The sequence below is a fragment of the Eulemur rufifrons genome, chromosome 2 (assembly GCF_041146395.1).
Source record: "Eulemur rufifrons isolate Redbay chromosome 2, OSU_ERuf_1, whole genome shotgun sequence".
NCBI classification, from domain to species: Eukaryota; Metazoa; Chordata; class Mammalia; order Primates; family Lemuridae; genus Eulemur; species Eulemur rufifrons.
In genome coordinates this window covers 72,231,295-72,303,383 of record NC_090984.1, presented here as the reverse complement: position 1 = coordinate 72,303,383, position 72,089 = coordinate 72,231,295, and the positions used below count along the sequence as shown (strand labels likewise).

General features: G+C 37.0%; 1 protein-coding gene across 1 annotated transcript; it reads right to left on the bottom strand.

The window, feature by feature from the left end:
• Positions 1–28,560: 28,560 nt before the first annotated feature.
• On the bottom strand, positions 28,561–69,509 carry LOC138379100 (tetratricopeptide repeat protein 6-like). Its single transcript, XM_069464412.1, has 12 exons — positions 69,424–69,509; positions 67,681–67,757; positions 67,124–67,284; positions 57,008–57,142; positions 53,209–53,322; positions 47,820–47,939; positions 41,930–42,003; positions 36,357–36,567; positions 33,226–33,378; positions 32,213–32,383; positions 29,559–29,784; positions 28,561–29,105 (listed from the first exon to the last, which is right to left on the bottom strand). The coding sequence occupies exons 1-12, from the start codon at positions 69,504–69,506 to the stop codon at positions 28,969–28,971; spliced, it is 1,662 nt and encodes a 553-aa protein (XP_069320513.1). The 5' UTR covers positions 69,507–69,509; the 3' UTR covers positions 28,561–28,968.
• Positions 69,510–72,089: the final 2,580 nt, after the last annotated feature.

The window sequence follows — 72,089 nt, the reverse complement described above, 5'->3', positions numbered from 1 at the left end:
TGTTGTTTTAAAGAGAGAAGTATATGGCTTGGAACTTTCTGAGATGTTCCTCCTCTGCTCCCCTCTCTCGTTCTTACCAGAACTTCTCATTCTGTGGCCAATGTTATTCCTATTCTCAGTATGGATTCTACTCCCAGCAGTTTCTCCTCAATGCAGGACTTTGCCTCTGAAGGGAGTTTGAGGTTTTTAGTTTCTAGAGTTCATAAAACCAGACTCCCCCAGAAACTCCTCCAGGAACTCCCCCAATAATTGGAGTCTCCAGCCCAAGTCAGATTTAACTCAGACTGAGCTGTGGAAACTCTGAACACTGTGGTCTTTTCACCACACCTCACTATAAGCCTAAAAAGTGAGGTGCTGGTTTCATGTGCTTCACTGCGTGTATCACATTCCATTCTCAGGGATCCCTTGAGCATGTGTCACTTCAAGAGATAAAGTTCGAAGGGATTCAGGAAAGTGACAATAGCATAATTTATTCATCTCCTTGCATCTCTCCCTCCACAAGAAAACTGTCAGAACAACTATTAAGTATTTTTACCAGTATTATTTCAAAAATATGTGACTCACTGGATCCATGGTTTGAGCTTTTGTTTCCCTAGTTGCCCTGCCAGGGTATCTGAGCTTGAGGTGAGTCTGTGACGTTGGGCTTGCAGGATCTACTCGGAGCCTTGGGTTGGCCATTTGTAAACAGGATAAGGAATAATGCTCATCTACAGAGTTATTGAAATAATAAAATGAAGTTGAAACACGTAAAATTGCCTCTATGATTTAATTTGATATGTAAAAAAGTATTTATACAGTGTAAAATGATGCGCTGTTGTTAGTTATTTCAAAATGGATTTATGAAATATGTGCAACCCTGTAATTTTATGTTCAACTGCATCATTTTCACCTGTTATGTTCTTTTTTTTTTTCTTTTTCCACCAAAATGTAAGCTTCATAAGAGCAGTGACTTCTGTCTGTTTTTGTTCAACGGCACATCCTCACTGCCTAGCATAGTGCCTGGCACATCATAGGCACTCAGTAAATATTTGATGAATGAATGAATGATTTGTGTTAACACTGCCTTAACCACACATTATGCAACAAATAAAACAAATGGGTAAAAATTAAATTATTACCAGGTTGTTGTTGGACTGGGCCTGTGTAACATGCTCTGCCAACTATTTCGCTCAGCATTTCCGTTTGCTTTGCATCCCTGCCTAACGGTGACACTGGCTCCCCTGCTGCAGAGACAGGAATGAGCAGCACCCGGAGTGCCAGAAACAGCTACGGAAGAAAATGTGGCAGCATCGCCCTCCAAGTCTCTGTCCCCCAGGCCGAAATGTGGGAGCCTTGAAACAGCGTGGATATGTCTGGGCAGAGAATAAGGAGCAGCGCTGTCCTCTCGCTGGTGTTTATGGAAGTCTGGCAGGCTGTTCTGAAGTAAACAGACTTGCTTTAATGGAGCAATCTGTCAAACGAGTGGGCTGCTGTGCGGGGAGTCGGGCTGCTCCCCTCCCCCTCGGGAGCAGTGCCTTTGAGGAGGATGAGGAAGGAGAGCGAGGTAACGATACACAACGCAGGAAAAATAAATAGCCTGTGGCGTAGCATGGTCTCCTCTTAACTCAAGGTATGGATGGATTTTGTGTGTTTAAACAGCCAGCTCTTTCCATCTGCATCTCAGAAACACGTGAGAAGAGCAGACAAATGTAGACCCATCACCCGGAGGCTGCTAGCTAGTGGGATTTGCAAGAGTAGGATGGTGCAGTGAACAGATTAACGAGCAAAAGTTTAGTCTCCACGGGTTTTCTCCCTCTTTACTAATGGAGGGCTGTCAAAACCGCGATTTGCTCCATCCTCACACAGTCCTCGATAAATGAGTAACATATTTACACCGTGAGATACATGGGATGGGGGCGGAGCTAGGGGCGGGGAGGATGGAAATTACCAAATGTTCACACGAAGACTCATATTTTGGACTTTACTCACAATACTCGCAAAGGCACGGTGAAAGGGCCAGGTGTAGTTTAACCCTTTTAGTCTGTGCCAGAACTTTAAATTCTTTGGAAAGAAGAAAGGGATTTGATGTGAACTACAAACGCTTTAATCAAGTGGCTTTCTTCACGTAGCATGAAAGCGTTTTGAAACATTCAAGGAAAAAAAAAAACAACCTTATTTTCTAAAAATATAACCTCTTAAACACCAAGGATGCTGCCAGACCAAGTCCCATCAAGTAACAAGGCACAATAAGAAGCTTAAAAGGGGTTAGGATTAAGTTACATTTGTATGAATAAGCTCATTTTTGTTCTTTAGGTCTCAATCCTTAAATGATCCTATCTAGCGTACAGAAGGTGTCTCCTCATTAAATTATACATTAATATTCTCAGTGTGGGTCCCAGTGGAATCTGAAATTTCCCCACGGCTCACCACCATTTTCAGGCAAATAACTATAATTATCAATAGCAATAATTCACATTTGGCTCACCCTTTGTCCCTATCTGCTGGAAGTCCCCTCACCCCAGCCAGGTGTCCCCAAGACTCCCTGAAAGTGTCCCACACACGCAGGTGGGAAGTCTTGTGTCCTTGCCTCGTACTCCACATGCCCACAGGTGCTGCCCCACTGCTGGGACCTTCTGGGAGATGCCATTCCCAAATGCCATCCTCACTCCTGTGCTATCCCCAGGCTCCCAAATGTGCAAAATGCACCAGGTGACAAAAGAGACACACCCCCTAGGGGCCACATAGAGTCAGAGCCATGCTGGTCCTAGAACACAAAGGCAAGAGGGCCTCTCATTCCAGCACCATGTCACACTGTGTTTCCTGAGCCCCAAATAGTCTGACTTGTGCCCCACATTTCACAAAATCTTTCACGAAAACATCTCAATCTGCTTTTGCCCTCTGCCTTTCTCTCCACCTGTCTCAGGTATAGACCAAGGCCCTGGGAACAAAATAAGCACCTCCTTCATCACCCAAACAGGTAAAGAAGTCCTCTCTCTGAGAAAAACTGAAGTCCTCATGCAAATGAACTCTCCAGGGGCCTTCTCTACCATTTTTCCAAACATGCCAAGACATATTTGAACCTTAACAGGAGGTAGTGTCTAATCCTGCCTCACCCTTGTCTCATACCCAGGATCAAGGGGCTGTAACTTTTTCCTTCATAAAGCTTTAGTTTGATCTTTCCTTTCCCTCTCATCTGCCCACCACCTTAATTCAAGCTTCTTATCTCTTTCCTCTCGGCTGACCTCAGAAGCTCACTAATTAGAATCACTGCTCTGCTAATTCATCCTAAAAGCTGCTACCAAAATAATAGTCCTTCAACACTGCCTTGTGCACATAAACTTCTTGGTGTAGTTTTTGATTTTCAATTGGCCATGAGAGTCAGATACATTTTCATGGAGAGAGTGTTAGCCTTAGAATCAGTCAACCTGGGCTCAAATGTTAGCTCTGTGCTTGAATAACTTTTGGGACGTTAGCCCAATCACTTACTTGCTTGGAGCCTAAGTTTCATCATCTGTAAAATGTGATATTAATATCTGCTTCGTAAACCAATTGTAGGGAAAGAATAATGAATGTGAAGTGTTTTCAAATTTGAAAATAAAAATGCAAGATATAATGTTATAAAAATTCAAGAACTTCTCCTTGGAACTGAAGTCCTCCATAATCTGACCACCACTCACTTTTCCAATCTTTTATCCACTTATTCCTATTTCCAATCCTCCCCCTCCCTAGGCTCATCAGTCTGTTTCTTGCCCTTTAAAGGAGTCTCTCACTTCTAGATAATGCTAGCTGCTATAATAGAGGAATCAAAATGTCAGTGGCTTAATACAAGAGAAGTTTATTTTTTGCTCACTTAAAATCCAAAACAGGTGTTTCTCTTTGGCAGGTAGCTCTCCTCCAAGGGATGATTCAGGGATTCATGATCCTTCCATCTTATGGCTCCACCATCCTTAACATATGGCTTCCAGAGACAGCCCCCAAAAGAAACGAGAACATGGAGAATCACACGTGGAAGGTTGTTATGGGCACATATCAGTCCTCAGTCACTTAACATCTAAGTAGTCCAGTGGAGCGTCCGGTAAGCTGAGAACAGGTGTGATGAACAGATGGCCACTCTATGCCACCAGCCCAGACACACAATTGTCACAGAATATATTTTCCAAGATATATTCCCCAGATTTATGCTTCAAAGACCAGCTCAGTCCTCACTGCATTCATGAAGTCCTTTTAGAGCAATCTAGCTGATTATCTGATTCTCTGAACTCAAACTCCTGGCATATATTGATTGTACCATGCTTTGAGTCACTGATCTCCTTTTTGTTAAGTCACAAAGACATTTCTAGATCTCTTTCTTATCAAACTCTCTGAGACAGTTAAATCTGATAGTACCCTTCTGATGAAACACTCCTCTACGTTGACATCCCTGATTTCAGATCTTCGTCATTCTTCTCCTGCCTCCTATGAACTCTATTGTTTGCTCAGTTCTTTCTTCCATTGAATAACTCAGAGTCTCCTCACCACCACCTAAAAAATAGTCTTCCTTCTGCTTCAACTATAATCTCTACACTGATGTCTTCCCAGTCTGGATCCTGTCTTAATCGCTCACCCCTACCCCACAGCCATTATTTCAGCTATTTGCAGGATTTTTGTGGTAGCTTGTCTCCAAAGATCCAAAGATACCTACTTCCCTTCCCCCGGTGAACTGCCTCTCTTTGAATTCACACCCAGTGCAACTCTTCCCACCTTCAATCTGAGGTGGCCGCCTATTTTTGGGTTAAGTAATACAAGTGGGATGCTGTGAGATTTCCACAGCTGGGAGTCACAAGAATCTGTGGTGCATCCACCTATTAATAGATATCCCTGAATGCTCATTCTCAGAACACTCACCATGTTTTGAGAAGCCCAAGATGGGGACACCCTGATTGACAGCCCCGCCTGTGCTCCCAGCCACCAGTAAGCATCAAATTCTAGTCCACAGTAGAGACTGCAGATGGCTCCAGCCTCGGCCACCATCTGACTGCAAGTGTGTGAGATCCTGAGTGAGAACAACCCAGCTGAATCCTGTCAATCAATCCTGAGACCCATGAAAGATAATAATAAATTTTGGTTATAAGCCATTAAGTTCAGGGATGGCTTATTACTCAGTAAAAGATATCTGTATTAGTGTACATAGGGTATCTAACTCTTCAGCTTGACCACGAAATAGGTTTTCTCAGTAGACGTGTTTCTTAGTCAAAGGGAAAAGAATGCAGCCTTTTCAGCTAAAAACACAGATACCATTATTTTCCTGTCCTTCTTCTCTATTCTAACTCACCCACTAGACTATAAGCCCCACCAGTCTAGAGACTGTCTGGTCCAATATCCCCAGCATATTTGCTTGCACATAAAACTGATTCAATAAACATTTGTGAATAAATTACTGGATGGCTCAATTATTACTGGACCATAAAATTTCTTTCTTAAAAAATCTCATGGATTCTTCACATTAGTTTTTGTTGCCAACTCGACCATATCAGGAAAACAGTTGTTACTGAGTGCATAGGTGCTCAATGCTATATTTATAATTATTTTAACTCTCATAATAACATATGAATATGAACATACGATGAGTAATGATCATTATTCATGTTTAACAAAAAGAGTGAATCAAGATTGACAGAAAAGTCAAGCTCCTTGTCCCATATCACAGAACTTGAGAGTTTAAGAGTCAGGATTGTTAATCCAGGACTCTAAACACCCCTGACATATTTCACTCAGAGAGCACTGCTTCCTTGTTTTGCTACCTCCATAGGGATAGGAGCAGGTGCTTACAATTATTATTTGGGAACAAATGAAGTCTCAGGCCCAAGATCAAGACAGTTTTCTCTTCATCGCCATCGTCACTCCTTGCCAAAATTGGAAACAGATCAGAAAATATGGCGAGGGTGGGGGACTGTCGTCATTTCATCACTCTGCTCTGCAGCCGCCTAACCACAAAACAGAGGTCCTCAAAGCTGGCTGTACATCAGAATCACTGGGAGCTTTAAACATTACTTCTGCCTGTGACCCAACCCAGCCCAATAAATTCAGAGTTTCTGGTATTGGGCACAGATATTGGTACTTTTTTAAAGCTCTCAGATGATTCTAAATTGCAGCCAGCAAGATCCACTGCTATAGGAATCCTTGCAGCAAGTGTGTGGTGTCCATAATGTGTCAGAAAGTGATCAAAGGGTTTGGCTGCAACCAATCATCTTCACTTTAAGCAGTATAGTCATCTCTTGATTGCATGAAAATGCATACTAGAATCTTCTAGTTAAAATGGCCAGGAGAGTGTGGTCAGGCCTCAAACCTCAACCTCAAAGCTAAGAAGGATTGGCTGGGAAATAAGACAACCTTAGCTCAGAGGCTTTCCAAAGTTCCTAAAACCTCTTCAACTGTTAAATCGAGTTATATGATGTTAATAATTTAGTTCTAAACACAACGTAATAAAGCAGAATTTATACTTGTTTGTAGCTAATGATCCATGCAAGTGATGTGTAGTATTGGCTATGGAAATAGTGGTAATGATAAGAATTAAACCTTTAAGGTAGTAAGGTTGGAAATAATAGAAGATGTAAAAAAAAAAGTCTCTTCACTTTTTATAGTGTTCATTGATCAAGTGTCATGAAATCTGTGTAATCCATTTTCTCCCTATAGATAGCACTGTGAGTATTACTCACTTTTGTCTGTCCTTCACCGCTTTGGGGAACAAATGAAATCCTACGAGATGAAATTAAGAGTACAATTTGGAAATAGAAGAAAATAAAGGAACAGGATTGAATAGTCACTTTTCATAGAAATTTAAAATATTTTTTAAAAAACTACCAAAATTTGTAAAACCCACCTGCAATGGGGAAATAGCTTTCAATTCCCTCTCCTCTTCTCCACCCAAGAACTCCTCAGATGCCCGGGTCTCATGAGACAATTTGGAAATCCCTACTCTGAAATCTCCAGAGAAGCCCCAAAGCACAGAGAAGTGTTATTCTGCCTCCACTCCAAGGAGCACACAGGGAAGTCTCCCTGTCCTGTGGGCAGGCGAGCTGGCTCAGCCCATCCTTTTGAACAGACACAAACCTCACTCCTCGTTCCGCTGTTGACAGCACGGAACGGAGTAAACTAAAAGCTCCTTCACATTTATTCATGCAGCTCAGCTCCTGCCCTGTTGACGTTCCTAAGCAGATTTGCAAGTGCCCAAAGACAATTACATTATGATTCATCCTCCAGGACTCCTGCTAAGGCAGGCTACCTGGCTGTGAGTGAAAACATATTTTAGCAGTAGCTGATCTTTTCCTTTGGTTGAGGACCAAGTCAGACCAAGCATGGCTTTGAAGTTATTTCTGTCTCAGTGGATTAGAGGTATCAAAAGAAACAGCTCCACAAACCTTTTAACAAATATTTACAATTCTACACCAAACAACCTCCACTGTACCTTAACCTTTACCGTCTTGTGAAATGCTTGCCAACCTCCCTGCCAAACTCATGCACTTGCCAGAGGAGGAGAGAGGGCAGCGGCACAAAGAAAATGCAGTACAAAACAGTGAGGCATTGCTCTCTTCTTGGTGGCAGACAAACAAGGCCTTTCTGTGCTGACCTGGCTGTAGAGGTGGATCCCTTTCCCCAGTCCCTTTCCCACTACATCCCCACCCCCAGGCAGGCGCTTCTCTGTCCCTGAGGGGTACTGCACCTGTTCAGCCGGGATGCTGGAGGGACACACTCTATATTCACCTCAGTTAGTCATTGGGCTGCCCTGAAGCCAAAGTTTTCAGAGATGCCAAAGGAGGCTCCCATCTGGTGCATGAAAGACATGAACACTAGGCTCAAACTGCAAAGGAGATGCTTGTGAGAACATTGGTGCTTTCATCAGCTAGAAGACAACACTTTGCATGGTTTATAGTAAACCTCCCTCATCGGAGAATTTTAAATGAAAAAGCTTATCATGGGATATTTTGGTTGCTTCTAAAATGCTGTAAATATTAGTTAAATGGATGACACTGACATCTTTTTTAAGACTCCTCACTGTGAACACAGAGATCTTATAACAAAAATCCATGAACACGAAAGGATAAATGAAAGCAGGGAAAGGTGGATGCCATGTTGAATGGTGTGCAGAGAAAGAGTGGTCTAGCCCTTCACTCCTCTCTGTCCCAATTTCCCAGGAACAGGGAGCAAGGGCAACTTCCGCATGGAGTTAGGCCCTTGACCAGATCAGTAAAGGAGTCTGGTAGGAGGGGTGAGCATTAGTGACACCCCCCAAGTGGTTTTAATCAGCAACAGAAAGTCACCAAAGGAAGGCAGAGCTTGAGAGGAACAGATGGAAGCTGCTGACATAGTGGCCACCAAGGTTTGTTCCTGAAGCCCCATGATATGGTACTCAGGGACCCCCAGAGCTTACTGTGAGACTCGGAAGCCCCGTAGCCATGAAAGAGACAAGAGCAAAAAGTACATGCTATACTGGTGGCATGACCACTGCCTGTTACCTCGGACTGGCATGGCCCAAGAAAAGAAATTAGAAACAGATGAACTCAAAGATTTGGTGGCGACCAAATGAAAGTCATGGTCAGGCATTTCATTCATTCAGCAAATGTTTATATTACAAAGCACTGGGTTAAGTGCTCTGCAAAACAAAAATAAATTAAAGATAGGTCCTACCACCTAAAAGCTTACCCTAATCACTAATAAAAAGTACACAGTATCCATAAGACAGGTTAGAAATAGTTAAGTTTCATCACATAGTCACAAGTAAAGTCTGCATGGGTTTAGGTGCGGAAGAGAGATGATCTCCACATCAGTTCACGTGGAGGCCATGCAGAAGGCATTCTCAAGGAGAAACAGTATGAGTAGTGGTATTGGGGAGGGAAAGATTGGACATACTTTTAAAAAAAAAGTAGATGCCTTCATTTGACTGAGCAATACTGTATAGGAGATAGTGGGAAATGCGGTCAGATAAGTGGGATAGTCAGGAAGTACAGGGCCAAAGGTGCCAGTTCAAGAAGTCTGACTTTCAGGTTATAAAGTAATGAAAGTCACTAAAGATTCCTTAGCAGAAGAGTGACTTGATAAAATGGTTGTATCATGATGGTTAATCTTTATTTAATAGCTAAGAAAACTTTTACCTATGGGGCAAGTTCACCATTAAACCTTATAGTAACTCCTATGAGCAGTAACATTCAGTAGCATGAACAAGCAAGAAGATCGCCGAGTTTTAATTCCAAATGCATTTCTTCCTACAGCCCAGAATGCTCTCTCAGGCAACCAACTTTATTGTATGCTGAGAGAGTGAAAAAAGCATATAAATAACAGCCTACATCAATCATAATTAGGAAGGTCTGCTCGCTGGAGGGAGGAGCAGGGCGGAATAAAATGCACCAAGGGGAGCATCCTCTGGGAATCCTTTCTGACTGCCCCACCATCGCTCCTCCCTCGGATGGAAGGGGGTGGGCGGGGGGCGGGGTCTTGTATAACCCACAACCCCAGGCATATATTCTTAATTTACTCAAATAACTGACAAAGTTATTAATGTATAGCCTCCTTCCTGAAAATTGGTGAAGGTATCTTTTTCTATATGGGCATTTTCCCTGTTAATTACGTAAAAATAATAACAGCACACAGACATTGTGAGTCTTATTTTGAGGTGTTAAACACACAATAAACTCAATATACTATATTTCACACATTTTAAGAATATGAAATGGGAGCAATAGTCATCACGCCACGATATCTAGCCACCACGTATTAGTTGTACTGGAACATACTAAGTTCTACCTAGAGAAAAAGGCTTCTCTGGCGCCTAGTGTGATTCATGAATAGTTGCTTTTAGTTTCAGAACTGCTTTATAATTGAAAAATAAAAAGAGGAACTTAAAAATCAAGTGTAAAATTTTTTCTCTTTTCAAAAATGAAGAAAATATATCTATCTTTATTTTGGTGAAATATTATTTTAGAAAAAATGTATAAGCAAAATGAAGAAAAATAAACACCTTAATTCCACCATTCAAAGGTAAAGTACTTTTTAATAGAGAAATAACATTTTATAGTATAAATATACTATATTTCATTTAACCTGTATGCTTTTGTACATTTAGATTGGTTCTGATTTTTCAATTTTAAAAGCACAACTTTGATGAGCATGCTGATATTTAAGTATTTGCTTAAATTTGTGATCATATTCTTAGGACAAATTTATAGAAGTCTAATTTCTAGGTCAAAGAGTAGGTATATTTTAAAGGTTTTTGATGAGTATTAACAAAGCTTCCAAAAATCATGGACCAATTTAGTATCTTTCCTGCAATGAATGAAAGTGATCATTTTCTTGAACACTGTCTATTATTGTGTTTTATTATTTGTTTATTTGCTAGGTGAAAGTTATAGTTTAATTTGCTTTTGTTTGTATTTAATTACTGATATTGAAATAATATAATATATAATGCAAATATAATATAATGCATATTATTCAAATGATTTCTTCCTTTTTGGGTTGTATCCTTTGGCCATAAAATTCATTTTTTGGGCTTTTTTATTTTTAACAACTTTCATACACATATTGCAAATATCTATTTTTAGTATCTGGTTTATTTTACTATTTTTATAATGTTTTGATACAAAGAAGTTTAAACTTACACATGGTCAAATCTATCCCTTTCGTTTTTTTTTTTTTTTTTTTTTTTTTCTAGATTTGGTGCCAAGTTTAAAAAATCTATCACACTCTATAAAAATATTCTCAAATTTTTTTATGCTATTCTTATGCATTTGGCATTTAAATTTCTTTAATCCATTTGAAATTTATTTTGGTGTATAGTGGTAAAGTGTAAATAAGTATAAATATTCTTATATTTCCTATTTTATCATTGCTCAATATTATGTTTGTGAAGCTTGTGCATTTTTATATGTAGCTCTAGTTCCTTGATTTTCATTGCTTTATAATATTCCATTGTATGAATGGAATGTATTGTTTGAATTATTTATCCATTGCCTTGTAAATGTGGTTTTATGTGAACCTCTTGTTCCTGTCTCCATATACACATGCAAAAGTTTCTCGAGGATATATACGTTCAAGTAAAATTGCTGAGTTGTAGGATGTATACTTCTTCAACTTTATACTAGGTATCATCCATTTGCTCTCCAAAGTAGTCATATTTTTTCATCACTCCACAGCCTCATCAACTTTTAGTATTTTCAAGCTTTTAAACTTTTTTCAATCTAATCAATTTATTCTTCAAAATAGACTTTAGAATTCTGTTGTCATGTTCTAAAAATTGTAATTCGTTGAGATTATTAACAGAATTTTTAACTTCATACATTCATTTGGAAGAATTAGCAGCTATATATTATAAACTCTTTCCATCTCAGAACGTGAGTTTTCTTTCCAATATCTTTTTGCCTCTTCATAAAGTTTTGTACTTTTTCATAGCCTTGAACATTTAAGTTAACTCCTATGCATTGCATATTTTGTTGCTATTGTGAATAGACTCTTTTTTTCAAAAGGGTGATTTTTTTATAGCCAAAAAATTTACTTTATTCTTTTATTGACCTTGAATTTAAGTAGATTAGTGCCCCCAAAAGATGGAAAATATGTTAAGAACAAATAGCTGAGCACATCCATAGCATTATCTAAAATGTCAAATAAAAGGTCAGCCCTGAAATTAAATTTCAGCACCATTATGAACACTGCTGGTCCCCTTCATTTGATCTGCCCCACTCTCCTGAAGCCCCGTGTTTTTAAAGTCACTTTTTAACAGCACCTCCTAACAGGCTGTTAATCATGAAGTGATCTAGAATTCGTCACACAGAGCAGAGGGCAAAGGTGGGCAATTGGGACCCCCCTCCTCAGGACCCTTTGCACCACCTTGCAACACCTTACTGAGCTTCCCTAGCACCTGTAAGGGCAGTGCTTAACCCCCAGCTTTAACCGTATGCTCAAAACTCAAGGCCACAGGAGAACAGGAGTAAGGATGGGGGCTCCTCAGGACCCCTCCCCTTCTGTCTGAGCATCCACCTCTTCATCAGCAGGAGTTACCAAGCACCTATGAGGGGCTGAGGACTGGGTCCAGTGCTGTTAGGGTAAGGGAGGGAATAAGGAAAGAACCTAAGACATAGTTCTTGCCCTCAAGGAGCATACAGTGTAGCTGGAAAGATGACTAACGAGCATACAGAATTAGAAAAAAATTCAGTGCTTTTAAAGAGCAGTCTCATTTTTTCTATACTACTCTCAGCTATATCCAATTGTAGATGATAGATAGATGATATATAGATATATAGAAATAGAGATATATAAAATATTTGGGACGTTTTTGCTTCTGTGTTGCTTTATGAATTGGAACAATGGAAAATATTCTTTTGCTGCTGCAACTGCATAGAGGACTTAACATAAAGCTGCTGTGTCTCAACAGTGACAGCCAGGTACAAAGGGCACCGTTATTTTCCTCTGGGCCTGGAGTGTGTCTCTGCTACAATCACCACTCACCGTCCCTCACTTCTCACTCAGCTCCTTGGCTGTGGGTTGTTCTGGACTACAGCACATTCCTGCCCAAAGGTGCCGAGTCCCCAGCTGTATTTAAGCAATCTCTACTGGGAAACAGTAAATTGCTTCTCAGAGCTTTGAAAGGAGTAGAAAAAAAAGTCCTGAACCCTGTGTGCCTGGGATTAATTTTATCTCTGTTTAAAAAAAAAAAAAAATGGTTCCTCCCTCCAGCCCACAGCTTTAGAATGACACTTGGAGTAACATCTAGTGAGGGAGAGATTAGTCTGTTCATCTGTCTTGCATTAGGGTGCACATAATGAAAGATCTAAATACAAAAGATATATACACAGTTGTGAAGATTAAAAGTGAATTGCAAGCTATTTTGATTCTTCAGAGGGAATTAATAGTATCACATTGCTTAATCTTTTGTAGAGGGCTTACAGAGTAGTTTTGTAAATATGATCTCCTTTAATTTCCACAACAACCCAGTCAGGTAATACTATTCCCACCAAATCCATAGATCTTAAGGCTAGAAGGGACTTGAAGGCCTATCCTACAGGTAAGAAAATAGGTTCAGAGTAGTTCACTGAGGTCACACAGCTGGTAGAGATGGGACTACGCAACCCAGGTATGACACCCACACCTGTAGCTTTTCTATCACACTGAAGCTCTCTCCATCTCAAGCAGGGAAAGCTAGAAGTGTTCATTTAGTCTGCAGGTGACCACAGGGAAGGAAGGAAAAAGAGGTGTTCAAGATTTTCAAACGTATAATGTCTCTGTTTTATGACCACATCAGTTGAGATCCCCCCAAATTCAAGGCTATGGAAAGGTGAGGAATAGACCCCTTTAAACCTCCTGTGGTTCATGTGCCAATGTTGAACTGACAGGGAAGTGAACAGCTGTCCCTGCCCAGCCCCAAGGGCAAACTGGCTCCTAGTAAATGCATCCCACCTGGTCTTCCTTAGGGGCTGCCTGGGTCTGGAATTCCAGAACCTCTGAGAAGGAAGGTCATTTCTCAGGCTGACTGTGATGCTTAGGGACAAAATTTACTCAAAATTGCAAAACCCCATTAGAAAAAATTCCACATTAGAATGGAACCAAATGATACAGTTTTTCTCCAGAATCAAAGCTATGAAATATTTCCAGAACAAGCCTAACTTTCCAGCTCCAGCTTCCTCACACCAATCTGTGTGTGAGCCCATCAGCTGCACTGACCAGGCTAGAGACTAGGTGAAAACCAAGCTAGGAAGAGAGTAAGGGACCATTTATTTTATCAGATCTCTGTGTTTACTTTCATATTAGACAACTGACATGGAAGATTCAGAGGTGAGACAGGTTGCCCAAGATTCTACCCCAACCTCTTTCCCCTGGTGAGGTGGTGTAGTGTGTGGCCGCCTAGCTAAGCTCTTTACTTGGCAAGCCACCAGCCATTTGGGACAGACAACTGGGTCACTATGCCCCTCTGACATCAACACTGTTCAGACACTGGAGCAAGTAAGACAGGAATTTAATCCAAAGATTGGTTTTAGAGAACCACACTTAGACTGGAAGGCTGAGCCCCTGAAAAAGATCTGTCTCGCCAGCTGGCCAAAATAAATACATGCAAAAATAAAAGGAAAGGGGAGAAAAGCAGATTATGAATAGTTTTTCCAGACATGCAATTCTAAACCTAAGTCCAGATATGCACTTTCGAAAGAAAAAAAGTGTCCCAGTCTTTTGAAATATTTCATCTCTGGAAACAACCTTATTTTACTTTGATTCAGAAAACTGACAAAGAGTGAGATCAAGGAAATTATATGCATTTATTTAGAAGTTCATTATTCTGAACATTAAAGCATTAATACAAGGCTGAAAGGCATGTTGGTTGATTATTACTGATATAAAACATGCATAACTACCTTCCATATCCTAACTGTTGGCATTGACCTCTTATTGTGAATTGCTGAAATCCATGCCCACATATTAAACCTATTTCTTTTTTGAGGGATCAAATTTTTTCCCAAATACTACTTTAAACAAATATGTATCAAATGCCTACTATGAGCTGGACATTCCATTACCGATTCAGGAATTCTTGGTTTTTATGTTGAAAAAAGGAAGAAGAGAAAGTGAAATTCCCAGGAGGAAATAAATCTTATAAGAGACTTGATTGTTTACAATGCTAATCTTCTTGTAACTTAGGAAAGTGCACATCAAATGTGAAGAAGTTTTTATACTCTCATTAAGAAGAGATACGTATTGTTTTGTTTCTGCTCATAATGAACATGGTCATTTTATCATATTCTGAAATGGTAGCATGCATTATTTGTTTTCAATTCCACAGTTTCAAATAAAGACAATAGCAGTGAAACAAAATTGTTATGAATTATATATTATTTTGTGTCAGGAGTGTAACAATGATATATCTAGTAAGTAGACCATTTAAAATTCTTCAACAGTAAAGAAATAATAATTCATCTAAATCCTATAATATTATGTAAAATGGGAAATATATATTCTTATAATTAACTGCTACATTCACTTGTTCTAAGGCTCGTGGGTCTAGAAAAACAGAATGTTTGCAGCTAGTAATACCATCCATATCCTAAATAGCTTTTTAATCATCCTGTTCTTCTTTGGTTAAATTATGTCACATAAAACCTCCCAGAGAAATGAAACAGAAAACAGTAATGAACAAAACATATAAAGTTCCTGAATTCATCCAATAGCCTTGTCAATACACTCATCCCAATGCTGAACACTTTCAACGCAGCCACTCTGACCTTTCTAATGAGCATCTTATGAGAATCACAACTGCTACAAAAGGAAAAAGATCTTATTAACCAAGAAAGTTTATATCCCATGTAAGCCTCACATATTAAATATTGCATAATCCATTCACTGGGGAGCAGGAAGGATCAATATTCTATGTACAGTAATCTCAAATAAGCTTAAATGAATATTTTTGTATTTGTATAGTAATGACATACTCTGAACTCGAAATTATGAGTAAACATTTTAACACAAAGCATATAAACACTTTTCATTGTTTTTGACAATTCAATTAAAACTGCTAATTATGCCTTTGATGTGTGATCCATTTATACATGAGTTATACTATAAATGAAAGTCAAAGAGAAGATGCCTTTATTTGGCTACTACATTGCATAACTATTAATAATTTTGCATATCAAAGTATATTCATTCTTTTTCATTACAGATTGAGATAGATTGGAAAGGTGCTTGGGAATATCAGTCTTTATGTAACTCTCCCAGATTGATATTTAATACCAAACTTTTGCAGACTAATAGCTAAAAACATCTTTGTTTGAAGACTCTGAAATCAAAGAAATATGGATTATGGGGGATGAATAATAACAAAAACTTTCAAAAACAAATCCGCTCATGTTGTATTGATGCTGCATCTATATGCTTCACGTTTAATTATGTCTTAATATGTGCTTTCCCACATAAATTATGTCTGGTTTTGTGGTAAAGCTCAGATTAATTACGTTTCTTTTATAGTGTCTCACACAATATGATGCCAGTTTAATAAAAACCTTTGATGATGATTACAAACCCCCAGCATAACTCCAGTTACCACAAGAGTGTCTTGTGAAAAAAAATTGTTTTAACAAATTTATAAGCACCAAAGTCTTCTAGTAGTGACTTGCCACTGTTTTTAAGTATTCTTTTTCAGCCAAAAGGAAAGGGAGTAGGACAGCGCTTCTCAAACATGAATGCACGTACAAATCTCCTGCAGATGCTCATTCTGGAGGTCTGGGGTGGGGCTTGAGATTCCGCATGTCTAACATGCTCCCAGGAGAGGCGGGAGCTGCTAGTCCAGGAGATTCTCTTTTATGTAGACAGAGAATAGAAAAATGTTTCTAGGATACTAGAAAATGACCTCAACACCTTACTGGGGTGTTCCTTGGATTTTTATATGAAGAGGCTCTTCCCAAACACTACCGACCTTCTCAGCTAAATGATAGAAAAGAATGGCCACCATTGCTGGGAGGACAGATCCCTCCACTGGAAGGTATGAAGCCTTGATAATCTAGCTCTGATGTAAAGGAATTACATTCATCCCTCACCCACTGAAGAACTCATTCATTACCCAAACATCTGTTGAGCAATACCAAAATGCCTGGCACTACTCTATCTACTGTTGGGCAGACAGAATTAAAAAGGCGTAAACGCTGTGTTTGAAGAACTTGCAATATGGTGGGAAACATGAACCGTCTTCCCCAACACAAGTAACTGCACACCCACGTGGAAAGGAATCAGGGTCCTTGAAGAAGTGGAAAGCTGGGGAGCTGAGGAGAGAGGTGACGGACAGAGGTGTGAATCAAGGGCGACCTTCTGAAGGGGGAGGGGGCCACCCTCTGAAGGATGAGCTGGGTTGAACATGCAGAGATGGAGACTGAGGAACAGTAGACACACAGGTACAGAAAGAAATGTGGATGCTTTGGTAATGTTTTAATTTCTACAACGAAAATGATTAACATTTAACAATCTGGGTATGTGTTAGTAAAGCACTTTTCAGGACTTCAAAGATTAGACTAGAATTTCTCAAAGCTCTAGGGTTCTTAAAGTGGGGCTTCTTTTTGTTTGTTTTGTTTTGTTTCTAATTTTAAAGTCAGGTTTCTGAACCACCAGCAGCATTCATGTCACCCAGGAACTCGACAAAAATGCAAGTTCTGTGTTTCTACCCACAACCTACTGGATCAGAAACTCTGGGGTGAGGCCTAGAAGTCTGTGTTTTATTAATATTAACAACAAGCCCTCCCCAATTAAGTTTGAAAACCCCTAGACCAGACCTTCTCTGCTTCGGTATGGATAGGAATCTCCTCGGCAGCTTATTGAAATACAGATTCCTGTGTTCCACCCCAAAGAAAACAATTTAGCAAAATTGAGGGAAGGCTTGAAATTTGTATTTTTAATAAGCATCCCACCCTATTCTGACACAAGTGAACCACAGACTCTATTATGAGAAATACTGAGTTAGAATATAGTCTCAGAACAGGAGATGACGAAAAGAAAAAAGGTGAGTCAATAGAAACAGGTAGGAGAGGGGGAAAAAGATTGAGTAAAATTGCACAATGCTTGTCCCTGTGAAACTAGCCAGTAAGCAAAGGGTTTGATTCTGAAAGCTCTGGAAAGAAAATCAGATCCAGAAAACTGATACCTAAGTAACACACACATTTCATAAAGTTTGATGGACAGTTCCACAAGGATTTTTCAATAGCCATAAACAATTCCTCTTTTATAACAGAGGTCCCCGACTATGACTTCTCTTGACATTACAAGTGTAGAGAAATTGATCCAGTTCTTCCCCGTTCGGTGCCCAAGAACTTGATAAGCCATTGCCGTTTTTAAAAGACTGTCGTTTATTGCTTGTGGGTCACAGGAGAGCTCACTGGTAGAAATTACTCTGAAAGCCTTGTCCTGTTTAGAGTGCTAGGTCAGCATTAGCCACTTCCTCTCGGAGATTCCTTTCTTTTTCCTATAAACTTTCAGGGATAAATCTCAGAGTGACTTAGCATCTAGAAAATAAAGTTCTGGCTTAGTAGCAGCTATAACCCTACAGCATTGTGAAGTTAATTATCATGTTTTAAGGTTGAGTTTTACCTTCTAATCTTCCTCATTTTGAAACAAAACTGAATTGCCCACTTTGTGTCTAGGTTATTCCAAACATAAGATAAAAGATGAAGTTTCTGAAGTCCTCCAGGAGACATATAACTTCCGGGGTGCCAAGAGGTAGAGTTTCCAGGGCACAGATCTGCAACTCCTTGGCACAGGACTGGAGCCTCAGTGTCTTTCCTCCCTATGCTGTTCAGGATCCCGGCAAAAAGCAGATCCCTGGGGTCAAACTGCTCTACCCCTTACAATGCATAACTTTTGGCAAATTACCCAACCTCTCTCTGCTTCAGTTTCTTCATCTATAAAATGGGAACATTAATTATAATAGCTTCATGGGGTGGTCACAGTAATTAAAGAGGTAATACATATAAAACATTTAGAAAAATCTTGGCAGTAAGCACTTAAATGTGTTTGGTATTCCCCATATTTTATACAGCATAGCATGGATCTAAATAAACAGGAATATGGCACTTAAAATATTTTATTTTACTTTATCTTATTTTATTTTTAGAGACAGGGTCTCACTATGTTGCCCTGTATGGTCTCGAACTCCTGGCCTCAAGTAATCCTCCCTCCTCAATCTCCCCAGTAGCTGGGACCACAGGCAAGTGCCACTATGCCCACTGGCACTTAAAATATTAAATAAAAACACATGTATCAGTGAAAGCACTTTGAGAAATGAATTAGTCTACATCCAGTCAAGAATGCACTATACTAGAATTAAAAAAAAAAAAAAAAAAACCTGAAAAAGAAGGCTTCAACCTTTTTCATCTTGCTTTATTGGTATTTCCATTCCAAAGTATTCCCAAAATGGAGTTTCTCAGGTAGCCGGGGCTTGTACTATGGCTTTACATTTAGGTGTGGGACCTCACCGAGCCACCTAATCTCTGTGGACTCGTTTCCTCATCTGCAGAATGGGCTACAATGCACCCGGGCGGATGCAGTGAGCACCTCAGGGGACCCTCAGGAAAGAGTGCCATCGTGGTGCTGTGGTGGCAGAGGCCGCTGTGGTCTCACACTTCCTGACAGTGCGAATGAATGCTGGCCTGTGGGTCCGCAGCACATCCCAAAGCAGCCGCCCAAAAAGGAGAAACGTCTCCAAAATCTTGTGCTTTACCATTAAGATTTATGTGAATTTTTAAAGTTCTGTTCCATGATGTAGCTGTACCTTTTTATATAAAAATATTTTAAATTATTTTCCAGTTAAATAACTAAAATTTCTCTTTCCTCTCTCCCCTTTCTAACTCCCACACCAACTCTCCTTCTTCCGCACCTCAAGTAAAATTGATACTCTTTGGCTACTCACTTATTCCCCTAGTTGTAAAGACATCCTAGTTTCAGAAACCCTGAAGGAAGGTTCTATGCAAAAATCATATTTTCACAACTAAGCTACAACAAGAAATCTAGTATATTAAACTCTTTCCTAGATGGCCAAAATTTTTTAATTCCCAAACATTCTCCCCCCACCTTGTCTACTCACCATCAAAGATCCAATAAAGTAAAAATGCAGCACAGGAATTGAAAGCAGAAGATGCAACACAAGAGAAGTGGGTATTTTGTGGCGATGAGAATGCGCTGCAGAGCAGCGACTGAATAACATGACTCGCGTTATTCAGGGCAAATTACACCCAGATAAGTTGTGTTGGGATGTCTCCCACATCTCAAAGGCACGGGGTTCTACTACAGAATTTGTCAATTTTCTGAATAGGTCTCCAAGACTTTAATAAAATCATTGCTCTATCATTGTTAAGGAAAGAAGACCTCATCTCTAGCTTTTGTATAATAAAATGCCTTAACTTAGATACTAAAATTTTTATCTTGGTCTTCTAACTCAAAAGAGAGATTTGTTCCTGGCTTATAAAGCAAACATACCTAAATGATGGTCTCCCAGTCTAATAAATTCAGCATTTGATGATTTAGAACAGGCTTTAAAAAAAAAAAAAACTACTATGTAACAGTCAGAATGCCATAAATATGAAGTTAAATTCCCAATTACTTTTTCTTTCTTTAAATATGTTAAGTTGACTTATAGACTTATAAAGGTCTCCAATGGAAAGGTTATAGAAAGAAAGAAATGCTTCATCCAAAACAGTTAGGGATCTTTCCCTTAGATCTTAGAATCATATAAGTCAAAAATTGTATTTTAAAGTGTCATGTGATGATTATATATAGACACACATATATATGTAGATAGTAACAATAAATGGAGTTGTCTAATCTATTAACCAATTGAAGTAAGACTAAGGAGTATATTTGTATTTGGAATGTAAATGATGCTTTTTCCATTTCATGATTTATTACTTTTAAGTCATGATTATAAAATTACAAGTATCATCAGCATAAACCACTGATCTCTCAAGATTACTTGTTTTATTAAAATTTGTGTCCTAAAGTTGATAAATATGCTAAGACAAATTTTTCAGTGATTACATTTGTTTCTTTTTATCAGAGGCTTTGGAGTTCTCTATATTTTCAGAGCACATGCAAAGTAGTATCCTCTGCAGTTCTGGGAAGGTAAAAGACCTCAATTGACCCACAGGTTTAGCAGCAAATTTTATATTTTCCTTGGAAATTTAACTGACTATTTTAGAAAAACAGTTTTTAAGGCTAAGTTTTTCGTAAGAGATGGTCACGATGCAAGCATGGACTTGAGATACTGTGTGGGCAGGACCTGCCTGTCCCAGTGGGACCCCTGAAGTGTCCCTGCCTGGTAGACTCTGGCTCAGAGGCCTCTGTAGATACCCAGGAAAAAGGCAACGTGGATCTTTTATAGTCTTAAATGTTGTCTCAAATAAGCTATTTAACTTGGGAAGGGGGAAAATATTATATTTTTCTTATTATAAAACCAAGACTTGCTCCGGGCGTGGTGGCTCACGCCTGTAATCCTAGCACTCTGGGAGGCCGAGGTGGGCGGATCGTTTGAGCTCAGGAGTTCGAGACCAGCCTGAGCAAGAGCGAGACCCCATCTCTACTAAAAAATAGAAAGAAATTATATGGACAGCTAAAAATATATATAGAAAAAATTAGCCGGGCATGGTGGTGCATGCCTGTAGTCCCAACTACTCGGGAGGCTGAGACAGGAGGATCCCTTGAGCCCAGGAGTTTGAAGTTGCTGTGAGCTAGGCTGACGCCACGGCACTCACTCTAGCCTGGGCAACAAAGTGAGACTCTGTCTCAAAAAAATAAATAAATAAATAAATAAATCAGAGAATGCAGTGTCAAAAGTAAAAAAATAAAACTGAAGATCTCTTAAACCTCCCATACAACTTCTACCAACAAACCCTATACCATCAATGCCATTCTCTATAGGTACTCACTGTTAAAGACTGGTGTATAAAAATCATGTAACAACTTTCTATGAAAATATATTCTGTATATGTATGAGTTTATTATACAGGACAATGGAATCTTACTGTATTATACATATTGTTCTGCGTGTCAATATGGAAAACCAAATTATCACTAGAAGGCTTTTTGGATAGAATAAAATCAGAAAAAGTAGTTGTTGAATTGCCATATTGGTTTAGTGGATTAAAGCTATGACAATGGTATGCTCCATTTACTTTATGGGAATTTACCAACAAATAGGTCAAAAGATGAGAACGTTATTCACTGTTTAGAGAACTTGATCAGCAGACAGAGCCAGGAACACGCATATGAACATTTGCACTCTGACAATTCCCTCCCCTCATTCTAAGTTACACACACACACTATGTCCCCATGATTAGTACAACCTTTCTTATAAAAGGGTAGTAAGATTTAAAAATGTACATGGTCTCTTATGCACTATACTTTATTGGGTTACAACTTGATTATGTCATATCATTATCCAGTCATTAAGATCACAATGGTTAGCTTAAGATGTTGATACATCATTATTTCAGACATTACACCCTCATCACCTTCACAGAGTTCTGTTTTCAGCTACCTACTTGTCGACTAATCTTTAAGGTAGGTCATTTTTACGGCAGGCTAATCTCACCCATTATGTCTTGATTTTTCTTAACTTCATTGCTTCATTTTTTTAAGGTTAATGTTTATCTTATCTTGTGGTACTAAGGCTGCTGTGTGTATGTGTCTGTGTGTTTGTGTGTGTGTGTTTTGGGCACAGTGAAAGCTGCATAGATACTAAGGACAAAATATTAAATAAGAAACGTACTGAGGATGTGCACAACCACTGCTTGGACCTTTAAAGAGGCTAGGTTTGCCTGGACTTGCCATGGAAATGAACAGTAAAATATAAATCTGTATTGTGTTGGGTAATACTGTGTGAGTATCCAGACCTGTCTTTTCTTTAAACAAAGTCCTCCAATATTTATGAAGCACCTACTATGTGCCAGGAACTGTGATAAGCATTGGTGATACGATGGTGAGCATATAGACATAATCCTTGCCCTCATGGGGTTTCCATCCTAGCGAGGAAGACAGCCATTAAGCAAGGGCATACACAGGTAAGGGGTGTTCCCAAAGAGTAGGTGGCAGTGCTGTGGAAGTGTATAATAAAAGATCTAAGCCACCCTCCAGGTAGGGGACAAAATTCCTTCCTGAGAATAAAGTAGCCAGGCAAAGATGAGAAGAGGAAGAGATTTTGAATGCTGTCTGGGATCTCACAGTGAATGGTCATTAAGGTTCCTGTTATTTTGGGAAATCAATTATTCTAAGACATTGCCTAGCAAAACATTTTTTATGATATGGGAGAACTGCTAGGAGTAAGATCTTACTGTTACTTCATGCTAAGAATATATACTGGGACTCCCAAAGTACAAGATTATTGCTTCTGACTCTGACCTGCCTATGCAGGCACCAATCAACCTATGCTTCTTGTTCATTCTCTTTCTCACCTATCTCAACAGGCATTAGATGTCTTTTCCTCCCTCACTTCGATTACTCTTCCAGCTGCACCCATCAAGCAACAATACAATAATACTGTCAAGTACAATGTTTCCCAAAATGTAATATGAATAACTCTGGTATAAAAATAGATATTTTAAGTTAGAAAAAGGATAAATTTTTAATAATTATGCATTTATTTTTACAGATTTCTTCTTTTAAAATAAATTCAATTAATATTATCAAGTCAATTTAAGGAAACATATCGAGTAAATAAAAGTGGAACAAAGTTTGGGCAACATTGTTATGCCAGGGGTACTCTAAACTGATTATTTAACCTTTGTGTTCTTCGTTTTTTTCCTCTGTCAAATGGTAATAACAATACCTGCCTCATTGGTAAGGGGGAAATGAAAATGTCCTTAAGCCATAGCTGAGGGTTTGGTACATAAGAGGTTTTTAACAAATGATGGTGTCCTTTTTCTCCCTTTCTTACTACCTACGTGTTACCTTTCTGCTGTCAATTCCTATTGGGTCTTTACTATTAAAGATGAAATATAAGATGTTGCACATTGCCTATATTTCAAATTAAATGCTTGAGATTACCTTATTACTACTGAGCATTTCTCTAAAGTTAGGATGGATAAATAGATAGGGAGAAGATAGATAGATAGATAGACAGACAGTCATAGGCATAAATACACATATATATGCCCGTACAAAAAGAATTGCTAAAGACTGGAAATCCTTTTTATGTGCTAAAATCATTAGAAAGGCAGACAAAGACCTTTGATATCATTATAATAAAGACTGTGTTTATCTTGTCTTGTTTTTTTCAGGTGAATAGGAACGGAAAGTGCCGAGTGGGCTTTGAAACTAAAATAAGACTTCACTCCAACTCCACCATTCACTAGCTGCACAACCCTGACCATATAATTCAATCCATCAGAGCCTCAATTTCCTCATCTAATGATGATATCTACAGACCTTAGGAAGCTACTGAGAAACTAGAGGCAGTATAGGTGAGGCACGGAACCCTATACCTAACCCTATTAACCATAAAAATTATGGTTATTATAGTTATTAGTTTCAAGTTCCAATTATCTTCTTCTGCCCATGGCCAAACTATATAAACACCTCAATGTAGAGAAAATACTCTATCCACGTGAAAGTAAAATAAAGCTCTAAATTAAAAAAAAATAATAATAACAGTATCAGTCAAAGTTCAGTTGTGAATACCAGAAGGCACTCCAGTAATTTTAACAAGAAAGGGATTTTATACAAGGAACTGAGTGCTCACATCACTGGAAGGTCTAGAGAAGCAGACTCCAGGTTGGGCCATCAGAAAAGCAATGCAAAGCACAGGCCACACCAGGGGAGATGTCGCCCTGCCATAAAGAGGAAGCTGGGAAAGCAAGAAATGGACACAACTGTTGGCTCCAGGGAGACCTACACTCCGTCCAGAGTTGGAAACCATGACCGTGATGGTTGACTACAGAGCAGGGTTGCCAAATGAAACACAGGATGCTCATTTAAATGTGAATTTCAGAACAACAACTTTTCATTTCAGAAATGTTTTTCTAAAATTAATAAATTGTGGAATAATTTTTAGTATAAGTATGTCCCATACAATAATAAAAACATACACTACAAAAAAAAACTTGCTGTTGATCTTAAATTCAAGTTTAACTGGCTGTCCTACGTTTAACTAGTAGTCAGAATTATTCATAATTTATCTGAAATTCAAATTTAACCAGGTATTCTTTATTTTTATTTGCTAAATCTGACACCTCTACTCTAGAGCCACCCAGAACCTCCTGTTTTTGTTTGTTTGTTTTGGGTTTTTGTTTGAGACAGGGTCTCGCTCTGTTGCCCAGACAGTGCAGAGGCATCATCATAGCTCACTGCAACCTCATACTCCAGGGCTCAAGCGATCCTCCTGCCTCTGCCACCCGAGCAGTTGGAACTGCAGGCACACACCATCACACCTGGCTATTTTTTTTATTTTTTGTAGATAAGGCATCTGGTTACGCATGCTTGTCTCCAACTCCTGGCCTCAAGTGATCCTCCCTCCTCAGCCTTCCAAATGTTGGGATTACAGGCATGAGCCACTATGCCCAGCCTGGAAGCTACTGTTTTAGAACCAGCAGAAAGGTGCCTGGCATAATACTGCCTCAATTCAGCCTCATGGGATTGCGTCAAATTGGCAGAAACTAAATCACCTCAGGAACGCTGGGCTGCTGGCTGCCAAGACCTTGGGAGACAAAACTTTCAGCGTTTCAGTGTCTATTTCTTTTATTTTCTTTATTTTTTTGAAACAGGGTCTCATTTTGTTGTCCTAGCTAGAGGGCAGTGGCATCATCCTAGCCCACTGCAACCTCAAACTCCTGGTCTCAAGCCAACCTCCCAGCTCAGCCTCCTGGGTAGCTAGGACTAAAGGCCTGCACCAATATGTACAGCTAATTTTTGTTTGTTTGTTTTGTAGAGACAGTGTCTCAGTTTGTTGCTCAGGCTGGTCTCAAACTCCCGGACTCAAGCAATCCTCCTGCCTAGGCCTCCTAAAACGCCGGGATTATAGGCATGCAGAGTGATGGCCTCACTTTCTGTATTAAAGAAGGCATAAGAAGTCTGAAGGACATAGGACAAACAATTCACCACAATAGCTATACAATAATATTTATTTGTTGTATTTTTAATTTGTTCTTTATTTAACAAATATTTCATGAACTCTAATGTCACTGGAGATACAGCATTAAACAAAAAAGACAATGTCCCTGTCTTCATAGGGCTTATAGTCTAATGGAGAAAAAACACAAATTAACAAAAAACCTGAAGATTACAGAAATGTATAAAATTGAAGGTAAAAGTCATTTATAATCCTATCACTCATCTTTCATCTTGATATGTAAAAAAATTTTTTTAGATAATATGCATCTATGTACTTACTGTAGATAAATGAAGCCCAACCAATAAGTCTTACATTGATGGGAAGTACGTAGGCTCAGTCTGTATGAAATCTAACCACTTTGTTCCTCTTCCCTGGCAGCATCAGTGCCTGATTTAGCTCCCATGACCTCCTGAAGTCACCGTCTCCCTTGTTTTCCATCCTCCCTCCATCCTGCCTTCATCCTGCTACTTTTCCTTTATCTGCTGTGGTTCTTCCAACTGTCAGAGTGGGACACCTACAGGACAGGGCAAGCCTTTTCCCGTAGAATACTGATCAATTTTCATATATCTAATTTGTATCCGTGGTGCTAAAATATCCCACACTCCACTATTGTGAGGATGGAAGAAGACAAAAGGAAGGAAGAAAGAAATCTCTCTCTCTCTCTCTTTTTCTCTCTCCCCCTCCCTTTCTCTGTATCTCACACACAGTAAGTCTTAACTCCTTGTGTTGTGTTTTAACTCCTGTATCTAGCAGTAAGAATTCCCCATGAGGATCTACTACATGGCCACATTTCCCTCCCACCATTTCTTCATAAAAAATCTACTCCAGCCCATCTCCAAACACACTTTTTTCCCCCACTTCTGTGTCTCTGTCTCAACAATCAGTCTGTATGGAGGGCCTTACTATTCAACATTGCCTATGGGCGTTTACCTCTGCTCAGGACCCGGCTTAAATGCCTCTTCCTCAGTGACAGTATCTTAGATTCAATTCCTCCAGACACAGATCCTGAGACAAAGATTTCAGTGCAAGTGGTTTACTTGGGAGGAGATCCCAACCAGCCTTTGCCAGAGGAGAGGGAGGTGAGAGAGGGAAGGGAAAAGGCCAACAAAGGGTGTGTTATAGCAGTTATATTGTGGCCAACTGGGGCTCAACCTCACTGGGGAAGTCAGGGGGAGTTCCTCCCCCAAGAGGCGAGGGAGCAAGAGTTTATGCTTTAATCCCCGAAGGTTGCTCCTAGCATCATTAACTCCTGTGCAGTTCTGGCCTGGCCTCTGCATAGACTGAGAAATGCCTCAGGTGGAAAATCATAGGTGCTTGCAGTAGGGCACTGTTGGTGCATACAGAAACTGTGGGTGCCCAGGGAAAATGGGCAAGGGGACATAAAGTATTTTGACAAGTTAGACATGACTTATGACCCCTGGTTTGTATCATTTCCCCATCATTATCACATCCTGCCTCACGTTGTAAGTATTTGTGTACAATTAGAAAAAATATTAAATTGGCCAGGTATGTTGGCTCATGCCTATAATCCTAACATCTTGGGAGGCTAAGGTGGTAAGATCACTTGAGACCAGGAATTTGAGACCAGACTGAGCAACATATAAAATATGTCTCTACAAAAAATACAAAAATTAGCTGGGTCTGGTGGCACATGCCTGTAGTCCCAGCTACTTGGGAGGCTGAGGGAGGAGGATCATTTGAGCACAGGAGTTTGAGGCTGTGGTGAGCTATGATGACACCACTACACTCTAGCCTGGGCAATAGAGTGAGACCCTGTCTCAAAAATGTATATATTAAATTAAAATTAATTGTCTTAACCTAGGCTCCCCCAGAAATGACAGCCTGAGGCAAAAGCTTCTGTGCTATCACTTCATCAAGAAGTACAATCCCAGGAAAGCAGGGATGGTGAAAAAAGGGAGCGAGGCAGGGAAGAGAGAAGCATCGGCATGAGGTGTGTTTTGAAAGGTGGCCACTGGTAAGTGCAACTGATTGCTTAGTCACCCAGGCCATCCTCCAGGAAGGTATACAAAAAGGACACTGCACCCAGAGATGGAAGGGATTAGAATTCATCTACCAGTTCGTTTCTCCCATCATCAAATGTTCACTGGACAGGGACTAGGGTCCCCTGCATATCCACAGTACACATGGGTGAGCCCTGAGAGAATCCCACAGCATCTGATACCTCGGCGTTGACAAAGAAGCCTCAGAACAGTCAGCAAGAGACGTGTGGCACAGGCGGGAGGCACAGGTGCATGAGGTTAGTCTGAATCTCATCTGTGGCTGGGGTAGGGACAAAGTGAAGTGAGGGCAATAGGATCTGAAGCAGCTTATTAAATGTGTCCGATTTACCACCTGAAATAACTCATTAGGGATGACTCAATCCTCATGTGAACCCATATATCATGCCAATAAAATTATCCTGAAATGGTACACTTTCAGGGTTTACAAATTGAAATCAACTTTCTATTATGAAAATCTGGTGAATCAAACTGAAAGGAAGCTGACTGGATAGAAGTGCTTTTTCTAAAATGCATGATGATAATTACTATGAAAACAGGTCTCTGAGGAGATGGAGAGGTACTGGAAGAGTAAAACCAAGAAAGAAAATAAACCGAGTGAAGCCAATCTGAATGAATTAAAAGTTAGGAAGCCTTGTTATTATCAGTGAGCCAAAGGGAAGGGGTTCTCTGGTTCATTCAAGGACATTCTATAAAAAAATTTGTAGCTGTTTTAATTTATTTTTACTCATCAACTGCTATGATGCACTAGTTGTAAGTGCATACAGATTTTATATAAGTTTATGAAATCTGCATTAGGGAGGCAGAGGGATTATCTCAAGGGAACAGGATGCTCAAAATCTCTATAAGTGCTGCCTTGGGAGGCAGGCTCCATGCAGAAGGGAAACATGTTTATCTAATGGAAGAATATGGGTACCAGGAAGGATACAGGCCAATATATGCATTCTTTAAAGGGGAGAGAAAATACACTTGAATTCAATTTCTTTATAGTTGTCAGCTCTATATTTATGTTTTTAAATCTAGATACTGTTGAATATATTATGAGTAGGGATTGATGAAAAGGTCAAAGACACTTTTTCTATAAATTAAGGAAACTATTTTAAAGAAAATATTTTAAGTGTTAAGAAACATTCCCATTTCAACTCTGCATCATATAAAGAAATGCAATTATTGAGGCATTCCAAAAATTCAGAAAATGATCTAAAAGTTTTATAATGAATGTGTAACATAAACATTTTGTTAAAATGCATTAAAGGGTTATATAGAAGAGTAGGCATAATGAATACAATAATGAAAATAGTGCAACCTTTTAAACAACAAATGTATTTCAGTTTTAGGAAGAACAGCTGTGTAAATTACTGCAGAAACCACAGTCTATGTAATTATGTAACTGGAGCATATTCTTCAAGATCAAGTGCTTGGTTATAGTCAGCCATAGCTTCCTCAATCAGGCCTATTTTACCACGAACCTTTGCTCTAAGATTGTATGCTACAGCATCATTAGGCACCAAAGACAGGGCTGCAAAAGAAAAAAATTTCAAGGTGTGTTTATGCTAGCATTCAAAAATATCTCATTTTTTAAAAACAAAATTTTATAATATAAGAACTTTAATATTATTGATATGAAAACATTTTTCTTCAAACATAACTATTTAGTCAAATTAATTAAAAATATTTAATCTTCTTAAGAAAACTATCTTGGAGAAACACAGTATGATGTCTTTCTTTGAAAGGTTGGTATTGTCTGTGATGATTTCCTAATAATTCTCTATATTTCAGCTTACCAAAGCTGTTAGTAACAATGTTACATAAAGGAATCTATATTAATTACTTTACGGACATGTTGTCTAAAAACATTAATTCTTACGTAAGTTTATCTAGACAAAAAGACCTGGTGACTTTCTTCTTTTATTGTCTAAAAACAATCACATCAACAATTGTAATTTTACCAAAATAATTACCAAAAATATACCTTTACTAAGGTCTTCCTCAGCTAGTTCATATTGCTTTAAACAGCAGTATAATTGTGCTCTGTTAAAATATAATGCAGCCCAAAAGGGATAGCTTTCAATTGCATATGCAAAATCTTCTTTTGCTTCTTCATATTTCTTTAATATTGTATTTGCAATAGCTCGATTCATGAGAACATATTTGTTTTCTGGATCAAACTTTAAAGCTTTTGAGAAGTAGTCACTAGCCTATAAAATGTGAAGATAATGATAATTGGAATATATTTCCATCAGCAGCCATACAAAACTTTTAAGTACATTTACTCTTAATTTAAAATTAAGGCCAGTAGCATAACAAGGGGCCAGTGGAAGCATTTCATTCCAGATACAGAGATGCATTGTCTGCAAAGAATGTAAAAACCAATAATGTAACTGAACAAAAGTTGGTCTGGTTTGTGTTATTATCATGTGTCAGCAATTCTAAACAATGTCAATGATGAAATATTCCTCCTTGCTGGGTTGAAATTCTCCCACTACCTGCCACCCAAACCGTATATCCCTGTACATAGCAAAAAAAAAAAAAAAAAAAAAAAGGTAAAACACAAATTAGAAAAGAAGGCTGTACAGGAAGATAAAATACAAGTTCTTCTCTTGCTAAGGCTGCTGATGTCCTCAAGCTAATGGACATTTACTAGTTCTTTTCTTCCATGACATTTCTTTGGCATGGACACTCTTGATCTTTCCTTGCTTCCTAAAATCTTCTCTATCCTTGAGACAGGGTGTCTTACTAGATTTTCTCCTACCTCTCTGATCATTTTCTCTATCACCATCACTGAACTATTTTCCTCTCTGTTTCTCAAAGATCTGCCCTCTATTCACTTCCATTATGGGTGATATGGAACATTGATTGCATGGTGGCTGGGAGCCCAGACCATGGAGCCAGACTGCTGAGTTCATATCCTGCCTCTAACTTGGGTGAGTTACTAAAGCTCTATTTGCATCAATTTCCTTATCTGAAAAACAAAGGTAACAAATAAAATTCCACTTCCAGTGTTGATGTGAGAATTAAGTGAGCTAATATGTAAAGTACTGAGAATGATATGCAAAATGTAGTGATAACTCAATCAATTATTATTGAAATATCATTTTTTTCCAGTGTCTGTAAGTGGAACAGCAACATAGCCTTCAGGTAATACTACATGAACTTTGCTTTCTCTGACTTTTGAAAGCAAAGGCAATTAGATCAAGATCATATAATCCATCCCTTCCCTGGATGTCAGCTATTCTATACCACAGTTAAGTGCAATTTAAGGATCTATTGAGATAGGGGCATAATTGGCATCCATCTGTGAAGAGCTTGAAGAGGATTCCCTCCTCAAAAGAAGGCTCACTCACAATCATCAGAAATGAGGCAAGGGAAAGACTCCAAGCAGGGCCAAGAGTTTCTTTATAAAGTAATTTGGGCTTCATTTTAATTCACCAATAAATGATCAATAAAACCTATACAATTATATACCACAAAAGCATGGCTTCGACCATGAGGAGCAAATGCCTACCTTGGCTAAGAGAAAATAACTCAGTAAAACACCAATAGCACACCTAACTTTATACAACGTAACTTTTTATTATAGCTTCCAAAATATATTACTGAGAAAATGAAAACCTACAAACTTAGTGAGGTTACTTGAAGTATAGGAGTATTAACTTTAAACCAATTAGAGGCTAAATACATCTACCAAAGTATTAACTATAGTAAAGTTACTTCAGTAAAGTAATACTAAAGTATCAACTATAAAGCAATTAGAAGCTAAAGACACCAATGGATGGCCTCGATTTTTTAACAATTGGTCTAATGCCCTCAATATCTGTAATGTGTATCCTACCTGAGTTAAAAAGCAAATAAGCAAGCATTACAGACCAAAATGTGTGGAATACTGCCAAAAGAGTACTTAGGGAAAAGGCATAACCTTAATAACTTATCACAATATAAGTGAAAGGGTAACAACAAATGAATTAAGTTTCCAACTCAAAAAGATAGACAAAGAACAAGATAAATTCAAGGGAAGTAGAACAAAAGAGTGAAAAAATTAAAAAGAGTTTGAATCCTGTAAATGCATCACAATTCAAATAAATTCAAAAATAGAATATATCACCTAATAACCCAACATTTTTGTATCAGACATTATGAATTGAGGTCCAAAGAGGTTAAAGGGGGGTCATACAAAACCAGAACTAAAATCCAAATCTTCTCACTCCCAGTCAAGTGCTCATGTGACTGAAATTTAGAAAAGGTATACATTAAGATGAGTTAGATAATCACATCGTAAGGAAGGTCTTGAGGGAAGTCTAAGTGGGGGAAAAGAACAAAGGATTCCAGGCTGGAAGCTGGTTCCAATAGATGCAGCCAGGGAAGTGCTAACACTCTGAGAGTTCCAAAAGATTGTTTACTGGACAAGTGTTGAATGTTTGATGATAATGAGAAGAATAAATCCCCAGAGGTATAAACATTTAATAAATAATTATAAACATCCTTATTAAAGAGAACATTTAAAAAAAAAGAGCAAATAAATTAATGAATTATTAGCCTGAAATAATAAAGATTACATTTTGAAACTGTATATATGACAGAGAAAGCATTTAATGTCGAAAAGGAAATGTTAAGGAAAACTCACATTACCTGGGAAAACTGCCTGTGGTGAAAGTAGATATTTCCTGCATTAAAGTAAGCAAGTGAGTACTTGGGGTTTAGAGATATTGCTGCTTGATAGTCTTTCATTGCATTCTGTCGTTGACCTATAAACTCATGAATCACACCACGATTTGTTAAGAATTCTGCTGTAGTATTGATCTGCAATATAATAGCATGAGTATTTAGCATCCGAGAATAGTATTTATCTCCAGTTTCATGTCTGCAAAAACGAACATTATGAAATCTACTTGTGGGAAACTAGTAATTTTATAGGGCAGGTAAAGCCCCATTAGAGCAAATATTTTGAGAAAGGACTTGGCACAAAGTTGGTTCAATGTCAACAGTTTGTTGATCTGGCTGCAATAAAACAAATAATCTTAGTGTTTTACTCAGTTCCTTTCAAAGGAATAGACATAGCAGAAAAGCTTATCTGTTTAGCTATGTTAGGCTAGAGAAGAAATTAGATTTAATAGTTAACATGCTTATTTGTCCTATGTAGTAGCAATTATATTTCAGTTCTTTCTTTTTTCTCCTCTCGAATATTATCACATCTGCCCAAATCTACAGAAACAAAACCTAAAAGCTAGAAGAAAACATAAGTTTCTGTCATTATATATAACATGAGATTTTTATTTGTCATTTCACTGCAGGAAAAATCTGGGAAACATTGTTCTTTCTTTTGTTCTTTATTTCTTTCAAATCTAGAACATTATTTTACATTGTGCATTCATTTTGTATTACAAAATAATATTGATGTACCAGGAAACTATAAACTATATTTACTGAGAGGAATCAACATGTATCGGGAATTTGGGTTTTTGAATTTTAAATCCATTTAGGTTATAAAATTGCCAAGCCATAACTCTAGACTAGGGTCACTCGGGGGAAAAACAAGTCTCTCCACAAGTCACTTTAAAAAGGTAACAGAGAACTTCTTTCTTAGACCTATTTATTCATGATGTTAATTCATGCTAATAATACAATCTAAGTGGATTTTTTACCTTTATGGCAATATTAATATCCTGCATTGCAGCAAAATTATTACCCATCTGAAGACAGACCATAGCTCTTCCTTCATAGGCTAGGTAGCTCTTTGGATCAACTTCTGTGGCAATGGTAAAGTGCCTCCAAGCTTTCTGGAATTTTCCTTGGGCCTAAAATAATTTTCCGATTACATGATGTAGGAAATAATCCATAACATGCCAAATGTTTATGATTCTAACTCAATCAAATAAAACCCCTGGTAAGGGTATATTTATATTGTGCTAAATCTAAGGTATTTTAAACAAAGTAGACTATACTGTGAGTGTATTCAGTTGACTAATTATCCACGAGTGTTTATGATTCAATTTTAACTAGTTAAAATAAATTTAATTGCAGTCATCTCTCATACCAATCTTGGACAACATAAAATTATGGCCACCATGTGAAACATCAATGCTTCTGACAATTGCCAAAAAATTTACATTGAGCTCCACACACAGGCAGGAATTGTATTTATTTGCCTGGCATTGAATCTCCAGTTATACATAAGATATACATACTATACATAACAAAATTAATACATGTTGAGTAAATAAATAAATAAACTAATGGTGTGAAACCTATTTCCATAAATTATACCAGCATCTGGAATTTTAGGATCACTGTACTTATTCCATGGAAAATGCATGTAAATCTACTAAGCATTTGTTTCTACCAACCTTAGTGCCAACTGGAAAAGAAAGAAAAAAGGTCAGGAGAGGGGCACTGTTAACAGAACAATGGCGGAGTGTTTCCTAGAGAAGACCAGCTGGCAACTGAATGCCGCCCCACAGGAAGGCAGTGAGTTAATAAATTTAGCACGGTCCAAGGCCTGTCTTTTTCTCATGGGCTCAAAAACCCAACTTGCCAGAATCTCAGAAGCTCACTTACTTTAACCAAGCTGAGCCCAATGACTCGCATAAAACTAAAAAGAAATTTAGGGAAGTGAACCCTATTTTTTGATTAGAAAATCTTCTCTCTTGGTATAAACTGTTAATATTTGGAAATCCACATCGTAATCACAAGTTCATTTAATAAACGAATTGGGAAAATTGAGATGAGGTTATTGGCGTATTAAACTGCAAACCACATCAAGATGGGATCTCTGTCATCTGCTCCTGACAATGTCTGTTGTGCTCACCTCTGTATCCCTAATGCTAGGCAAGTAGTAAGGGAACCTACAAGTATTTGTTGAACAAACTGTCGCTTCCCCCCCCAACCCCCTCCCCCCGCCCCGGACAGAATTGGAATAGGCCTAACTCTCCTTTTTCAGTCCTTCTTTCCTGATTCAATTCTTTACAGTGATGTGCTTTTCAATCCTTTCTCAGGGTGCTATATACCTAGTGAGATGTTCATAAAGTGCAAATTTGATGTCATTTCTCTGATTAGTGCTATTCACATTTTTAACTGGACTATAAGGCCTTCAATTCCAGCCTCATCTCACACCCCTCTCCCTTGCCCATAATATTCCATCCACTGGGGCCCTCTATCTCCTTCTTACAAGTCTTAATAATGGGCTGTTCTCTCTGGAACAGTGTATCCTAGTCCCAACCCATACTTTCACACCTCAACTTAAATGTTAATTTCTCAAAAAAAAAAAAAAAAGAAACCCTCTCACCTCTCAAAGCAAGCTAGGTTTCCTTGTTTGATGCCTATCTCTCTACTCGGTAGTAAATGCTGCAAGAAGAAACAAATATATCTTGTTCACTGCTATATCTCTAGGCCTAGAGCGGTTCCCCATCCTATATTAGGTGCTCAGTAAATGTCTGTTGAGGCTGGTCATGGTGGCTCACACCTGTAATCCCAGCACTTTGGGAGGCCAAGGTGGGAGGATTGCTTGAGGCCAGGAGTTCAAGACCAGCCTGAGCATCATAGCAACAACTTGTCTCTACAAAAAAAAAAAAAAAAATACAAAACTTAGCCAGTATATTGGCACATGCCTGTGGTCACAGCTACCTACGAGGCTGAGCCTGAGCAACAGAGCAAGACCCTGTCTCAAAAAACAAACAAACAAAAAATGATGTTAACACATTTCATTGGATTGCAGTCAGCTCTAGTTGCCTTGAAAGTCACCTTGTCTCTTTAAATTGACTTTGCAAATTTGTGCTGTGATGCAATAACAGCCAATTTTGTGTTTAGCTCTCAGAAAGCAATCTTGTATCTCTTATTAATAAGTTCTAGGGCATACCTCACTATTACTACCACTCCCACCCCCTCCAATATTATCAGTCTTAGATCAGTCAAACTCACGTTTTTTTTAAATAAATCAACATTTTAATAGAAGTTTGTTAACAGGAATTTCTGCAAATTACAATAATTCAAAATTTTAAATATTGAAAGGGATAAAAAGAAGATTTAAGATTACTCAGTTACTTTTCATGGCAAATGCAGCACATTTAAGCATCTTACTACAAAAATGTCACTACATTTTTTATTAGTCCAAATAGCTCAGAGAATTAGGAAATTTTGGTACATGGGTCAGGCCAGACTATCCCAGAAATCACTCTGAGACTTGCTTGGCAACACGCAGAGTAGCACTTGTCTATGTTGCTGGAAGGACAAATGCCTGGCCTATCGCCTTCCCAGCAAGTCCTAATTCACAGCAATTTGGAAGATGACTTAATTCAGAAGTTTCAATACAGTGTCTGTCTGACCCATCGTAGGGCTACAGTTTACTTCAAAACTTTCATACATTGTTTATTCCCTTTAGGTTTTCACTAATTCAGTAGGACAAAACTTACAGACCCCAGGTATAAGCTAGTAAAATAAATGCTAGCCAGGTTTTCGTATGTGAAATTCATTGGGTGAATTTTAAATGTTGTTTGTAAATGTAGGGGCAAAGTAGGGAGAGGTGCAGACATTAAGGAAACTCAGATTGAAAAGCTCCTCATCTAACTAGCATACAGGTCCCCAGGCTTACCCAGGCAGGTGTCTGTAACTAATTGAACCCCTGATCCCCACTGCTACTCCGGAAACTAAAGGCAAGGGAAAGGTGAATGCTCATAACCAAAGAAATGACATTTATCCTCATCACTAGTAAAGGGCCCAAATATATCTTTCTCCTGTCAAAAGATGCTTTCAATGCTCAAATGTTATTATATAATATTACCTGCAAATTATAGCATAAACCAATTCTGGATTTTATGTATGATGGATTCAAATGCAATGCTTTCAGAAAGTCCTTCTGTGCTTGATTGGTGGCTTCATCATGACCATACTCCATGTAAGTATTTGCCCGTCCAATGTAAGCGTCCAGAAAACACGGGTTAATTTTAATAGCCCAGGTAAAGAAATTGACAGCTTCTTCAAACTCTTTAATTCTGAAAATAAATGAAAATATTGATGCATTCTGATGAACTGATACATTTTGATGATATACAATGTTTTCTTGTATACGATGTTTCCATAAAGATTTTGATATCCCCTTATGAAAAAATCTTTCATTTTTTAATTCCATAGTAGAAGGGAAGTACACAAGTTCAAATGACCCAAAGAAGCCTGACAGGTTCTTTGAAGATTTTAGTAAAAAGAAAGAAAGGGGGCAAGAGTCATTTTCATAGCAGAATGTGATGGAATGATATTCTGGAAGTCTTTTTTCAAATTATAAAAGTCTGAATGGCATTCCTAAACGTGTCTTTAATAGTTATCAATTACCAGTATAGAAAATCATGTGCTATTATTGATGAAATATACCATTTAAATTAGACTAAAATAAATTTACTTATATGTATTTAATATTTTATTATACAATGAAATGAACCAGACTTTCATCACACAGAAGTCCTTACTTCAGATCTTCTGTTAAGATAAAGGTAGCCCATTTTATTGTGGATACCAGGATAGGAGGTGAGAGAAAGAAGTAAAATGCATTTTATTTGTTATTAATAACTTGTGAATGTATGTAGCTAAGTGATAACTCTGTCTCTGTATCCTCCCTATTTACTCTCTTAAGATGAGGGTGAGGGCTGTTGAAGGAATCAAATATTTGGTCATGAGCATATACAGTCACTTCTCCATTTCATATGCATATCTAATAATTATATTTAGTCTCAATTCACATGGACAGAGTATAGGATTTTTTTAAATATATGATGGAGCTAAAATTGAGTAACTGCTTACTTATCAGGTACTTTGCTGAATGCTTCACATATGCTATTTCATTTAATCCTTCCAAAAACTCTGTAAGCTATTTATAATTCTTTACATTTACAAATGAACAGAAAATCATGGCAGAAAAGTCTTCACATAGGAAATGGCATAGTAAATAGCATACTAAGTTTGCACAGAGTAAATGCCTGAGATTCAAACTCAGGTAAGTCTTACACCAAAATCCATGCTTTTCCACACAGCCATCTCTACCACACTTTCTGCACCTACAACATACCTATGGCTGGTGCGCAAGAGCCAGTAAGCTGGTATCTCAACAGTACAATTAGAAGAAAGGCTCGGAGTTCAGACTTGAGCCTTAGTATGCAAATTAATACTAATTCTTCAAGGTTTTTAGGAGGATTAAAGAAGAGCAAGTGAAGAACATCTAGCATAGAGACCCTCACCAAATAAAGAATATCATCTTCCTTCCATTCTTTTCATTACTTCCTAAACAGGCTTCAAAATTTTAGTAAGATGCATCATGACTTTGCTCATTTTTCCTTAATGGAATACATGGAACCCAGGATAACTATTCTAGAAACAATCATCTCCTAGATGTTACTCAAGAATATCTCTTATAATAGTGTTTCTCAAACTTTAGCCCTTCCTTCACAAGAGTTGAATATTTATCATTTACTGAATATTCACTTGTCAATTCACTTTTTTTACTTAACTAAATTTATATTAAAAGATAACTAAATTTCGGTACCACAAATTAAAAAATTATCATCTCATGCCACAAATAGAAGGCAACCCTAAAAATAAATAAAATTGGAGCTGGATATTGTAGTCTGCAGAAAACTGAACCTGAGGGGATACAGCACCTGTTACGAAGAGTTAGAAAGTTGATAAAGACTCTTAGTTGAGACTTTCCCCTTGATGTGTTCAGAAGGTTTGAGAAACAATTCATTTTAAAACTGAAAAGTGATTCCATTTCTCACAATAAGATTCAGTAATTTTTTAATGCTTTTCTACACTATGAAAAATAATTGAGTTACTCATGATACTTGCTCCATGTTTAGGCAAACACTACTCAACAAGTGTTCTGCTAGAAGATCACAAAAGAACCAACAGTGAAGCACTAGAAAAGCCTGGCTTCTCGTGTGACAGACAGGCAAAGATTAACACTCATGGATATGAACCTGATGGTATCTTCTGAGTTCGCCCTAGATTGTTACTCAGAAAACACAAGGTCACTTCCCTCAGGTGGTTTACAATGAAATAGTGTTTCTCTTTCCTGATAATGGGCACTATTTAAGAAGCAAAAGTTCCTTTGCTTTTCCAAGTGCCCTTCTCACTATATTAGAGCAATAATTCTAAATATGGCATAACAAATTCTTTATCAGGAATAATTAACCCATAGTCGTTTTGTGTAAATGCTCTTAGTTGATAGATTTTGTTGTGCTGAGTACTTTTTATCTATGAGTAGTGAAATATTCACTTATGATGCATACCTATGGTGACCATGTAAACTGAAATTTCCAGGGAAATCCCCATTTGTTCATATGTTCCTGATAAATCATTGAAATGCTCCCAGTATACTGACATTCATATTGCATCAGATGCAACATGACATTCATATTGCATTCATATCCCCTCTTACCCAGGAAAATCATTAATAAAAATCCTTTGTGAGTACATACTCTGATACATGGTTTCTAAAATACAATCTCTCCCTTTGAATAGCCTAACCAATTAAAACAAAACAAAAACAAGGCAGTGATTTGAAACTCACCCCTATGTGGTATAAGTTGTGAGTTACCAAAAGGCAGTGATTGAAGCTATTTTTATTTACTGATCAAGTTATCAGCACTAACATTTAATGAGCATCTAATCTGTTCAGTCTAAGTAAATAATCATTGAACCTTAAAGCTGGAAAGATATCTTGAAAGCCACCTAGCAAGCTCCTCAAAGCTGACAGTGACTAAAATCGAGTCCAGAGAAGGTGAAAGTGCTGAAGACAGAGACTTCCTAGCTTTCTGCACCAAAGACCAGAAAAAAGATGAAATAGATCTCACTGTAGAAACAGCAACTACATTTCTCTGAAGATGTGTCTATCACAGGTCCTACAGGTTGAAGCACTTGTTAAGTAACCACAGGGCAGTTAGCCAACGGAAGAATGTGGCAGAATATCTATGTTATCTCAGGATACCTGTTCACTGAGATATAAATGGTTAAGCACTGTTTACCACAAATATAAAAGTATATTAAATGAGTTTTTCTAAAACAAAATGTGTTTGTGTAAATCTGAAGTCATGGGGTCACTTACTGATGGTGCATGATTTTTACAGTGTCCTATTAATCAGGGATCATGTGCTAAACTTGGCCACCAGGCTGTGGACACAAAGGCCCACTGCATCTTCCACATCAATCACATACGTGACCAGATATGCCCTACTGAGTTGTACAAATAAATCACAAATCCCTCCCCAAACTAAATAATCTGGCTTGCAGAGTTAAAGATTCAAAAATATTTTATGCAAATACAAGAACAGTAAAATAAAATGTGATGAAGTAAAAAGTGGATAGGATATATATATCTCTGAGTAATCTCACTCTATGATACTTTTTTTTTTTAAAATATTAAGGTGGCTTTCTCAAAGAGCTCTAAAAATTAACTCTACCATAACACTCTTGGTGACTAAATTGGGCAACAAGTAGGATATTCAAGCCTAAGGAATGTTGTCTCCTAGCAACCATAAGAGTGAGAACCAGAGATATACAAAGGATACTTCAAAAGTCTGCAAAACCACGAGATCAAAGAGCAAAGCCCTAAAATTTTAAAATTTATTCCTTTTTAAAACTTTTCCAAATGAGAAAATTTTTACTTTCCCCGCTATAAAACACTAAAAGTGAATCACCATAGTTAGAGACCATACAGCTATCATGTAAGTATGTATTATTAGTTCACCTTGAAAAGCAAAAATATTTTTTCCTGAAATAAATATAACTAATCACTAAACATTCCTTATTGTTACATTCAGTAAAACTGTTAAAACTCAAAACACATGGAATTGGGACTCTGAGTTTTCAGGGCTTTACTGTTGATTTAAATTCTACTTTTATTAAAGGACAATAGAGATTCTAGTCAGGTGATGAAAGTTGGTTATTTGGAATTGCAAAGTAGTTGCAGCTTAAGAAGGCTCTGCCATATACACCCAGTGATTACATTTCATAAAAGAGACTGTGAACTGACACACAGAGAAATTTACTGACTCTAATGGCTGCTAAACATAGGAATGGGGTTGAGAGAAATTTTGGAGTTTGTTTTTAGTTTTAGCAGAATGCAAGGACCTCAGACACTTTTGGCTTGCACCCACCCACCAAAACAAACACCTCAGTCATCGTTATTCCATCTCTTCTTAAGAATGACAATTATTCAAAGAAATGGATTGTACGAAGGTTCTGGATTAAAATAGACAATGGCATGACCATGTTTTGCTGTCTGTATAAAGTGAAAGTCTGAGACCGGTTTAGGCCTTTTAACACAAAGGCACCTTCAGAAGTTCCAGTATAGTACACTCTGTTCATAAACTAAAAAATTTAAATCTCCTGGGGAAATGTAGCTGTACTATCTACGTCCTAAAAGAGGAAAAAAGAATGTCAATTTTCCTAAATAATTCAAACTATGTTCTATTTGCTAAACTGCCTAGTCTACATAATTTGTGAACTATTCTAATTTCATCCTCCAAATTAACTGCTATTGTTTCTCTCATTTAAAAAATGCTATAAACTATTACTTAACCAAATACATTGTATTCCATATTAAAATCCTGACATCCTAAATCTCTATGATTTTAAAAACAAATGACCAAAAACTAATTTTCAGATGTGAAATGTATACATAGAAATGTAAGCATTATGGTTAGCCAAATCTATATACTGTAATACTATCTCAGAGTGTATTTTAAACCGATCATCTTCTGCATTTTAGCTTATGTAAGTGTTTTTTCTCTCCTTCTAAAACTTACTTATTTTTATTATAATCCTAGAAACAAGTAATAATGCTTTAAGTACTGTGATTTTTTTGTAGATTTTGTTGTGTTCTGTAGATATTTGCTGGTATTGTTTTACACAATTTTAGATTTACAATTATGTTTCTTACATGGAAAATTTTCTGAAATCACCCTCTCTTCCAGCAAAGAGGCATTGTAAAAGTTGGTCCCATATTATGAACAAAATACATCATTTTATGCTTACATATTGCAAGCTATGCATAACTTTATTCTATATATTACCAAGATCTTTCCCAGTGTCTAGGCTTGGATCATATCGATACCCTGTCATGCTGTGATGCAGGTATTTACTTGCTAATTTTGCTAAAACAGTTTATTAGAATGCAGATGGGTGCTAACGACACACTAAGTGTGGACCCCATGTCTAACCAGGGAATTCTTTGTGTCCCTCTCCAATTTGGTACACTGTCACATTCACAACATTCTCCCCAATTTCTTCCATTCCCTCTGGCTTACTTTTAGAGCTATAATTACACAAATCTGATGCCTCCACTTGAACACCAGTTGCACTCCATACCTGTGATGGCACATGGCAGCAGCTTGACAAAGGTTCACGTTAGTCTGGCTCATCAGTGCAGCTTCTTTAAAATCCTGCAATAATTGTTTAAGTTTTTGTTAATTTTGCAACATTACTTCATGCAATTTCTTAAACTTCCTTCTAACTTTGACTCCACCATGAATATACGTAACACAGGCATTAAAATATACATCTTTCTACAACTTTATTTCTTCTCTATAATATCATATGGAGTAAGAATGGCTGAGGCAAAGGAAACCCATTATTGTAAACTTACTCAGAATCTTGTGTTACTTGTCTCCACTTCAAGAATAGGGACTTTACCTGTGGTTTTTGCCCTTCTATGTATAATGAGCTATCTCATTTACTTTCTTTTTACTGTTTATTACCAGTGAATACCACCAAAGACTTCTCTGTCTAGATACAAAAGGGAATGCACCTGGAGAGAACCTTGGGAGTTGTATGACTACACAACAAACAGGCACCCAGACATGGGAAAGGACATACTAGGCCTTCTGCGTAGATTAGCTAAGGTGGCTCCTACCTCTGGAATCCACAATTCTGGTGAGAAGGTACCCAAGGATCCAAACGGCCTCCTGAGAGGGAGGAATGGAAACTCTAACCCCAAGATTTGAAGTTAAGGAAGTCAGCTGGGAAGGATCTGAATGGCCCTGCAGAAGAGGCTATTTAGAAGAATTAAAAGTGCTAAGTCTGTAAGAGATCCTGCCACAGTGACTCAGCACTCTCCTCTATTAGACACCAGAGACAGTGTCTGAAGCATATAGCTTTTCAACATCCTACAAAAATATTTGAGACTTGAGGATAAAATAAGAACATCACTAAACTTAAATTAATAAAATATTTAAATCAATATCTACAAAACAAAATATCATGTTGACTGCAATGTGCTATATATACATGAGATGTAAACTGATTTTAAGGATATAATGTGAGAAGAAGCCTTCTACAAGTAAGAGTCCAGAAACTATCACAGAATAAAAATGGCCCTACTTTCTCCCAGAGGACTTGCTTCAACAGGAACCTTCTTGGGCAGTTTTGGCTGTAGTCTCACGTGATCCAGCTAAGCAATAGGGAGGACTGCACTCTCCCCTGCAGTGGCAAAAGGAAATCTTTCCAGGCTTCCAGGAGGCCAGACACCAGCATTCCAGGGCCCCATAAGGCGCCACCTAAGGAGAGAGGCACTAACCCCCGTCTCCTTTGTCCTTTCTCCTTCCACAAAAGCCCTCCCCGGTGTATCAGAGGGCAGAGGCCAGCTGTCTTAGTGAGGTGGGATGGGTTTCTGGCTGCTTCAAGGGTGGAAGAAGGAGTTGTGGGGTCAAGCTGAGTACTCTGGGGTCCTGCCGGAGGAAGAGCCATTCATCACAGACCAACCTATAAACATGGGCTTCAGATTTGAGAAGCATGTTTTCCTACTAAATGAAACTGTTTGCAAGAAAATAGAAATATTTATTGTCTAATCAAATAAAATCTAATCAACTGTGCTTCCAGATATCTCTCCAGGAGGGATTTTTTTTTTTTTTGCAAAAAAGGAGGCAAACTTACAAGTGTGAGATTTACTATAAACATTCCCATAAATTTAGGAAGTTTCAAGGAATGACCATATAATTTAAAAGACTGAAAACAACAAATTTAGTTTTGTAATCAGATGAAATTTACAAAAATCAACTTGACTCTATATGTGTAATCATTATTATACCATGTGGCAATCAGGCATTATCAGCAATAGACATAAATGATGACTTTAGCATTACTTAGAATAAAGCTAGCCACTGTTTTTGTGAATTTTCCCTTCTGCATTAATTCTCTCTCTAATATAAGGACGATAATAGCAAACCACACAAAGTCACTCATGCGCAATGCAAATTTCCTCTACTCCCATCCCCTCTGCTGATGACCTTCACCCTCAGGATCTTCCTTTCTGCGTCAGAGGGGGAGCTCTTTGCCTCACTCCTTCCCTTCTCCTCTGGAAGCTTGCTCTATCATATTCCTGCTGTCTTCTGTACCTTTAATCCTGGTCTCACTGCCCCAACCCACCGTTTACCAGTCTCCTCCAGAGCACACAAGGGAGTCTTTCTCATTCCTGTCACCCCCAGTCTCCTCCAGAGCACACAAGGAGTTCCATACCCGCAACTGTCATCCACTAAACTATTCTTGTTGTTTAAGAAGACTGATATTATTTGTATTTTGTAAACTGGCTCTAAAGACATTTTTATTTATTTACTTTTATTCTTATCAAAGTAATCCACGTATACAGTATATAGGGACTGAAAATGCCCAGTGAGCCCCTGTTCCACTTCTCCTTACCCCTGAGTCCCGCTCCCCAGAGGCAATCCTTTTTACAGTTTACTGTTATTTCTTCTGCTATTTACCTTCAGATTTCTAAATAACATGAATATTGTATCATATTTAACTTTATGGTACAACTGTTCACTTCCTGCATTAGAATGGACTTTAGCTGTTTCACACCAGCACTCCACACACTGACCCTGCTCCCATCAGCCCTATACACCTATGACGCTTCGTTTTAGTCTCTATTTTACTTCCCTTAAGTGTCTGATCCTTGGCTACTCATTCATATTTAACTTTGAGGCATTAAAATCCAGAATGGTAGTTTGGGACACCTCGATATCTCTTCACTATTATCTTTAACCTTTCGGAATTGTATCTTTTTTATTCCTTTGCAATTATCCTGGTAGAATTTCAAGAGGGAAAAGCAATAAACAAATGTCCTAAATTTATTAACCTCTAGTTAATTTAACTATTAACTTCTCAAAGAATCCCAGTCTATATGCTTCCTGATTAAGGGGCTCCTATGCTACTTGACCTCTCAGTTAATCAATCCTTCCCACTAATTTCTTTTTCCCCTGGGTATGTTTTCAGACTCTGCTTTCTCGGGGCTCTTCATCTAGATCTCTATTTATTCAATCTTATATCCATTGCTTCTTCTTCTACCCGCATCTTTTTTATTTAATTTTTTAATTAATTTTTTTATTTTTTATACATGCAGAAAAAGTATTTTTGCTTTTAATTTGTGTTTGTGTGGTATATCTTTGTCCAGTGTTTTATTTTCACCTATCTATATTATTATATTTAAAGTGTGTTTCTTGTAGCCAGAACATAGCTGGAGCTTTTTAAAAATTCCAATCTGACAATCTCATTATTTTAATTGTTGTATTTTGACCATTTCCATTTCATGTGACTACTAATATGATTGGATTTAGGTCTACTATTATGTCTTTTCCGCTGGCCTCGTCTGTTTCTGTTCCTCTGTTTTCCCTTTCCAGACTTATTTTATATTCTTTTAATATTTTTTACTATTCCATTTTAGTTTATCTTCTTTCTGACTGGGGAGGTCACAATTGAGCAAAAACCTAAATGAAAGGAGGGCATGAACCATCCACAGATCAGTTGGAAGAGGGCTGTATGCATAGGAAATAGCTTGGGTAAGGGCCTACGTCCGGAAGGGAGCCCAGCATTTTCCAAGGAAGAGCAAAAGGCCAGCGTGGAGTGGCCAGAGTAGAGAAAACAATGTTTGACAATAAGATCAGAGAGATGAGCAGCAGTCAGTCAAGTACAGTCTTGGTTGGTTGTAGTCAGGAGTTGAGATTTTCTTCTAAGGGTTATGGGAAGCCATTGGAGAGTTTTGAGCAGAGGAATAATTCCGTCTGCTTTATATTGTTAAGGGAGATCTCTGGCATCTATTTGGAGAACAGCACATAGAGGGGCAAGAGTGCCCAGTTGGAAAGCTCCTGCAGTAGTCCAGAGAAATAGTTCAGTTCTGATGCCTGAATTCGGATCTTGCCCCAGTACTTACTGGTTGAAAGGAGTATAGTAGTGGCCATTATTAGAAATGATTTAATTCAAAACATGCTTTAGTGGTAGAGCTCACTGGACTTGCCAATGGGTTGGATGTGGAGTGTGAGGAAAGAGACGGGTTAAATTTTACTAGACCATCAGCTCCTCAAGGACTGAAACTGGCTTAGTTATACCGTATACCAATGCCAGTGCCTTGTCTGAGAGAACACAGAATTTGGAATCAAGTGAGACCTGAGTTCAAATTTTACCCAAGTACTTATTGGTTCAAAGCCCTGATTTAACCTCTTTTGAATACCAATTTCCTCATCTATAAGTTAAATTTTAAATTGTGCAGCATTGTTGAGAACCTGGCATGTAACAACTGTGCAATAGAGTTAATGTAGTTGTTTAGTACTAAATAAACATCTATTCGGTATGTAACATAGATCCTGTGTTTAATTCTCCAATAGCTGGACCCTTTGCTCCCCACCTCCATGTTTCTCACTAACTCCACCCCAACACTGTTGCCCAGATGTTCATCATTTTCTTGCCCACTACAGAGAGGTTCTTTAGCTCCCTCTACCTGAGGGGATACCTAAGGGAATATCCCAAAGATATTTTTGAGATATCAAAAAGCCTAAAGGAGTTCAAATGTTAAGATTACATTTCCTCATAGTGTAAATTGCCTAGAAAGCAATTCTGTGGGGGCAAAATCTCAAAAGATGACTCTGGAAGTAGAAAAATAATACAAGCCATCTTGAGAGATGAAAAGAATAGGAAACACTCCACTACATAATGTTATGTTGTAGTGCATCAGAAATGAAGAAGCAAAACTGCTATTAGTTAACGGCAAACCTCAAATTGATATTTAATTTTTGCCTTGTGTTTCTTTGCATTGTTTTTTTTTGGTTTGTTTTATTTTGTTGTATTTTGTTCTGTTTTGTTTGAGGCAGGGTCTCACTCTATCTCTCAGGCTGCAGTGCAGTGGTGCCATGATCATAGCTCACTGTCCTGGGCTCAAGCTATCCTCCTGCCTCAGCCTCCCAAGTAGCTAGGACTACAGGTGCGCACTACCACACCAAGTTAATGCTTTGTGTTTCTTAATCTTAATTCCAAAGCTACTGTAAAATGGACAATAAAAATAAAAAGTTAAAAATGAGAGTGATGAATTTTAATTATTCTATAATGAAATATATTTTAAACCACCTGTTTCTTTTCAATTGCATGTACCTTCTTCTTTTAAATATTATGATTCTGCATACCTGTTTCCACTAATTTAAAAGCCCATTCCCAGTAGCCCATCCTAAGCAACTATGTCCTGCCGTGTTTGAAAAAGATTTATTTTGATATATTTTCAGTGGGGAAAGAGGAAAATTGTGAATGAGAAAGAGCACAGAATTGTAGGTTAAATTATATATACATCATTTTATTTTCTAAATAGTTGAGTTGTGTGTATACTCCCTTAGGGGAAATGATAGTCTTAATCACATTAGAAATTTTTTTATATATTGGCTACTTATCTGTAATTAAAAAAAAGTAAAAATACATACTTTTTACAAAGATTCTATCAGTCATCCCAAGTACATTTCAATATAATTCTTTTTTTTTTTTTTTTTTTGAGACAGAGTCTCACTCTGTTGCCCGGGCTAGAGTGAGTGCCGTGGCGTCAGTCTAGCTCACAGCAACCTCAAACTCCTGGGCTTAAGCGATCCTACTGCCTCAGCCTCCCGAGTAGCTGGGACTACAGGCATGCACCACCATGCCCGGCTAATTTTTTCTATATATATATTTTAGTTGTCCATATAATTTCTTTCTATTTTTAGTAGAGACGGGGTCTCACTCTTGCTCAGGCTGGTCTCGAACTCCTGACCTCGAGCGATCCACCCGCCTCGGCCTCCCAGAGTGCTAGGATTACAGGCGTGAGCCACCACGCCCGGCCAATTTCAATATAATTCTTGCTACAGTTGAGTTATCACTCATTAATATTGCCAGTTGATAGCAGTAAGAACTTGTTCACTAGTTTTCTGGAGTGTATGTGCAAAATCAAGTCTTACACATCAACAGGAATGCTTACCTCTAATGCAAAACCATACTGCTCCAGTTCTGAGTAGATGAGTCCACGATTGATGAAGGTGTGTAATGTTACAGTTTCTCCAGCATCAAGAAGCAGCACAATTCCATAATCTATTAATGCCTAAAAATAAAATAAGTACTTACAATGCAGATGGGACTTTTTAGAGCCTTACTTCATAGGCCATGGACAAAGGTGTTTATGTCCAAACTAGGATTCAATAGTTAATTCTTTATTTTGTCTTATAATATATGGCCAAAATAATCAGATGTTAGATTTGAAGGGCCCCTTTAGCTAAAATTGTGGATACTGCTACTTTTTAATAAGTGAAGCACACTGTGCTTGCACTTCACATGTTATCTGTGAGTCACCCAGAGCTTTTTCATTTGTGTGTGGGTTGGAAGGGAGGGATTCAATACTCTTCCCCTTCCCCTACTCAGTAGTTTCATCAAATGACTGTTGACTTGATTACCATTTAACATTTAATTTCTTTTTAGTGCTTTATTGTTTTCCTAACTGAGATCTAAGCCCTATGAGGGCACAGCTTGTTCATTTTGTTCACCATTTAAGCCCAGTAACAAGCATCATGCCTGCACAAAATAGGCATTTGAGAAATTTTTACCAAATGAATAAATCATGAATCAATGAAAATGGATCTTAATAAAACTAACAAATAAGCACTTGTAGGAAAATTACTTTAAATATTTTGATAGATATATTTATTGTTTTAAAGAGACTAGTCTGAGCTAAGAAACAATCCACTTAGAAGACCTTTCTCCATTACTTTTACCTTTATTTCCATTCATTGAATAAACAAGATTTTACTGGTCTCTACTCTGCACCAGGTACTAGAAGCATCTTAAACTTGGGTTGGAGCTGAATCATTTAACTCATTTTCCTACTGAACATTTGATTCAAAAGAGCCATATGGCTTGATCAGAAAAGGGCCAAATCTTATATGCCTGTAGCACCTGCTAACTGAAAATGACAGATAGTATTTGCTCATTTGCCCTCCTCTACTGTTTCCTGATTTGGGCACTGAAGTGTCTAAAAATATTGGGCAATTAAAGATCCTATATGTATACTGTGGCATAACTATAAGTAAACATTGCCAGGGCTATAAAAAATAATTAGTAATACATGTAAAAAATAAAATAAAGAAAATCTAGACTGTTAGCCACAATTGTCTAATCTTTCCTTTACACAGAATGTAAAACCTGTATGATGCCTTAGATATCCACTAAACAACTGAATATGTGACACTTTAGGAAACCAAAGCTAGAAAATAAGATTTCATGAAGGTCAGTGAGAGTGGGGTTGGGAGGGGAGCAAAGATGTTTTGATTAAGATGAGTGAGGGCTTTGGCCTATTCTGGGTTTATATCATGACTCTATTATTCTTAATACTAGCTTCTCAGTCTTGGGAAAATTACTTAACACTAAGCCTCAGTTTCCTTATCTGCAAAACTGAGAAATTAAAAACCCATCATATTGTAAGGGGCCACTTAAAAATATTTTGATTGTATGTTGGTAAAGGATTTAACCCAGGGCCACACAAGAAACCCATTTAAATAAGTGACAACTATAAACTATTTTCGTTAACATAGAGTGCTAGAACTGGAATTCACCTTTGCTTAGTTTTTTGAAACCATGTCTTGGGAGAATGCCTAAGTGCATTTTCTGCAGAAAGATACTTGGTTTTTCTCAGCCTAGGGATGGCAGGAATGCTGAGGAACAGGTGGAGTTAGACAACAAAGGAGGAGGTGGCAGTGTTTAATGACACCCAGTACATAGGCTGGAGGTCAGATGGTTTTACAAAGCCTCCTAAAGACTGTTAACCCAGAAGCAAACAAAACTATGGACACCAATACAGATCTCTAACTCCCTGTGTGACTTGGATGAGTTTTATAACCTCTCCCTACTTCCATTTCCTTATCTGTAAAACAGATTGGATGAAATGCTGTGGGGCCCTGGCAGCTCTAAAATCGCCAATATTTTGTTATTCTAATTCAGTCTCACTTTATTTAGATAGTTTTGCAGTTTCTTTATTTCCAGGGCATTGGCTTTTTTACATATCTGAGGTAACAAAAAATGGGAGTTCTATCCCCACCCAGCCCATTGTTTCCCCATTCAGGGTTACCTTCTGGCAGGAAAGGGGGTGGAGAGGGAGTCCTCAAAGACACCTGCTGTGCAGGTCACTCTGATAAATGATCCTTTAATTAGCTCCTAGAATCTTAACAATTCCCTTGTTAAAAATTAGTTATTCATTTGTCAACATTTCTGGAAGAAACCTGATAGTCTGGTTACCAGGAATTTTACATCCTCTTAAGTAGAAACAATGTTTCTCAACTTCTTCCCTTCCAAAGCTTGTAGATTTCTAAATTTCTGACTGTTTTAAACAGGTTTAACTGTCCAGGTTTCACAGAGATTGGCAGTGTGTCCATACAGAATAGTGGGAACATTATGTGGCCTTTTAAAGGAATGCTTCATTTATTATGGAAGAGGACAGAAATAAAGACAGGGAGACAAATGGATAATAGAGAAAAAGAAGCAGGAGGATGGGACACAACACTGAGAGACTCTGACCAAATCCTCCCCTGTGAGGAGTCCTCACTGAAAAGGGACCACACAGATAGGGGGTGTTGGAGGGGGTAAGATTAGGAAAACAAGAGTTTGCACAGGTAGATGCTGGAACAAGATAAATTGAGAAAGTTTGCTGCAGCCATAGTGAGACCATCAAAATACTCGGGCAAATCCCGGTCACTGGTCCCTGAAACTGGAAACCATCACTCCAAATTCCCTGCTCCATGTGTGGTCTGAGGACCAAACAAAAAAATACCTACATGCCATACTACCCAAAGCAATCTACAGATTCAATGCCATCCCCATCGAAATATCAATGACATCATTCACAGAAATAGAAGAAGTAATTCTAAAATTTATATGGAACCACAAGAGATCCAAAATAGTCCAAGCCATTTAGACCAAAAGAACAAAACCAGAGGAATCATATTACATGATTTCAAATTATATTATAGAGCTGTAGTAACCAAAACAGCATAACACTGGCATAAAAACAGACACATAGATCAATGGAACAGAATAGAGAACCCAGAAATAAATCCACACATCTATAGTGAACTTATCTTCAATAAAGTTGTCAAGAAAAAACAGTGGGGAAGGAACAGTCTCTTCAATAAATGGTGCTGGGAAAACTGGATAGCCATATACAGAAGAATGAAACCAGACTCTTATCTCTTGCCATATACAAAAATCAAATGAAAATGGATTAAAGACTTAAATATAAGACCTGAAACTTTGAAACTACTAACAGAAAACATTGGGGAAATGCTTCAGAACCTTGGTCTGGGCAAGGACTTCTTGAGTAATACCCCCAAAACACAGGCAACCAAAGCAAAATTGGACAAATGGGATTACATCAAGCTAAAAACCTTCTGCACAGCAAAGGAAACAATCAACATAGTGAAAAGACAACCTAAAGAATGGGAGAAAATATTTGCAAACTACCCATCTGACAACGGATTAATAACTAGAATATATAGGGAGCTCTAACAACTTAATAAGGAAAAAAATCAAATAATCTGATTTAAAAATGGGCAAAGGATCTAAAAGAAGACACATAAATGGCCAACAGGTATATGAATAAATGCTCAACATCATTATTCATCAGAGAAATGCAAATAAAAACTACAATAAGATATCATCTCACCCCAGTTAAAATAGCTTTCATCAAAAAGACACACAATAACAAATGCTTGCAAGGATGTGGAGAAAGGGGAACCCTCACACACTATTGGCAGGAATATAACTTAGTGCAACTACTGTGGAGAATAGTATGGAAGTTCCTCAAACAACTAAAAATAAAACTACCATATGACCCAGCAGTCCCATTTTTGGGTAATATATATATCCAAAGGAGAGAATTCAGTATACTGAAAAGAATTCTGCACTCCCACGTTTATTGCAGCACTATTCACAATAGCCAAGATTTGGAATCAACCTAAGTGTCCATCAACAGATGAAAGGATAAAGACAATTGTGGTACATATACACAACAGAGTATTATATAGCCACAAAAAATGAAATCCTGCCATTTGCAATGACATGGATGGAACTGGAGAACATTATGTTACGTGAAATAAGCCAAGCACAGAAAGGCAAATCTCATGTTCTCACTTATATGTGGGAGCTAAATATCAAAAACAATCGATCTCATGGAGACAGAGAGTAGAATGACAGTTACCAGAGGTTGGCAAGGGTAGCAGGGAGAGGGAGTTAAAATGGAGATGGTTAATGGGTGCAAAAATATAGTTAGATAGTTAGATAGAATGAACAATATTTGATAGCACAACAAAGTGATTATAATCAACAACAAGTTATGTTATACTTTAAAATAACTACAAGAGTGGAAGTGGAATGTTCCTAACACAAAGAAATGATAAATGCCTGAGGTGATGGATACCCCAATTACCCTGATTTGATTCATTCACATTGCATGCCTATTTCAAAACATCATATGTCCCTTTATCAAGATATACAACTATTATGTCCCCATAATAATTTAAAAAAACTTTTTAAAAACTCCACATGAACTACTCTAGCTAATTTTGAAATTTTGAAGCAACAATATTGATAGTGATCACTGCTTTAAAATTCTGCACGTGGCCAGGCACAGTGGCTCACGACTATAATCCTAGCACTCTGGAGGCTGAGGCAGGAGGATCACTTGAGGCCAGGAATTTGAGACCAGACTGAGCAACATGGGGAGACCCCTGTGTGGCAAAAATAACCCTGAAAAATTAGCCAGACATGGTGGCGTGTGCCTATAGTCACAGCTACCTGGGAAGCTGAGGCAAGAGAATCACTTGTGCCCAGGAGTTTGAGGTTGCAGGGAGCTATGATGATGTCACTGAACTCCAGCTTGGGCAACAAAGCGAGACCTTGTCACAAAAAAAATAAAAATTCTGCCCACAGTGTATCAGTAGAAACATTTCCTCAAATGATAATTATGCAATGTATTTTAATTTATACATGCATTTAAATGCTTATATAAATATTATAAAATTAAATTTTCATTTGAATTATTACAGAAATTGTATAAGAAACTTTGATGAGCCCTAACAACGAAATTAAATATTTTCCTAGATGGTTCTTTGGTTTCTCAACTTTTGTGTGTGTGTATTTCCATACCAATTACTTTCCAAAATTATAGCAGAAGTAATACTTTACAAATGCTTTAACCATGTGTACAAATGCTTTAATGTGTTTATTAAATGTTGCTTATTGATTGCTTGTTGAATTCAACAAGCTATTGAATGCATGTTATTTATTAAATGCTTTGAATATGTTGTTTACTAAAACAGTGATCTTACCATTTGAAGTTCTTTTATCTTGGTGTAACATAATGCTCTGTTATAAAATGCTACATAACATTTTTTGTCCATGTTGATAGCTGTAGTTAAATCTGTAATTGCTAGCTTATAAGTCTACAAAGAAAAAAATAATTGTGTGAGAAGGGTGAATCATAATGAACTAAAATTTCATTGTAAAATAAATTCTTGATTCTATCAGAGTTTTTGAAACACTCATTTAACCATTCTGCATTTCATCTGTGAAATTAAGATATTTAAGCTAATCTTTCACAGAGTTAATTAAGAAGACCTTCTGGTAGGAATTATTGTTATAGTTTCTCTTACCTGCAAATAAAATTAAATATATCAACAACTTTAACTTAGACAATTGTTTTATTCCAAATTTTGCTATATGGCAATGAGAAAATCATACTCATAAAAAAAAAAAAAACAACCCATATTCATCCAGCAAACATCCACCAAAGCTTGCTTGCTTCTGTCACTCAGACTGTCATATCACATAATCGTCATGTTTTCTACCCACATTTCTTTTGCTTCCTCTTTGATTCTTCTCTGACACCTTAATATCATCTGTTTTTATAGATAGTAATTTTCATGGAATTAACACATAATGCAAGGTCTTACCTGTGCTTTAAGATATTATTTGCAAAATATTACATATGAAATAGCTACAAAGAAAGGTCAGAAAAGAAAAGTACAAAGAAACAAAGTATTCCATGCAGTCTAAGATAGCAACAGGGTTGCTCACACTTTTTAACCCAGTAATTTCTGTTTAAGAACCAATCACAAGCTTAGCAACAATTTTGCTCTTAGTTGTGTATAACTGTACCATTTTAAATAGTAAAATAGTAAAAAAAAAAAAAAAAAATTAAAACGACCCAAATGTTCAAAAATAAAGTGATTAAAAATAAATTATGGTGGAATACTATATAGTCAGAAAAATTATATCTTCAAAGATTAAGTGTAAAAAGCAGGGCACAAGTTATACGTGTAGTATAATCTCAACTTTAGAAAATATATATTATATATTTTAATGAAAATAAAAGTCTAAATGCAAATACACCAAAATGTACTCAGCAAGTCTCATTCACGGTGGGGCAATAATCCTTTATTCCCGTCTATATTTTCCAAATTGTCTACAATGAATATATACTACTGTCTTAATAACAGTAAGTGTTATTTAAAACAAATGTCAAAAATAAATATCATTATTTTGTGAGAAATTATGAGTTGAATTCCTTTTGATGGACCAGGAAAGTGCAAAGAGCTCTAAAATAGTTCTGCCCCTCACACCACAGGGATTCCCCCACTATAGAGGAAGAAAGCAAGTGAGTCCCCACTTGGCATCAGAGAATCACCCACTCTAAAATTTCAGTAAACCAGGCAGGAAATGGCCCTACCCTGTTGCAGTATTTCAGAGCTCCTCTGTATACATAGGCACGCACACTCCCAGGATAAATTTTGATAGCCTCATTACAATTCAAGATTGCTTTGGAGTATCTGCCTTTTGAACCATAGAAGGCTACTCGGCTTAAATATGCCTATTCAGAGAAAGAAAGAAGGAAAGCATAAATGAATGCTTTAGTAAAAGCATGAATTCTACCAAAATATATGGTACTTTGAAAAAATCTATGCCACCTAAAAATGATATTAAAATATAGTCTTTTTCTTCAATCTAAAAGAGAGTGAAAATTTTTAGAAAAAATTTCAAACATACGGAATTGAAATAATCATGCAGTGAACACCTGGATTGAATGAATTCCTGGATTCAATAACTATCAACATTTTGCCATATTTACCTATTTTTTTCTGAACTATTTGAAAATAAGTTGTAGACATCATAATACTTCACCCCATGTCCTCCAGTATACATCGCCTATAAAAAAAGACATTCTCCTACGTAATCATAACCATTATATATCTAAGAAAATTAACAATAAAATTATTTAATCTAAGCTAAAATTAACTAATATTTAGTCCATATTGAAATTTCATAGACTTTTAAAATCAGGATCCACAACAGCTTTACCTATTGAATTTTGTGCTGTCTCTTTAGTCTAAAGGCAGAAATCAATGTAATAGCAAAACACGAAATAAAATTAATTTATAAAATTAACATTATTTATAGCTATATTAACATACTAACAATATTTACATAAATCACAATTCACAAATACTTTTATATGCACAAGATCACTGATAGAAATAATACTTTTTGTTCAAGGGGAAGTACAGATATCTGGATTATCAAAATATAGTTAGTTGAAAACTAGGTATAAGTAACTGTTGTTAATTAATAATGATAGCATATAAAGGATTTAATAGTTTTACCAAAATTAACACATTCTCCAAATCACTAAAATCATTTATTTAAATACCTGGTAATGTTTTGGATCAAGGGTAATTGCACGATTGAAATCCAAGATTGAGTTATCCTTGTGGAGTTTTGCTTTACAAAGCCCTCGTTGGTAAAAGCCTTCTGCAAAATCAGGATTTGCTTTGACAGCTTTTGTAAAAGAATCAAAAGCCTAGAGGAGCATATTGTCGAGATATGCAAACCATTTAGTGATAGACTATATTATTTTAAAATGTTAACAAATATAACAAGTGTTGAAAAGTTTCACTCTATTTTTTTGGTAATTTTAAATACATTTCTCCCAATGAACATTGTAGATCAAACAAAAGTAATATTTAGGAACAAATAATACTATATAATAAAAAATAATAAACAATAAATAAAGGTTTATTATTATAATTAAAGGCCTCATTCCCAGACTAATGTCTACATAACCCATTTGTTAGATTATAATATTTTGGGGATATAATTTTAATCATTATTTTTCAGATTTTGTAAGAAATCACAACCAGCACATTTATTTTCCATGAAGATCCAAGAACTGTAGCAGATACATAGTTACGAAATTTCAAAACAATAGAACTCTAAAATTTTTCCCAACATCGTAAAGCAAAGCTGAGTTTGCTCTGGTTGTTCAAAAGGACTAAAAATTTGTAAAAGATTTGTAATTCATCTTATATTTATTGGCATTTCTTAATGGAACAACGAATCAAGTGCAGCTGTTTTTGTATGCTATGGAAATACACGTTCAAGATATTTTTCACCCCATGAATACAAAAATTAGAATAATATATGTGTGCACTGTATGTGTGTGGGGGGGGTGTGTGTGTGGGGGGGGTGTGTGTGTGTGTGTGTGTATGTGTGCATAGAGATGGAGCTGTGAAATATCCAATGTTAGCCATTGGATAATACCAAGTATTGTACATATTTATCACATCAGTGACAATGTTGAAGTGAGAAATTGTGTAAAATAGCCAAAGACTAGACAAACATATAATAATTGAATCAACTATTTTTCAGTGAATTGGGCCATCTTAGCAACCAGTTTCAATGTGATCTGAATTGTGCAATTATCAGTAAGAGAAGCCAGAGTGTCCTAATTCTTTTCCATTTATGAGATATTACACTTGCAATTGAATAAGTAAATTTATATTAATATGATGAAATCATTTTGCTATAATAATTTCCTTCAGTTAGATGTATTATTTTGGTGGGAAACACATATTAATCTTTAGAATATTGTTGATAAGCAAGCATCAAATAAAATGAATTGATTAAATAAAATAATGTCATAGGTATTGCAGGGTACCAACTGATTGTAATAAGATTTATAAGAAGCTTTGGACTAGTCACTCACTGTATAGGTAGCCTTCAGAAATAGAACTGAATACAAGCAATCAGTTTTTTAAAATCACAAATTATGCTCCTAAATACACAAAATACCATTTGTAAGTTGCCTTCCTCCATGTAACAAAGACCCAAGTTATACAGACAGTCTGCTGAAAGAGCTGTGGCATTTGGTCCTTTATCAGAATGAGAAAAACTATCCAATGTCTTCTTAAATATTCTCACAGCTTCCTATAAAGAAAAAGGAGTGGGGGGAGAATGTTTCTTTCTAATATTTATTTAACATTACAGCCTTCAATGTTAAAAGGAATGCAGAGCACACACTTCTCTCATTTCACCCAGGGACACACAGGCCTGGTAAAGCCACAGATCTTGTTAGTACAAACACAGAAAAGGACCCAGCTTGTGAGTCTGATTGCCCCATGTCCCACCAGGTGCCTACCCTACAAGCCAGTCATAAGTGGGCTTACACACATGGATTTTTGGAGGTGGTTTTCTTGTAGTCTTAAGTCAGACTTAAATTTATGAACTAATTTATTGCCAATCTCCTAAGAATTTTCTTGAATGGAATATTGGGAAGCTACTAGGTAGTAAAAGTTCCCCACTGATAATACCAATACAATTTTAATCCGTCTTTATTTTGTCCTGTTCTGCTCCTAATGGAGTTCCATTGGCACCAGAAAATAAATTACCATCCAAAATCATCCATTTAGATTTAGTCAAAATAGTTGAGGCTCATTAATGAAAAAATTCAATTTTCCAGATAGAAATGCCACTTAATAATTAACTAATCATTATATATATTTATATAGAAATAAAAACGTTTGTTACTGGTTGTCTCATTTTCTTAATTGCATTTAGTTGCAAAAGAAACAATGAGATTTAGCTTGGACTTGCTAAATGTCCTTTATGGCTCTCTTTCAATATTTACTCCACACATTTACAACTCACCTCAACAACCATCCTTCTGTCCTCACTCAGCACATGACCTTGCCATAGAAAAAGCGGATTATCCTTTCATTTTCCCTCCTTTCTACTTCTCAATGTCTCTATGGCTTCATCCGTTCTCACCTTTTTCTCCTCTTTCTTTCTGCTCCTTTGCAGACTCCTTAAGCTGAGTCTTTGACCCCATCTCCTTCTGCCCCACCTGAGCACAGTCTGTTATTTCCTTCCCTGTTTGTATCTCTCCCCCTTCACTGCCTTCTTGAGTCCATAAAAACTTGAGTCTACTCAAGCCTTCCATTCCATTTAAATTAAAATGAACACATCTTTGCTTCCTCCTGCTTCCCCCATGTCTTTCTCCCTCACTACTCTAGGAAGTCTCCCCAGGGAGATGTGGAGGGGCTTGCAGATAAGGCACATTCCTGCTCTGAAAACAGGACTGCGGCTGCTGTGCGAACAAAAGCTTGGAAGAAGCAACACTGCTGCTATAATTCAAGAAAAATTTTTAAAAAATTGTATGTTCTGAACCAGGATAATGACCACAGAAATGGAGAAAGGAAGTGGATTTGAGCGCTATTTGGAAAGTAGAACCAAGAGAACATCATTATTGATTGGGTGGAAGAGGGCAGCCAAAGGTGGATAACAGGTATCCAGCCAGAGCGAAGGGCACAGGGGTTGGGGAGGTAAAGCAAGCATAAAACAGCATTCCTCAAAGCCTGGAGAGACCAAAGCTTCAAATGTGGACAAAAAGTAGACAATGATCCATACTAAGAAAGAATGACTGAATCTGCAATAAGAAAGCCATTAACAAAAATAGCAAGAGCACTTCATTCCAAACCAGGGATGCATTCATTTTCTATTGTTGCAAATCAAAGTATCACAATTTAGCAGATTAAAGTAACACGCATTTATTATCTTACAGTTTCCACAGATCAGGAGATTGGGCTTGGCTTAGCTGGGTCCTCTGCTCTGGGTCCCATAAGGCTGCAATCAAGCTGTCAGTTGAGGTGTATTCTCCTCTGGAAACTCTACTGGGGAGAATCAACTTCCAAGCTCATACATGCTGTTGGCAGAATTCATTTCCTTGAGACTCCAGAACTGAGAGCCCTGGCATTTGCTGGCTCTCGGTTGCCCTCAGATGCTAGAAGCTGCACACGGTTCCCCCCTAGAGTTCCCCCCTAGCACACCAGCCTCTCCACAGGAAGCCACAACAAGGCCAGCAGGAGAATCTCTCCAGTCTGCTAAGGAGTCTTATATACTGCAACATAATCAAGGGAGTGGCATCCCACAACTTTGCCATATTCCATTGGTTAGAAGCAAGTCACATGTCCTGCCCACACTCAAAGAAAGGGAGGAGATTATACAGGGCATGATTCATTGACAGTAATTTTAGGGTGTGTCCACCAGAGTCCACTATCTGGCCCCCAATGATTCAACACTGCGGCCGCATACAAAATACATTCCTTCATTCCAAGGTCCCCAAATGTCTCATCTCATTGCTGCATCAGCTCAAAGTCTACAATATCATCATTTAAAGGAGGTTCAAGTTTAGATGAAGCATTTGAGTATAATTCACTAAGTACCATTCCTGGGGCACAATTCCTCTCCATCTGTGGACCTATGAAATTAAAGGGACAAGTTTTCTGTCTCCAAAACACCCAACGTGCAATGGTGAGACAGGCATAGGATAATATTGGCACACATTCTGGTTCAAAAATAAGGGAAATGGAAGATAAAAAAGGGAGTTACTGGTCCATGGCAATTCTCAAATACATTTGGGAAAATATCCAGAGTCTCTTGATTAATTTTCAAAGAACAAGGATAATTTTCTATGGCTCTTAGTCCTGTCCTATGTGTTCTTGGTCTTGCCTTCTGGGTTATCTTTCCTTTTTTAAAGAGGTTACATATGTTTGAGCTGAGTTGTTTTATTAATCTGCTTCTTTCAAGTGTAATTTTGAGGTCTGATAGCCTTCTTTCATTTTGTACTCTCTCTGTCTCTTTTAGTCCAAACTGGCAGTGTTTATGAAGAAATAATTCTTTCAAAAACTTTGGAGACCGTCCATGGATTTCACAGGGATTTGCTCCATTAGACAAAAGCCACATCCACTAATTTTTTCAAGAAAATTCCTTGCCTACTTTGGCCTTATGCTGAGATGTCTGAGGGAAATTGTCCTTAAGCTTCTAGAGGTCCTCTGGTTTGGTTAATAAGATTTGTAAGGCATAACCTTAATGTCTTGAAAGAGACCTAGCATGACTGAATACTCTGATCTTATGATCTTTCTCAGATCTTGGCAAAGGGCTGTCCAGCCACACCTGGGCCTTTTCTCTAGATCATGCTTTCCTGAAAGTGAATATTTGATTTTATCATGTTTTGCCATCTGGAGAAGTTGAGATTTTTCAACATCATCAAGTCCTGGTTTATTCTGTTCAACCGTTCTTAATTTCTCTCTCTCCTCTCACAAGAAGCAAGATGAGAACCAGAAGCACTGTCAACACTTTGCTTGGAAATTATCTCAGTTATATATCCAGGTTTCTGACTTACTGGTTCTGCTTTCCATATAACTACAGGAGGCAATTTCGCTAAGCTTTCTACCACTACGTAAAAGGAAACTTCTTCCACCGGTTTCCAATAATATGTTGCTCACTTGTTCCTGAGTCCTCACTCATTAGCAGCATCTTCAAAGACCAGGTATCTACTAACAGTCTGTCTCGGATGACTTGAGCTTTTTCTGCCATGCTCCTCAGAATTCTTCCAGCCTCTGCCTGCTGCCTGGTTCCAAAGCTGCTTCCACATTTTTAGGTATTTTCTATAGCAGCATCCATTTCCAGGTACTAAAATCTGAGTTAGTTTCTTATTGCTACAAAAAAAAAAAAAAAAAAAGAGAAAGAAAAGAAAAGAAAAAAAAAAAAAAGAAAAGAAAGAAAAAGAAATGACCAAAAACCTAATCCCTTAAAGCAGGACACAGTTACTATGTCACAGTTACTATGTCACAGTTTCCATGGGTCGGGAGTCTGGGCATAGCTTAGCTGAGTGCTCTGTTTAGGATCTCCCAGGCTGCAATCAAGGTGTCAACCAGGCTACATTCTCATCTGGAGGCTTGGTTATAGAAGTATCTTCTTCCAAGCTCATTCTGGTTGTTGGCAGGATTCATTTCCTTATGGCTGTCTGACTGAGGGGCCAGGCTGACTGACTGACTGGCTGTTGGCTGGAGGCCACAGCAGTTCCCTGCCGTGAGGCCCTCTCCCCCGGCACCTCACAGTATGGCTTGCTGTTTCCTCAAGGCCGGCAGGACAATTTCTCTCTCCAATCTGCCATGAGAGAGTCTCACAAACCTAACATAATCATGGGAGTGACATCCCATCACCTTGCCATATTCTGTTACTAAGAAAGTCACAGGTTCCACCCACACTCAAGGTCATACAAGGGTACAGTATATTGAGAGCCACCTTATGATGTGTCCATCATAAGAGTGTAGAAGCCAGATTGTAGTGAGTATAAGAATGAGCAGACAGTGTGGAAATTAAGATAACGAATGTGAGAGAAAAGAGGAAAAAGTCAATAATTAGAGATGTCAAGGAGGCAAAAATAAAGGAGGTTTTCTTCAAAAAATTAAGAATAGTTACTCATGATTAAATGTTTAGGGAAAGAAACCTATAAAGAAGCTAAAAATACTTAATGAAGAAAAAATAGTAATAGCTAATATTTATCAAATGTTTACCATGTCCCAGATATTAAAGCATTAAATAGTTACTTAATTTTGTTCATCTAATCTTCACAAAAACCTCATGAAATGCTCCTCTAATATCTCCATTTTAAGATGGGAAAGCTGAGAATTAGGGAAGATGGGTGACTTGCTCAGTGGCTCACTGGCGGTACATTGCAACGCTGAGTCATGAATCCAGGCAGTCTGGCTCCAGAGCCCCTACTCTCAACCAAGCATTTAGATTCCTGAGAAGATGGATGAGATGACAATTTTCTCATCATAGAATGTCATGAAAATTAAATGAGACCATGTTAGCACCGAGCCCTCAGCCTGTCTGATGCACATTAGGTGCTTAATTTTGATGGCAATTACTTATTACTATTATTAGTCTTTTATACTTGCATTATTGAGGACTCATCAAAAATTCCAAAAAGAGCCTATAGGTCCTAAATAAGGATAGGAGATCTACCTGGCATTAACTAGACTTTTTCGTGTCCCCTAAATGTCAACCCAAATCTCCCAAATGAAAAAATATAACATTCACCAGATAATATTTTACTACAACAATAACAGCAACAAAAACCATCTTAGAGAATCCCACTTCACCCATACCACTGCTTTCATTAATAGAAGCCAAAAGACAGAGTAATATTACCTTGAAAATATTGAGGAAAAAAAATCACTGCCAATTTAAAATTTTGTCATAAAATAAACAAAAATGAAAAGCTTTACCATTGACATTCACTTTTATTTCAGAAAAAAAATTATCTCAGGACAGTCTGACATGTAATAAGAAATGAGTAAGATAAAATGGAAACATGTATGTAAGCATAAACATTGTTTATCTAAAATAATGGTAGTAATTTTATTTTGTATTATAATTTGTAGAATTTAAAAAGTGTAGAACTAAAATACAAAACAAAAGAAAGTTTGAGTTGGGAAGGCAGTGGTAAGAGTTAGAGAGGTCTAAGTTCTTTTTATTACCTGGGAGAGTAAGCCCTGTACTCAGGAATACAATATTATTTAACTTCAGACTTTGCTATAAATGCATGGCAATATTTAAATAGTAAAAACTAAAATAGAAATGAAACAAAAAGAATAGAGAGGAAAATTGAATAAAGACAAATTTTTAAATAAAAAAACCTCAATACAAAAAATAAACAGTGATAAAAAGATTTTAAAAGAAATAATGAAAAAGAAGGACAAGTATTAAACACCACAATTTAAGAGGAAAAGAGGAAGGAAGAGAGAGAGAGAGAACTAGGACGACCAAAAAAAAAAAAAAAAAAAAATTCAGACCGAAGAAAAATCACAGATTCCAAATCTTCCAAGTAAAACAAAGATATTATCAGAATGGATTTATTAAAATCCTGTTACAGGAGATAAATCTAAAACCTAGGATATGGAAAGGTTAAAAGTAAAAGGATAGAAAAGATATAACTAAGAAATACTAATCAAAATAAAGTAGATATAATATCAAACAAAGCAAACATTAAGACAAAAAGTATTATTAATGATAGAAAGGGTCACTATGTAATGATAAAATGTTCAGTTCTTCAAGAAGGCATAACAATTCTAAAGATGTGTGTCTATAATTGATAAACCAAAAATTGAAAGAACTACAGAGAGAAATTGACATCTAACATCATACTGGGGGATTCTAACATACTGCAGTTATTGATAGATTAGGCAAAAATGTGCATTTTGCACACCACATAAAAAAATCAGACCTAAGGAACAAATATACAAAACATACCAAGCAATGAAAAAATACATATTTTTTCAAGTACATGATGAGTGCAATGCACACTGTCTGGGGAATGGACACACTTGAAGTTCTGACTCAGAGGGATGGGTGGGACATGGGCAATATATATAAACTGAACTTTTGTACCCTCATAATAAGCTGAAATAAAAAAATATATATATAACATCAACCACAAAAAAAAATAAAAAATAAAATAAAATAAAATAGGCCATAAGTAAGTCTGAACACATTTCAAAGAATCAGTATCAAGCAGAATATTCTTTTCACAATGTATTTGGAACTTGAAATTTTTTTTTTAAAGTTTAAAAAAATTCATATATCACAAAAAATACTACTGTACATTTAAAAATACTTACTATGAAATTCAGTAAATATGATACTTGAAAATATATAGCCCTAATTGCTTATGGTATAAAAGAATAAAGTTTGAAAATTAATGAAATGAGTATCCAACTGAAATTTTAATACAAATAACAAAAAAATCCCTTTCAATAAAAGCAGGAAGAAACTATAAAGGTAAGAGTGATTTCAATAAAACAGAAAATAAAGATAAAGAAAGATCAGAAAGCCAAAATTTGATTCTTTGAGGAGAGATTTCTGACAAAATTAATCAAGAATAAAAAAGGGGCCGGGCGCGGTGGCTCACGCCTGTAATCCTAGCACCCTGGGAGGCCGAGGTGGGCGGATCGTTTGAGCTCAGGAGTTCGAGACCAGCCTGAGCAAGAGCGAGACCCCACCTCTACTAAAAATAGAAAGAAATTATATGGACAGCTAAAAATATATATAGAAAAAAAAAAATTAGCCGGGCATGGTGGCGCATGCCTGTAGTCCCAGCTACTCGGGAGGCTGAGACAGGAGGATCGCTTGAGCTCAGGAGTTTGAGGTTGCTGTGAGCTAGGCTGACGCCACGGCACTCACTCTAGCCTGGGCAACAGAGTGAGACTCTGTCTCAAAAAAAAAAAAAAAAAAAAAGAATAAAAAAGGCACAAGTAAATTTTAAAAGAGTCATATGGGCCGGGCACGGTGGCTCACGCCTGTAATCCTAGCACTCTGGGAGGCCGAGGTGGGCGGATCGTTTGAGCTCAGGAGTTCGAGACCAGCCTGAGCAAGAGCGAGACCCCATCTCTACTAAAAATAGAAAGAAATTATATAGACAGCTAAAAAAATATAGAAAAAATTAGCCGGGCATGGTGGCACATGCCTGTAGTCCCAGCTACTCGGGAGGCTGAGACAGGAGGATCCCTTGAGCTCAGGAGTTTGAGGTTGCTGTGAGCTAGGCTGAAGCCATGGCACTCACTCTAGCCTGGGCAACAGAGTGAGACTCTGTCTCAAAAAAAAAAAAAAAAAAAAAAAAGAGTCATATGTAACTGCAGATACAGCGGAAATTGAAGTGATAATAAATGATATTTTGAATAATTTTATGGAAATAAATTTGAAAACTTAGATGAAATGGACCTATTCCCAGAAAACTATGTTGGCAAAACTAAAGAAGAAATAAAGGGCTGAATATTTCTGTACCTATTAAAGAAAACATTACAGATGGTTTTACAGGTGGCTTCTACCAACCTATCAAAGAAAAGATGATCATGGTAATCTTTAGACAAGCTCGTTCATTAATAGGAAAGAAGGACTATTCCCCCAAATCATCCTATGAGATCAATATAACCTTGATACTCAAATCCAACAAGGTCGATACCACTCATAAATATAGGCACAAAGATCTTTACCAGTAAAGCAAATTCAGCAATGTATAAAAAAGAGATTATATACTCTGATCAAGTTGGTTTAACCCAGGAATACATAGTTGGTCTAATATTAAGTAATCTATGACATATAATTGGCTATATGTACATATTAAAAGATAAAAACATAGTCATTTTAATACCTGATTAAAGATAATTTGATAAAATTCAAAACAGGAATAGAAATAAAATTCTTAACTTTAAGTTGTCTACAAAAATCAACCAGAAACTTCATTCTTAGTGGGATAAATTGCCTTTAAAATTTGGAAAAAGATAAAGGACATCTCTAACATCACTTCTAGTTGGCATTGTTTTGGAGTTTCTAGCCAGCACAATTAGACAAGAAAAAGAAATGGAAGATGTAAAGAAAAAGAAAGAAAGAAAATTATCATTATTTAAAGAAGATATAAACATCTATTTATAAGCCCAAAAGAACATATCTAAACATTTTCAGAAATAATAAGCTTTCATTGGTTCCTGGCCTTTTGGCTAAGATCAAGTGTAGAAATAACAACTGTCCATCAAGGCAGCTGGCTAGTAGACAGATACTCAAAAATCAATTTCATTTCTATAAACTATCAGAATTTTTTATAAAGATACCATTTACAATAGCAGCAAAAATTATGAGGATACATAGGAATATTTCTAACAAGAGATATGTAAAATCTGTTTAAAAGAAAAAGTGAAATAAATGAGGAGATTTATCATCATGGTCACAAACTAAAGAATCCAATATCATAAAGGTGTTGATTTTCCCTAAAATAGGGGTGTCAATTCTCTAAAATAATCTAAAGTTTCAATATTTTTTCAGTCAAAATTCCAAAATCTTAGAAAGCTGAGTTTAAAATTTGTATGACAGAGTAAAAGCTCAAAAATAACCAGTAATTTCCTAGAGAATAATATTGTGTGGGGACTTGCTCTACCAGATGTCAAGAATTTCAGTGAGGTTATAGTACTTAAGACATGGTACTGTCAGTCCAGGAATACAAAAATTGACCAAAGGAACAGAATAGAGAGCCTAAAATTATACTTGATCTACATATACGTGAAACCTTGTGGTATGATAGACTGCAGCACTACAGATCTTGGGGCTAAGGATAACATTTCAATAAATTATACTGAAACATTTGAATATCCATATGGGGAAAACTGAAATTTTATCACTCACATTGGAAAAAAAAAAAAACAAAACATCTTATAATAGAGGAAGGTCTTAAATGGAAAAACAAAAGCTTAAACTTTTTGAAGAAAATATGGAAGAATATCTTAATGACCCTGGTGTAGCGAAGGACTCCTTAAACAAGATGGTTTTTCTTTTTAAAGAAAAAATGCTCTGACAACAAAATTAAAAAGAGTATATTCAACTACATTGAAATTAAGAAGCTCTGTTAACCAAAAGCCACCATAAAGACAATTACAAGACAATCTACAAATTGTGAGAAGATATGCAGCATATAACCAAGGGTTAGCATACAGAATTCATATTTTAAATGCCTAAAGTCAATAAAAAATAGAAAAATAAACAAAAAATGTGTATGGAAAATTGATAGAACAGGAAATACTAGTGGCTGATAGACATGCAAAGATGTTTAAAATGTGAATTAAAATCACACTGAGACACCAGTTTTTATCCACCACACTAGTAAAAGCAAAGTCTAACAATATCAATTATTGTAGAGGATGCAGATCAACAGGAACACCCATACACTACAGGTAGGAGAATAAATTACGTAGCACCATATGAAACAATGCGTCATTTTCTTGAAAGTTAAACATTCAGGCTTTCAACATACTGGCAATTCCACTCCTCGAAATATATCCTGGAAAACTATGCCACATATTAACAGAAGACATGAAAAAGAATATTTAGGACAACCCTATTCTTAAGAGGGAAAAAAAAAAGAGGAAATAATTCAAATGTTAATTAACAGAAAAATAAATAAATAGATAAAAAATATAATTTAGTTTTGTAAAAAATATTTAAAGTGTCATACTAAGCACAATATTTAAAGTTCATTAATAGATTGAGTAAATGTTATACAGAGCACTTTTTCACCTTGGTTCTCTTGGCCTTCATATGAGCTTTTGCTAACAGAGCAAATATGGTTATCTCAGGTCTATGCCAAGTGAGCCTCTCCAAGACCTGAATGGCCTTGTCATGGTTTTCACAAAATGAATAAATAAGTGCTTGCTGTACAGGACTCAACTCAATAAGACCTAGAAGGAAAGGAACATTCATCAATATCCTTGCCAAGTATCAAAGATTTAGAATACAATTATTTTAAGGCAAACAATTCAACAATTTTTTTCTTTATAATATGAATTAACAAATCAATATTATACTAAAATCTATTTACTACCAGCAAACAATAAGAAATTCTCATTATAAACAAAAAATATATTGTAAGCCTGATATTTCCTATAATAATCTCACTCAAAAAATTCACTGTTACGGGGCATTTTACTAATTGATTATGTACATAGGAAACTGAAGTTTCCAAATCTAACTTTGACTTTCAAGTGAACTCTTCATGCTATTAAAAACAGAATAAAAAATTTAAAGATGTATTTCTTAAGTTAAAACAATTATAATTTTGCATTAATTATATTTACCTTTGTCCATTTCTGCTATTTGATAAATAGTAAACTTTGCAAGATCATAACATTTCATCATAAGAAGATACTGCCCTCTGGAAAAAAAATAATAGCTTTTGATTCTAAGCAGTTTAAAATAATTTATCTAAAATAAAGTTTCTTATAACCAGCTACTTAAAATGTTACAATTATAATACACTCATTCATATTTACACATAATGTATAAAAAAATTTGAAAATTATAGATATTTTATATGATCTAAATAGACCAATTACCATAGAGATGTGATGAGAAAACAATTTAGGAATCTAATACTGAAAGGAAAATACTCAGATTTCTTTCTGCAATTATCTGTATTTAAAATGTCATACTTTGTTGCTATGAAATTATTAAAAGATAAAGTTCAAGGGACATAAAAGGGGGAGGTAGTTACATAAATTGATATTAATAAAATGTGGTTCAACAGTTAAAGGACAAAGCAAGCCCTTATCAGAAAGCATTTTTCCATTCCATTTTCCCAGGTCTATAAATCCTTAAAAGATAATATTATATTTTTGATAGTGATAACTCATAAATTGCAAAGGGTCCCTTTATAGCAAGCTCTACTACATTTGAAATACAATTCAATGTATTACTTTTTGTTCACTGAATCAGCTGAGGTTTACGTTTGGTACCTCTGTGGACACAATCAAAACCTGTTCAAAATATGTTACCTTACTCTCATGAGATATGCCATAACTAACATAACTAGTAACCTAGGAATGCCTCAAATAATTTAAACACTAAACAGTTGTGTTTTTTTTTTTTGTTGTTGTTGTTGTTGTTGCTCTGACACTTACTCTACATGCATCCGCCAGACACATCTTTTTTTTTTTTTTTTTAATTTCAGCTCATTATGGGGGTACAAAAGTTCAGGTTATATATATTGCCCATGCGCCCCCACCCCCCGAGTCTGAGCTTCAAGTGTGTCCACTCCCTAGACAGTGCACATCACACTCATCATGTAGGTATGCACCCATCCCCTCCCCCCACCCCCATCCCCCCCAGTCAGAACTTCAAGCATGTCCATTCCCCAGGCAGTGCGTATCGCACTCATCAAGTAGGTATACACCCATTCCTTCCCCCCAGCCTCCACCTCTGTCCGATACCCAATTGGTGTTATTCCCAAATGTGCACTCAGGGAAACCAGTTTGTTGGTGAGTACATGTGGTGCTTATTTTTCCATTCTTGGGATATTTCACTTAATAGAATGGATTCCAACTCTCTCCAGGAGAACCAAAGAGATGCCATATCTCCATTATTTCTAATAGCTGAGTAATATTTCATGGTATACATATACCACATTTTGCTAATCCATTCATGAACTGATGGGCATTTGGGTTGTTTCCACATCTTTGCAATTGTGAATTGTGCTGCTATAAACATTCGGGTGCAGATGTCTTTTTTATAGAATGACTTTTGTTCTTCTGGGTAGATGCCCAATAATGGGATTGCTGGATCGAATGGTAGGTCTACTTGAATATGTTTAAGGTATCTCCACATTGCTTTCCACAGGTAGAGCAAAGGAAAAGACCTGGTTCTCCCATATAATAAATTATTTTAAAGTTTAACAAACTGGCTTGCTGGTTGGGAGATGGCCATTGTTGGGGGATTAAAGGTAAGATAAGCAGGCTAGATCAAGGATCAGGCGAACTCAGGATCCCCACAGCATCCTGGGATGCTAAGTTACCCCAAGAAGAATTCAGTTTCTATGCTCATACCTGATTATATATAATTTAATTCCATCTGGCTGAAGGTGGATAGCACGAGATAACTCATTTACTGCCTTTTTCAATTTATGCATCTGTTGAATGATAAATGGAAACTTAGCTCCTAATATTAATTGCTTTCTTTTGATATTATATTTTTCTCCTCCCACCTTTTACTACAGAAATTTTGCAGGAACCTCTCCCAATACACATGTTTTTCTTAAGAATCATCAAAACCCAATGGTACACAGAGAAGTAAAAAAAAAAAAAATGCTTATGATGCAGTATTTTTATTTTTTAAAATCATTTAAACACATGTATATAATTTTACATAAATGGGATTACATCATACATTTTTGTTTGCGTTCATGTGTGTTTTCCATTTTTCATTTAGTTTTTCAGTTTTTCTCCTTAAACCATAAAACCTTTTTCACCAAACTTCACTCATGTTAATAAACTAGCATAAGAAGAAGGGTAGGATAAAAAGTCAATTCCACTTAAAAATAATGGAGGAAAAACAGGCTTGCACAAAAATTAAGTAAATGAATGAATATAACAAAATTCAAGAATGATGAAAAGGAGATCCATTTAACATAAATATATCATGAAAAGTAAACATTGATTCTTCCCTGAATACTAGTCACAGAAACATAATATGAATTTGTGTAAATTTGGGAAAAAAAACAACTACCATTGGAAATATTACAAAAGCAGCACTACACAGAGCAAAATTAACCTGAGACAACCAACCATACTTTTTACTATAATGATATGATGATGCAAAGAAGAGAATGGACAAAATGAATTTGTGCATGGAAGTAGGCAGTACCTGTAGAAATGGTTTGGAGGAAACAGTGGATGGAACTCAAAAGAGGGAAGCCAAAAGGAGGAGGTTTTAGAATTGTTTAAACAAACTGGAGAATTTCTGTGAAAAGTTGACCCTACTCAGGTTGGCATAATTGATAAATTGTCTAGTCATACGTCCACATTGCTACACCTGTTCTACTAACCACCCATATCTATGCACTAAGGAAACCCTGGTTTGGGAGAAATGAAGGACTATTTAGTCTCTGATCTCTGCAAGCTTCCCTGCGGTTAGACCTCTACCAGGCAACCTTAGATTAGATCCACCCTGGAGACTGCACCCACACAGTAGGAGTATGTATTCTTCTATATACATATAAACAAAAGTTGCTCTATAATTGTTTTATTTACATGGATCCATATTGTACATACTTATACTCTTTTCTGAATCTTGCTTTTCTTACTCAAAAATATCTCATGGAAATCCCTCCAAGTCAGCCTGAATAGTGCTATTCATTCTTTTCATTGACTCTGTCATATTCTATGATGTGAATACACCACACATTATTCAATGATTACTGTGTAGGGATTTTTGTCTCTCAGAACAAAAAGTCTTTGAATTTATGTCCTTACATCCTGCAATCATGTTGGTGTTTTGGTTTCTGTGTGTGCCCAGGAGAAACTCCAACTTCCCCAGATGGCCTCAGCTTCATCAACAGGGTTAGGATAACCAAAAGAGCCACACACTAGCCATTCTTTCAACAGGGTCAAGAGCAGGCTTCACCTGGAAACAACACTGAACCTGCCTGGGGTTTTCCACCTCCATCACCAACAGCGTAAGGACTCTAAATGGGGCTCTAGTCACCCTGGGTCCTGAGATGTGGACCATGGGGAGCAGAGCCTCCAGCCCATTCCCCAGTGAACATGTGGTATGAGCAAGAAATAAACCTTTATTGTTTAAATACAGTGATTAAGTTTTTTTTTTTTTTTTTTTTTACCTCAGCATAAGGTAAACTGAAACCAGTATAGCTAGAGGACTTGTAGGAAACAAGGGTAGAAAGATAATGAAGGATCAGCTCCTGTGGGCTCCTTTGTCTTTTGGAGGACTTGGCTTTTATTCTAAACACAAACGGAAGTTGTTGAAGGGTTTTGAGCAAAGAAGTGAAATAATCCGACTTATGTTTTGGCAAGATAACTGTGGCTGCTGTGTTGAAAGTCCATCGAAAATACTAAGGGACAGAAGCAAGAAGACCAGGAGGCTACTGCAATAATCCTGGTCAGAAATGAGAGTCCTGGACAGGGCATTTAGTGGTGAAGTAGTGGAACAGGTTGTCTATTCTGAAAGGTAGAGACAAGAGTTGATTGTATTCTATCTGGAAAGTCAGATTTAGTTGGAGTTGAAGACAGCTTGTACTATTTATTGTACTGTTTGAGTTTGTTATACTAAGGAGATGTTACATATTACATATTTTTTAATTTAAATAACTTGTAAAAATTGTAAAAATTAAACAAAATTTAAAGAAAAGAATGAATGGTTGGTTGGGATCGCATTCTATGCATGGATCCCACTCCATGAACCCACCCACTCACCTGTACACACACACACACATACACACACACACGCACACACAATTGGACCATAGACTCAAATGTTACTAGTAGCTATCTTTAGAGAATGAAATTATAGATAACAATTTTTAATTTATTCTTATTCATACTCATATAATGCATGCAATAAACATATAATGCTTTTGTAATAAGGAAAAACATATAGGTATTATTTTAAAAAGTGAAAGACATAAAAATGCACATCTCATAAGTAGAGGCTTTATATATGGGTAAGTAAAGCTAAGTATATCTGCTTAACATTTACT

Bases quoted from the DNA above. Each gene is read 5' to 3' on its own strand.
- LOC138379100 (XM_069464412.1), bottom strand. From the start codon at position 69,506: ATGCATAAATTGAAAAAGGCAGTAAATGAGTTATCTCGTGCTATCCAC. The intron at 67,285-67,680 runs GTAAATATAATT...CTTTCCTTCTAG, and splicing joins AATAGCAGAAATGGACAAAG to GTCTTATTGAGTTGAGTCCT. The intron at 36,568-41,929 runs GTATGGAGTGCA...ATTTATTTTCAG, and splicing joins GCTGCCATGTGCCATCACAG to AATTAAAGAGTTTGAAGAAG.